We start from the raw sequence: 71,095 nt of genomic DNA, 5'->3' as shown, positions 1-71,095 counted from the left end.
TCAACTCAATTCAGCATTTTCAGGAATTAATCTGACCATATGAATGCATGAATGCATTCTTCTTTGGTTCCTCCTTGGAACATTCTCACATAGAAAAACACTCTTGGAAGGAAGGCTCCAGTAGAAGAACATACTATTACATATATGAATTACACAGTGCCTGTAAAACCAGGATAGATTAGCAATATGAATAAAGTGAGAATTTGCACACACTGAGGTCAGCCACTGACTATCCTGTCTGTCCTACTCCATATGTTTCACAAAAGCAATCACGTTCTGGTTCCAGTCTGAATATGCTGCCAAAACCCTCCTAACCCTTTCAAGAATGCAGTTCCAGAGAGAAGGCACTTTCAGGCACAGTAAATACGCCTACTGACTACAACACAGGGAGCAATCCTGTTCTCCTGTGAAATCTGTGCAACTGGACTGTCCTTACAGATATAGGGAGCAGTGGGGTTTGCATCCAAGACTGTAACAAGGTTTTATCCCTAGGTAGCCTTCACCTCACTCAGCACAAGTAGTAGGCAGAAATCTGACAAAATGTTTAAATGCTCAAGTAACCACAGCACACTGTAAGCATGTGTCTAATTAATCTGATTAATCAAAGTTTCCTGTTCAATAATATATCACAGAGCTATGTAAAATGAAAACTGCAGCGGTTCAAAGAAAAGCAGCTGGCTCCATTTTATTCAGTTGAAAGGCTTTAACTCTTTTGTCCCCCCCTAAGAAAGTGTTCTACCTTGTCTTAGATATCTGAAAATCAACTTCCTTGTCTAAAGGAAACAATACGTTGTCCAATACAGCGATATAGTAAAACACCTGACACTGTCACGACAGGTAAGCTATTACTGCCTAACAGCTTTGGGGGTGGGAGGGCGGGATGGAGTTTCAGACACACGTTCAAGTACGTTAGCAATTCAGTTCACTAATTCTCTTGGAGCTTTCAGGAACTTGAAGATTCCAGACAGCTTCAAGTAGGGCATCTCGCCGAGTTGAGTCGAGAGGCCAACAGAACACTGGAAGTTTACAAACTTCAGTGTGTTTCATTGAAAATACAGAGTAACCCACAGTTATTCTTTCCCTCCTGCTGCAGTTGCAGAGAAAAATCACTAGATGGAGCCGCACCGTCACAAATCTGATTTATGGCCGCCAGAAGAATTATTGCCTCCTAAAACTGACACGTTCCAGTGCATCCTGATAACTCATCTTCTGAAAGGCGGGATAACATTTACAAACAATTACCAAAGCAAAATGTACGTAGAGAAAGTGATGAGATACTGAATGAAAAAAAAAAAAAAGCATCAAGAAACCAACAATCCTAGTTTTCAAAATCAAATAAATTTTAGAAGTGAACTGAAAGTTATTTCATCTACCAAGACAGATCATATGTCTTGCTTTGTTCTGCAAATCAGAAAGCACAGCAGACTGCTTAGTGATTGACATGATTAGTTGCTGCAAAAGAGATGCAAGAGCTCTGGGCTCAAGTTTTCATAAATAAGGTCTAATACACACTAAAAATGCAGTGACGGGCAAACCCACTTCCCATAAATACCCTGGTGATATATTTAATCCTCCATTTAAGATGTAATTAAAGAAGAATCTTTTTCTTCCAACTGTATTAACACTAGATTGTTTTGCTAGCATAGGAAAATAGTTGAAAAGTTATCATCCAAACCTACCAACACACAAATCATCTTGCTTTCTAGAGATTTACTATGTGCCAAAAGGGAATTTTTACCTGCTCTCATTCTACATCTATGGAGGCCAAGTTGTAACCCACTCCATTTCTGTGTATTCTGGTCTGTATGCAATGCTGCTAATTTCATCTCCCGTAGAGCAACTTTACATCTTGGTTGGGTTTTACAAAATCCAAATATTTCCAACACTTCACAAAAATGAAAACTAAATCCCTGGTCCATCTCCAAAAGGCACTGCAGGGTTCTTTCACAAAAGGGAACAAAAGTTGGATTTAGGCTGACTTTTAAAAAATATGATTACACAGTCAATGTTGGCTTATATATCAATTCCCTCAGCAACGGACTAGGCCAGGGAGGATACCCCTAAACAACAGGCTGCCCTCGCCACTGCTGCTCCTCACCTGGAAGGTACTGCAGAGGGGGCTGAAACACTGGCAGAGAAAACCAGGTCCCATTCCCCTTCTCTTGGAGAATCTTCCTTGACCACTTTCACCTGGAAACTCACAGGTCACAGGACTGAAGTCCCAAAATCCTATGTGCATTTTGATACGGAGTTTGCTCGCACCCCAGCTGCAAACAGTGTGCTGGGGGAAGGAGGGAGCTCACCTTCTGGGCTAGTTGGAGGACCAAGGCTCTCACGAGTCACTGCGAAAGGCTCCTCCATCAGAGCCCATTACCAGCTCACACGATATTAGGGTGCGTTTTACAAACTGCAGTGAAGCCGTACCAAAACCAGCCTCTGCGGAGATGGGGGTACAAATCCCAGGTGTCCCTTTACACACCACAGCCAAGTGGGTGACCCACCCTCTCGCCGTCCCAGCCGAGTCCAGCACCGGGCACGCCGGGAGCGGGCACGGTAAGAGCCACCCAGAGGTACCCAAAGGCCGTCTCCGGGATCCCGGCGGGCGCGGACAGGGCCCCGCCCTCCCGGGGGCGGGCGGACCGTCCCGCCCGCCGCGTGTGACCGGCCGGGCCGCGCCGCTGCCGCCCCGCTCCCGCCCCGCTCCCGCCCCGCTCCGAGATGCCGCTCCTCAGCGTGCCCAAAGAGGTGGCCGTCGGGACGGCGATGCTGGGGATCGCCTTTGCCACGGGTGTGCTGGCAGGTAAGCGGCGCCCCCAACACCCGGCACACACACGGGACGTGGGGGCTGCGCCCTCCTCGTGTCCCCACCGGGGAGGGCGCGGGGACCGCAGCTCCCGGGCAGGTTTTCCCCCCCGGGCCGAGCAGGAGTCCCCGCCGCAGGTGCAGCCAGGCGGCCGTCGGGGGAGCAGATGGACCCCTGGGCGCTGCCCTGCGGGCAGGGATTTATTTCGCTGAGCTGTGGCAGTAAATACACTGATGCTCTTAGAGCCCAAGCCGCTCCCTATAATCCAGCTACCGCACTGTGGGGCCGGCGCCAAGGTCCCAGCGAAGGCGAGGACGTGCTACCCTACCCGGCCCCTGCCTGCGTGCGTTTGGCCATCCCCGGAACGCCGCGGTGCGGGCCCCGCTCTCAGCATTGTCTTCCGGTAACAGTTTCGCTTTCATTCCCCGGGATCAGCGGAAGAACGAGGCGATGATCTGGCAGGGGAAGGAAACTCGTGCTGGGCTTGTAACGCGGCCACTTGCTTATTTACTATTTGACTTCAGGCGAGTTGCTGAAATAATCTAGACCTCGGCATGATCGTCTGTAAAACAGATCGATAAACAGAAAATAAACCCCTCAAAATAATAGTGGTTTCTAATAGCAAACACTACCAGGATATGTGCTTGTTGTTATTTCTTTAAAATATTTGACGCATTTGGTAAAAGAAGCATTGGGCATCGAAGGTGCAGTCAGTTCTGTATCTGAGTAGACATGCCCTTAAACTTCAACCTTCAGCACCTACTTTATTTGCATACTGGTTTAATGTTAAACAAGCCATCGAGCAATACCAGATTTACTCTGGCTAGAGGGCAGGACCCAGGACTGTGTCATGAGGAGAACACAGGGCTTGAGAAGATGCATCAGCTGACAGCCCTAAAAACCAGCAGTCTCTTTTCATCTGCAAAACATGGGCCCTAGACTGAGAAAATAGTGTGTCACATTCATGTTTCTCAGCTTAAACTTGTCCATTGAGTTCTGATGTGATTGCTTCTCCTGTAAGAGTATGGCAGCTTTTAAGCATCATATCAGCCACTGAACAACACAGTACCCAAGCCTTTCCCTTTCAGCCTTTGCAGGCCTGGGCTGGACATCTTAGAGGTTAAAAAGCGGGGTGGGGAGGGGGGAGGAAAGAGTCTACTGAGCTGTCCAGCTGCATTGCCTTTTCCATTTTCAGAGATTTTTTAGAGCAAAGAACTTTTTAACCTTTAGTAATACATCAATGGTTGCTTATTTAAAGAGCCAATAACTGAAAAGTAAAAAAGTTCTTATTATTCCTTATTTTTTTGTAGGTAAAAGATACCCTTCTTTAGTTTTTGGGACGCCCAAGTCATCCAAGAGTTTAATTGCAAAAAACAGCCCTCTCTGGCAATACATACTGGATCACTCTCTGCGGGAACATCCAATTCTAAAGAAGCTGCGTCTGGTCAGTGTCTCCCACACCTCATCCTGAACTGCTGGGATCCTTGTGACATTCCTTCCCCCATCTTATTTGCATACACCCTAGAGGGTTTTCTGAACTAGTAATATCCAGATTCATCAATGTTCAGGGCTACCTATGTGAGCATTGAATAGTATTGACATACATTTTTGACATGTCTTTCTATCTCCGGCTCCCAAGTCCATGTGTTTGGGATGCATTTGATTTTGACTTGAACAGATGACTTCTATTCATTTTAGTTGGCATATAAGGAACCTGTAGCAGAGAGAGGTGATGTCCTTCAGCAGGCTCCAGTGTCAGAGATCAAACATGACATGGTGACTCAGGATTGAATCATTTCAGGTGAAACAAACTGCTCCTGCATAAAATCATTGAAATGCTAAGTACTGGAACAGGTTGGTTGCAATGAGCCCTAGAGGAAGAAAGGAAATGGGAGGACATACTTTCCCTTCAGCTGTCACGGCACAGCCCTGCTTCTCCCATTGCCCCCTCCTCAGTGCCAGGAGCCCTTCCACCCTGTCATGGGCTCAGCCCCTCCAGCTCTGCACTGTGTAGCCAGAGCTACAGGGTGTGACCTTTGGCAACAGATGGTAACCAGCAGTTCATAAAAGCATTCTACATGTCTTGAAGGAAGTGCACCTGTTTATGTAAATTCACAGAAATAAAGGAGTTTTGCACTCAAGGTTGCTCTATGACTTTTCATGAGTTATAAATATTGCTGAGTTTGCCACAGCTGTGGTAACTTTGGGGTATATTACTGCTTTGAATATCACTCTCCTTAGTTACAGGTAAACTCAACCCAATTTCTGGCTCATAGATGGAGCACAAAGCCATCTTAAATGAGAAGGTTATCTGTTTTTAGGGTTATCTGTTTTTCCTGGAGTTTCACTTTTTTTTTCCCTAGAATATTGGTTTGGTAGCTTTGGGATTGTTTTGCTGTGATGTGCTATATTTTTTCCCTTCTCTCTAGCTCACCCTTGAGCATCCCTGGGGCAGAATGATGGTGTCTTGTGATGAGGCTCAGCTTATGGCAAACTTGGTCAAACTCATTAAAGCCAAGAAAGTTATTGAAATAGGTAAGAGTGTCACTCTGTAGTAAAACTCCTGACTGTTCTTCTCCACATACACCATGTATAACATAAGATATTCAAATACAGTAAGGCACTGCATACCTGTTGTAGCAAACAGATGGTCAAACTACAGCATGAAAAGGAGTGTTGGATTTGCACTTGCTTGCCACTTTGTGCATTCAGTAGTTCTGGCATCAACATGGTCGGCTCATCAGTTCCGAGGGAGTCTGAAAAAATGAGATCAATAGATCACTTGGGTCTCCAGCAGTTGCAAGACAGGGTGTATTCTTTCCTTCCTGTATCAGTTTCTTGCCAGAAGAAAGTATTTTGCTGCACAGGCCATGAACCCAACCCACTTTCCTTGATGCACCTATGTTAGCAGGATGTCCCAAAGCCAGACTGATGCTGAGAAGCCAGGTATGGATTCCCACCATCTTTGTTCTTGGCCTGGCTCTTAAAATGCCCTGATATTTTGCTGCTCATCCAGTCCCTTTGGGTCAGATATGCAGGGCCTTGTCTGTCCAGGAGACTTTTGGAAAAAGCCAACATTTTCTCAAAGACTGATTTAAAAAAAAGTGAAATTGGAGGAGAAAAATCTCTAAAATCCCCAAAGGAGTCAAGGATGGCAATTTGTTAATGGACAGTATTTCTGAAGAGAGCCATGTAGTTCACTACTTATTTATTTTTTTCCACAATACAATAAGTGCTGATGACTCCTATGGTTTTCCTAGGTGTTTTCACAGGTTATAATGCCTTGAATATGGCACTTGTCCTGCCAGATAATGGCCGAGTTATTGCCTGTGATATAAACGAGGACTATGCCAAAATTGGAAAGCCACTGTGGAAGGAGGTAAGCAGCATCTCCTGTTACACATTTGGGACAGCTGCATTTACAGGTGAAGAGATTTTGGTGTTTTAGACTTGCACATTCACACAGAAGTATTCTTATCATTAAAGGAGGCTGAAACAGTTCAGTTTGGGAAGACAAATAAGTGGTGTCTGGAACCTAGAAATAATAGGAAAACTATCTGAACACCAGTCATTCCCTAAGTGCAATCTACTAACAGGTTATTTCTTGACCACTTTTAACTCCCTGTTCTTTTTCATTTCAGGCAGGAGTAGAGCATAAAATTGACCTGCGGATTAAGCCAGCAATTCAAACACTTGGTAAGTAACCAGAATTAACTTTTTGTTCCCCCTTCCCTAGAAATAGAAGAAGGTTACAATAATGATGAAATGTAAGACCAAATATGGTTGTGAATGTGATCCCTTTTGCTAGCAGACAGCTTCTCTTATATTAAAAAAAAAAAAAAAAAATCTTTAGAAGTTCACAGTTTTCCTACCTACTAGCAGAGAGGAGGAAAATGCTTGTCCTATGTAGTGGGCTGTACTAGTCACTCACCTGTCCTGTCCATCACTTCGTTTAATCTATGAAGTACTATTGTCAGCTGCTGCTGGGAAAGCTGATTAAAACAGATTAATTAGATGAAGGCCAGTTTCTGTTATCCATTGTCCATGCTAAGCAAGTATTCTTTTGTTACGGACAGAAAGAGTTTTCTGAAACGGCTGAAGTGCATAAAAAATTCAGAAGCCAATGTAAAACTTAGAGCACAGTAGTTGAACTGTATTCAGAGAAGTTCAAATTTAGGATGTGCCAAAAGCATGCAAGGCCATTAGCAATGCAATTACTTTTCTCATTCAAGGAAAGAGAAAACATGGAGCAGAGGAAATATTAATAAGTATTCTGAAAATGCCAGAAATTTTCTAGGATTCTTGGAGGCAGAAGAAAGTTTCCAGCAAAGGTGTTTGATGGATCCACAGATCTATTCATAACCTTGTAGTACTTCCAAATTCATCCATCCTTTTCCAAAGAGGCAAATACAAGCACATTGTTAGTATAGACTGTCCTTGAAGTCTATCAAACAACTCTGTCTAGGAATTGCTTCAGAAGAAACGATGCTCTGTTGACAGATGGTAAGGGCAGGTGAGAGGGGTGGCAGTAAACCTTACAAAACAGCAGGCAGCCATCCTCAACTGGCAATTTGGAGTTTAGGAGAACTTAAAACTGAATGTCACTTGCCTTAGCCTAGAGAGGGAGGACTACTTAGATCAATCTTTTGCTGTGATAAATATCTCTTGACAGGGTTTGCTTATGATCTGTGTCATGGCACTTGATCTTCAACAAGAGATTAGCATTTAGAACCTTTTCATAAATGTGAGAAAAATTCTAATCCACTCAAGAAAACAGTTCTCAGCTCAAAAACAGCTGAAGGTGTAGAATGTGTCCAGTTTCAAGCTGCTTGATTTGTTTTTATTGCACCTTTCAAGAGTCCCAGCTGTATCTTTCAGTTTTAGAACTACTCCATGAACTCCTAAGCAGGCAGGACTCAGTAACTGAGTGTTTTATGGCATACGTCATGTCTAGATTGGTTTCTGTGGGATAGGCTTTTCTAGTAATTACCTGTGGAGGAATAGGCTGCCTGGTTAAGGCAGCAAAAAACGTTATTTAACAAGAACTTTGACAGAAATGGATTATGTCCTCCTACACAGCATCAACCAGGGTGTAACGACTCACTTTGTTGCTCATCTAGATGAACTGCTGGCCAGCGGAGAAGCGGAAACCTTTGACTTTGCCTTCATTGATGCGGATAAAGAGAGCTACAATGAGTACTATGAAAAATGCTTGCGACTCATAAGGAAAGGGGGAATAATAGCCATTGATAATGTAAGTACTGCAGTTGTAGTGGTAATAGCACAGGGACTTACTGCTTTTGGCTGTGGGAAAGGAAAAAAAAAAAGTCACAGTGGGATTCTAGTCAAGTGATTTCTGACCTGCAGCTGGGTTGCCAATTGCGACATGTTTGTTCCATGTTATACAAATGAAAATAAAATTCAACATAAACACTTAAAGTAAGCCAAACAAAACACTAATATAGAGAAGGAATAAAACCCTGTAGAAGTTAAAAGTAATGTGTTAAATTTATGTTAGTACATAAACAGTCTGTGATAACAGAAAGTTAGAATTTTTTTTGTATTTCATTACAGGGAATGCTCTGTATTATTCTGGTTTGTCTTGTAGTGCGGTACTTTCAGTACAATGTACAGTACTTACACAAGATCAAAAGTAGCACTTTTAATCAGTAACTACTAATAAGTTATTAATTTCTAACTTTTACTAGAAACAAATAATGTTAAAACTTCAGGCACCTTGAGGGTTACAGTGGCAGTGGAATAGGGGCTTTTAAAAACCTTATGTTTAAACACATCTTTTTTATTTTGGCTTCTAATCTACAGTAGAATTACAAATCTTTGGACTCCCATTCCCACTTACTAATGAGAGTTCCATGTCAGAGACCATTAGAAGTCTGAAATACAATAAATAATATAAACTTCTAGAAACTACTCAGGACCTTTTCCAAAGCTTCCTTTGTGGTCCAAGGGTCACACCGGAACAAATGAGATGCATAACAGTTCCTTTTTCAATAGGTCCTTTTTGGTGGGAACGTGCTAAAACCAAGGAAGGACGACTTGGCAGTGCAGAGCATCCACCGCCTCAACGAGAAGCTGCTCCGAGACTCCCGCATCAGTATCAGCATGCTCCCCATGGCGGATGGAGTCACACTGGCATTCAAGCTGTAGCTCCAGAAAGCCCAGCAGATGGGAAATAACGAGCAGCAGCGAATCATCAGGAAAAATGCCAGTGGAGCAGTATCAAAAATGGTAATTTAACCTTTATCTCCACTGGATAGCATAGCCTGGGAGAGTAGACTTTAGGAGCAGCAGTGTCCTAAGGGTGGCTAAGTAGAGAAGAGAGACTTATTTTGAGAACTACTGTGGTTTCTTATTTTAATTGTAATAAAGCAAATAAACTTATGGGAAATGTTCCTTGTAAGACAGTGGTTGAAAAAAAAATCTCCCTCTATTGAATGTCTGAGTTCCAAGTGAGTCAATACAACAAAGTAATTTTCTATCCTAAAATAGGCTCTTGAGTAGCAGAATAATTGGTCCTACCATCAAAAGAAGTGGAGTTTACTAATGTTTATAGCCATAATAGAAAAATGGATTTTAATGAAATGACATCAAGGAGATTGCTAGCCTTCTCAAACTACAAATATTGAAAGTCATTCTTTATCCTTGAAGAGTACTACATAACAAGTCTCAAATAGACATGATTTGAAAAAAAAAAGTTCTCTTTAAAAGCTTGCCAAAGGACAAACAGTATTTGCTGTACATTTGCAATACAGTATTTGCACTCTCTGAAACCTTTGTGCCCAAGGTCTGGGTTTCTTTCACCTACGTAACAATGCAGGTAGATTTTTTTGAAGTCAGAATGAGGAAGAGCAGATGGGCAAGAAGTAAACCAAAACAATTCTCCCTCCTTCCTTTCTCCCTCCCACTTGCCCTCAAAGAAGCAACTTGCTAGGTGCTTGTTTCCTAGAAAGTTGAAAGCACAGAGCATTGGTGGCAAGTCTACAGAAGGATTGTGATTGTATGAGGACACAGTACAGCTGTTAACTGGCTATTCAAATCAGTACTGCAAGCAGAGATTCCCTTTCCTAGGCAGCATGTAACAAAATTTCAACCTGAAATTACATAAACAAGAAACTGAAAGTAGAGTTTTACAAACAGAAGCTTCACTGGTAAATGTTTTGGGGGACTGATAACACTGGAAGGGTACCATATGTATAGAGGAAAGAGATCTTTATATTTTTTGATCTCCTGTAGGGAAGCTGTATCACAGCTAAAAGAATACTTCTTCCATTTGCTTAAATAGTGCACTTGAATGACTCAAGACACTGGGGGACAAAGATCTCAAGTCTCAGAATTGTTAAAACTGTCTAGTTGGCTCATACTTTTTAAATTCCAGCTGGGTGGCTCGGGTTCTGGTAAGGGGCAGAGGTTCGGGGCATGGGTCTTGCCTGTCTCGGACACTTGTAGCTTACTGCAGTGGGAGAGCAGTGAACAAAGGAAGCATTGCCTGATGACTTCAGGGTCAGGTTATGACTGAGATCTCAATTCTATTTCTGTCACTTCCACTTAAAACCCTGATTCAGCAGAGCATGTCAGGATGTGCTTAAGTACTTTGCTGCTTTGAGGACTGACTGCAAAATCCATGTCTGGGAGAAGGCCAGCACAAGGTGCAAGTGGCCCTTAAATGGGAATTTAAATGGGGTGTAAAGTTTGCCCAATTTCTTTCCCTGAGTGCAGTTTTACCCTTAGAGCTTCAAACCTCTGCATGCCGCAAATTTCTTATCTGCATAGAAGAAATAACACCTTATTAAATTTTTAATTACTATAACAGCTCTCAGATGGAGTGGCTAAAGGAATATACAGGATCATTATACATTTGCATGCAAAGCTTCTGGCCGTGTTCTACTTTACAATTTTACTTTGTCGGTAGATAACAAAAAAAATCATAAGGGTTAAAAACACAAAATGGGACACTTTCACAGCTGGGGCATCCCCTCAAATATTCCTGCCTTCAGAGGCGGTAGACTGATAATCATGAGCAAGCTACAAGGTGTTAAGAACACATACCTTGTCCTAAAATTACCATGATGGCCTTTCCCAAACATGCAGAAGTCACTGGAAGATTGATCACCGACTCTGCAACTGTTTGCCACTAATTTCCAAGTTGAAAGAACCCTCTTGGTACAGTTGAGCCAAAAACAGGCAAGCATCGTGAGTATTTCTGCAAAAAACTGTCAAATAAAAGTTTATCAACATTCAAAACCAATACAAACAATCATAGTTCATGAATTCAAAAACTCCCCTTCCTTGAATGGTAGGAACTGTCAAAGTCCCCATTACCTGTGCTAAAGGAAGACCTTTAAGTGCCTGAGGCTGAAGCCAGGTACAGCAGCAGGTTAGCATCTTGCCTCTGCTTTGGACTCCGTTCCGTTTTAAATATGCAGAGCATAGTGTGAGCATTTCATCAAACCTGTCTCCATCCTGATCATCTAATTACCATTAGAAAGAATAGCAATGTGTCCCTAAACTATAGATTGATGAGCCATCTGTAAGCTGAAACAAAGAGCAGAAGGAAGCTTAATTGAATCAAATATTTAGAATACATTACACTATCTTGTAGTTACTCAGAAGCTGGCCTTCTCTTCAGGCTTCTGTCCTGCGCATCTGGAATTCATCACCACTAACTGCATTTAATCCTTCAACCTTACTATAAAGTGACTGCTGATAATATATAATTATGGTTTAATTCAAGTAGTGAATCAGCTTCAGGGAATTTGTGGGGACAATGGGAATTTAGGCTTTCATTAGGTGGTGAAAATGGACCACCCAATAATACAATGCAAGTCTTTGTCTCTCTCTAATGGAAACATCATGTATGGAAGCTCATGGCTCTGCTCATGCCTCTCAGGTAATACACCTGCCTGAGCTACTGCTTGCACTATAGAGGCTCAGTATTTTCTACCCCTGAGGAGGAGCTGACCCAGGGGCACAGCTTTTGCCCAAACTATACCACCCAGCTGTTCCTGTAACACTGGCATGTCTTCTAGTTGCAAGGATTGACCCCAGAGAGGCCAACACAGGTGACAAATGTACAGCTGGGACATGCTTAGAAGCAAGTGCAGATGAAGGATAGCACATAAAAAACCAACCAAACAAACAAAAGAACAAAACTAAAAAAAACAAGAACAGAACAAAAAAAGAGAATTCCCCCTAATGTGGTAACTCCCAGAAGCCACCATGAGAATGAGAGCATGTGACCCTAACTGCTGGTCTGGTGTCTCAGTCCCTGCTCCAGAGATGTCACTTTCAAAATGGTATGACCTGATATTTAGGTGGGTGACAGTAAGGAACAGAAGACTCTTTAAGAGTAGACTTTGTATCTCTACTTGCTAATTAAATGAGCAGACAAGGCTCATTAACATGCTCTCCCTTTGTGTGGCCCTCTTCAATATTCCCAGAAGGACAGCAAGAGCTTGAAGTTCTCTACAGCATGGAAAACACTCAGGACTGAGACTGGATGCTCCAAAATCTAGAGAGAAAACTGTCCTAGAAAGAAGAAACAACTTGTTATCCAAGGGTAGATGCAGGGGTTCCGGAATGCTCAAGGCTCACTTCTGCATTTTCAACACTGCAGCTTTTAATCCTGCTGAGATATGTGGGGGATGAAGCAGAGCATCATAAGTGTCTCATGTTCCTGCAGGCCTAAAGAAAAACTGAGTGTAGCATAACATAGAGGCACTTGTTTGAACCTCTGACACTGCCTTCACTCCTTCTTTTAACAAACTCATGAAGTGGTTTTAATCTGTTTGAATTCAGTCATGGTACTTTCTGTGAATTGCTGCTCATGGAAGACAATTAGCAAGCTTTTTATGACAAAGCCCTTAGGATACAGGGAAAGGAATATGAATATAAACCTCATCCAAATTCCTTCCTTTGAGTCATGAGCAGTTCTCCAGAAACCTTGCAGCTCAGATCTGAAATGTGCTGCAATCTTGATATTGGGGTGGCAACAACAGCAAGTTCCATGACTTTCAGCTGGCTCCTTTTTGACAATGTAGCATAGTTGGCTGCATTCCTGTTTATGTTCTCCCCATGTGCTGGTTTGGGCTGGGATAGAGTTAATTGTCTTCATAGCTGCTAGTACAGGGCTGTGTTTTAGGCTTGTGCTGGAAACAGTGTTGATAATACAGGGATGTTCCCCTCACCTCACCCCACCAAGGAGCAGGCTAGGGATGCATGAAAAGTTGGGAGGAGAGAAAGCTGGGCCAGCTGACCGAAGATATTCCATATGGCATCATGCTGAGCATATACAACGAGGGGAAGATGGAAAAAAGGGGAGACATTCAGAGTGATCGTGTTTGTCTACCCATGTATGATTGAGCCCTCCTTTCCTGGAGATGGCTGAACTTGGATGGCCTGCAGATAGGTAGTAGTGAATGAATTCCTTATTTTGCTTTGCTTGCATGCACAGCTGCTGGTTTTTTGTTAAACTGTCTGCATCTCAACCCATGAGTATCCTCACTTTTACCCTTCCAGTTCTTTCCCCCATCCCACTGGAGGTGGTGAGCATACAGCTGTGTGGGGTTTAGTTGCCAGCTGGGTTTAAACCACAACACCATACTAGAGTTGAGATTAATACTGCTTGGTTTTATCCTTCCCATCTACTGAAACTGCACAGGTCTCCTCCATCCCTGACACCACTTTTGCACTTATGGAATGTGACCATGCTGAGCGGCTCCATCCCTTCTTCCAAACAATGGCTTGACCAACACATTCAAATAACCCTCAAGCTCCCCACACACCAATGATCTGGGCCCACCTCTAAGTGTTTTGCAGCATGTTTGATTTTACCGCTCATTTCATTTTAATGGGAGAGGCAGTACTATCATGTCTTTCCCAGAATGAAAATGTGAAAAGCCATAAATAAAAAAAGAAGGTGCTTTTGGGGAAGGATTGCTGATGACATCCCAACCAAGTACTGAGCAGGAGAATGACAAAGTTGGTTCTTCCCTCTTTGCACACCTAAGAGCTGCAAATGAGCATTCCTGCCACTGTGAGCACTGAAGTTTCTTCAGAGAAACTTAAAGAATCGTTTTGCTTCCACACTCACCAGTTGCTCTGCCAAGCCTTGTCCCAGGGCTTTGGCATTTCCCTGCTGCTGCAAGTTGTGCTAGTGATTTGCACTGGGCTGAAAGGCTCTGCCGAGTGTAAAGCATTACCTCTGCATAATTCTAATCACACACAAATTGGTCTCATGCATTTGCAGCTACTCATGGTTTCCAAGTCACCTGTTTTATAATAATTTTAAAGGCAATGTTTTGAAAAAGGAAATGAACGAACATAAAGCCTGCAAAAGAGGGAAATTAATGTGGGATTTCAGACAAGTTATTTATCTTCCTTTTTGGCTCAGTGCAATACTGTAGGGATAAGCACATAACTAGCTGCTTTAATATTTACTCCTATTATAAGAAAAGTAAACATTGCTGATAAGTCACTGCTTTCCAGGATTAGATTTCATATTTTAGAGACTGCTTTAAATTAATGCAGATGCAAACATTATCTTTTCTTCTTATTCATATATTTCCCTAATGAGTTCCAAGCAAATTATGCCTACTTATATTTTATGATTTTAAATAATTAAAACATTTTATGGAGGCAACTAAAATTCTCCCCAGAGTTAGCAGAAAGATTATTGATTGAACAGATCTCAGGCTACAAGGAAAAAATTATTATTTAGTTTAAAGGCTCATAATTTTATTCCTATTCACCTCCTGAAAAACCAAGAGATGGTGAATTTTTACAGCAACCTTTTGAGTTATGCTGGGGTAGGGACTTAGGTTATATTGGTGAGCTGAAAGTAGTAACTTTTTGACATCATGAAATTAGATTTCAGAAGATAGTTAATGAGAAAGTGTTATTGCTGCTGTCACAAGTAAATGCAATGCCTAAGTACTGCACACCCACACACCACCACAGCATTCATAACCGAAGATAAAGCCTTGCTGTACATTCACTAAGAATTTTAATCAAATCCACAAATGCAAAACATCAACAGAAGAAGTCCACTCTCAGGACTAGTTCACAGGATACCCAGGCTCTGTGTATCACCTCATGTGTCATGGCCACCAAAGTCGATAGGGTTATGGCCCAGATGTTACTGGCCTATAGCACAACCCCCAGCAACAGAAAAGTGGGATTCTTCCAGCATGAGATGAAAAACAAACAAGCCATAACAACAAAAAAAGAAAGAAACCCAAAAGAGACAAATGCATTTTAAAACAGGTGCAAAGAAACAGGTCCAGAGAGACCGTCACAAAGAAGGGCAATGGATGCCTGCAATTTCAAACACAAGTCACAGCTGGAGATTAAATTTAGACTTATTTGTAAGGAACCTCATGCTTGTCTATGATGTCACCTTTGTCTTTTAATGTCTTTTTTTAGGAAGCAAACTTTAGGAGCTTACATTTAAAGGTAAGCTCCTTGGACTACCAAAAAAAAAAAAAAAGAGAAAAATTACGTTACTTAGATCCCAAACACTGACTTCTGAGCATTATTTTTATTCTGCATGCCCTAGCCTTTTCCTTATAACAGAGAAATTCACACAGGCTGTGGCTCACAACTCTCAATGCTTACTTCATTTCTTTGTAAGGTACATATTTTTGCATTTGCCTACTAGAAGTCAGTATTACTGATATCTGCTACAGGACAAAACCTGGAAAGCAGGAGGAACAGGAACATTTGCTTCACCCAGAAGAACTAGAAAGTTTTATCAGATGGCAATGAACACGTTTGAAACCAAGCAGAGCTGGGAGGACTATATGGGGTCAGGGAGGGAGGGAGTGGACAGTGAGACCTCCATGCTGCTCTGTGTAGAGGGACCCACGTCTGCCTCCACCTCTGTCAAGGTTCAGCTCCACGGACAGAGGTGAGAAAGGGGCCCTCAGCTGCCTTCACCTCAACTTCCACCCAGCTACCAGGGTCTCCTCAGCCTCCTGGGCACATCAGCAGGGTATTGGTATGTTGGTTTCAGTGTCACCTTCAATATCCTCTAGCCATCTAAATGTCAGCTGCTATAAAATGCTCTCCCAAGACACTTAATCCATCTTTTCAATGTACAGCAATTAATGGGGTCGTTCTAAAGCAGAAAGCCACAGTTAACTGTGCAACTACTGTGCCATCATGTATTACATCGAAGAGATTACTACAACCTGAAAGAAATAGCAGAGCCCTCCTTGGTTTCCTTTGAACAGCAAAGCTAGATTATATTCCAGTGAGCCTCAAAGAAATCCCCAGAGCAGAGGAGCATTAATTCACTACCGAAGTTCAATTACAAAACAATGTGCACTAGGTCAAACTGCTGACAAAACGGTTCCTGTACAAAAAGCTGCCATTTCTCCACAGGTAGAGACTACACAGATGTATAGAGCCAGCTTCTATATCCCCTCTGGGTCTTCCCACAGCTCATTTTTGACACAGTCATTTCCTGGGAGCTATTCCCACCAATAGGTGTCCTGCGGAGGGTCTGGGCCACAGTACCAAAGCTGAGCTCCCTTGCCCCCTGTCAAGGACTGCTGCATGGGATCAGACCTATCCTCACAATCCGAGACTGATCCAAGTTATCACTGAAGACTAACTTGAAAGAGGCAAAAGCACAGACACATTTAGTTGACACCCAGAGACCTGGGACCACAAAATTCCTGCTGATTTTACAGAAGTGTCACAGGTACTATCAAACCCATCTCACTCCCCTCCCTCACACAGCTTCGGTTACTTTGATGGGTGCTACTAAGTTTTCCTTTTTTGATTTTCAACATAGTCCTCACATACCATATACTGAGTGATACTCTTTAGCTCAAGCTTAACTCAAAGTTTGTATTTAAACTTCCAGACAAGGAATATGGTAAACACTTAATGAAAACAGACCTGCAGCAAGGGTCTGCCTGTTGACCTTGGGAACCATTTATGGTCACCTCCACAAACTGCACTAAAGGCCCATGATTAAGGCCACAAGGTTAAGCACTGACAATGTTGCAAAAGACTAATTAAACTTGCACAAGCAATTTTAATTTTGACAACCTCTATTACATATAGGCATTATAATATGGATTTTAATTTTATGATCAAGCATTTCTGCATTCAACCTTTTATGTGCTCCTTCCTGACCTTATTAGGTCTCATTTTATTTCTTTTGCCTTCAGGCTAATATACTGAGAACCTATAAACAGGAGAATAGCTGCTTTAGACAGCCTGTGCCATTGGAGGATTGCTAGGTCTCAGAAGGGCCAAGCAGCTTTGTGCTGTGGTCACAATTGTCTAGCAGAAGAAATAAGCAAAATTAGGGAATCACTAGCAGAAGTTATAACTGCCTTTTCTGTGTTTAATTATCTTTTCTTTCTGCTTTGTGTTTATCTCACTTCATCTCCATAAAAGACTGTAACAGCTACAGCAACACAAAGTCATTTCAGTTAATTCCCTGTACTTTTTCTCCAAGGAATCAAAGGCTATCAAATAAAAGGGAAGAAAAACAGAGGAGAAGTAAGAACAGGTTTTTCTAGGCAACAGGAAAGTTATCCTGTGGAGGCAAGTATTAAAGTATTTCTTCTCCTGGAAAGTTTACATTTTGAATGCTTCTCTGCTACTCAGTCCTTCTGTCCTTTGCTGCTCACCAGGTGGAAGTCTCTGCCTGTACCCCTGCCCCTCAGGTACCCATGAGCTGCTGTGCAGGCAGCACAGCTCACATGGTCAAGGCAGGCAAGTACCCACTCCCAACAAACACCAACACAGCCACACTCCCTGGCGTGGCCCAGCCCCACCAGACACGGCACGTGTCTTACACACCATATTCTTAATTCAAGAAATCCCAGACAGAAACATGAGAGCAATCTCACATCAAGAACAAGAAACTTAATTGGCTTAACACAAAAGCTTTGTACGGCAGTGGGCTCACGCTTCTTGCAAGCCCCTCCCTCTCTGCTCAGCAGTGAGTGGTGCTTTGCCAACACAGTGGGGAAGCAAGGACAAGCACCTCGTATGCACCCCTCTGGTACTGGCGTGTGCTGTGAGTTAGGAGGAGCTGTGCCCCGGGAGAAGCTGCTACTCATGAGTGCGGTGGGACTCTGTGGTACATCTCTGCTACAGCTGCCCACAAAACAAAAGGAAGGGTTTGGATATGGGACTCTGAGCCAGACTGTTTTGAAGCAGGAGGTGGGTTGGTTCAGTTGTGCTGGCTTGGCAGGGAGACCTACCAAGACTCCTACATTAGTGCTTGCTTATGAACTCACCTTGTGATGGCCATGATAAACCAGGTGAGCTTCAGGCTATATGAGTGCACTGCAAACAATTTCAACAGAAGCTCACATACCCCAAATGGAGAGACGAACATTTGCTACAAAGCATTAGGACTCACCTGAAAGCCTACCTGTCTTACACCAGGACTGCATGCTGTACCACATTTCCTAAGGCACTTCAAAAAGGTAAAATAAAAATAAAATATTTTCTCAAATACAGTGGCAGATCAGCCTTCTGAGACTGCAATACAAGCCTACATCCACAGAACCGTACCCTGAAGAGCTATTTGTGAATTGCAGTTTACTTAAAAACATTTCATAAAACACTGATTCTTGATACACCAGAGATGCCCATTCACACTCACCTGGTGTTGTCTCTGTCAGCAAAGGCTCTGCAGCTGGCAGCATAGAGGGCCACCACCTCTGCTTGCCACATCCATGGGGACATCTGTCAGAGCTCACCCTGTTCAGCCAAACCAATGAACATCCCAGGTATGAAAGCAAGAACCACTACACACTCCATCACCATGGGCAGGCTTTAAAGGACACACACTGAGCACCACCAACAAGGGAAAGCAGAAACACTCCCTAACCTGCTCCCGAAAGCATGTGCTGCCAGTTAGAGAAGTGAGAGTGATACCAGGTGTCTCTTGTGATCAGTTGCAACCCACCCAAAACAGTCAACAAGGTACCCAAAGAAAAACTGACTGCAGCATTCAATTTGTTCTGGGCCTAGGCTTAGCCCCCTGCACCAGGGCAGCTGGCAGTACACCCATTTCTCCCACTCCCCAGGAGCTGAGGGACTCACACCTGGCAAAGAGATGTTTGCATACTCTGGTGGGCAGGAAAACAAGGCTCCAAAAACCAACAGGGATCCCCAAAGAGGGGAGCAGGACAAGGTGAGGCACCTTCCAGGAACAGGCAGTGGGGAGCCCAGGGCAGCCGTTCACTGCCCGGCACCATGGATGCACTAGTCTTATGGGTTTTTTTCCAGGAAAGACAAATTTGGGACATTCACAAACAAAATAACCCAGACAAAAGCTCTCTCTGCTCCCCACTCCCAGCTGAAATATTCTGAACAGTAGCTTTCTAACAGCTCCTCTTTGTGAAGGGGAGGGTGGTACAGTTGCTCCTTGCAGCAGTGCTGACCACCTTGACACCAGCAGCTCAAGCAGCAAAGGGTGGTGCTTCACTACAGCATCACAGAATCAATTAGGATGGAAAAGACCTCTGAGATCATCGAGTCCAACCCATGACCAAAGACCACCATGTCAACTAGACCACGGCACAAAGCACTACATCCAGCCTTTCCTTAAACACCTCCAGGGACAGTGACTCCACCACCTCCCTAGGCAGTCCATTCCAATGTTTAATCGCTTTCTGTGAAGAAATTCCTTTTAGTGTCCAACCTAAACCTCCCCTGGAATGCTTAAGACTATGTCCTCTTGTCCTGTCATGAGCTGCCTGGGAGAAGACACTGATCTTCACCTGGCTACAGCTTCCTTTCATGAAGTTGTAGAGAGTGATAAGGTCTCCCCTGAGCCTCCTCTTCTCCAGGTTAAACAACCCCAGCTCCCTCAGCCACTCCTTACAGGACGTACCCTTCTGACCCCTTCCCAGTGCTGTTACCCTTCTCTGGACCTGCTTCAGCACCTCAGCGTCCTTCCTGAACTGAGGGGCCCAGAACTGGACACAGTAGGCAAGGTATGGCCTCACCAATGCTGAGTACAGGGGCACAGTCACTTCCCTAGTCCTGCTGGCCCCACCATTTCTGATACAAGCCAGGATTCCATTGGCCTTCTTGGCCACCTGGACACACTGATGGGCACATCCACATGAGACAGGCCCTTGGCAGACTTGCTGGTCTCTTTTCCCTGTCCCCATGCTCCAATGGCTTGATTGGCACTTAAATGAATTGCAATTAATTGCAAAGATGGGGGAATAATTTGTGAACTACCCACACTGTGGCAGTGTGAGATGCCTGGGCTGTGGCCATGCGCCTGCACCGCTAACATGCCCTGTGGCTACCACAGGATTAATCCAGCCCTGCCATCCAGCATGATGACACCAGACAAGGAAATATCATGAGTCAGCAATGTTTTGAATCCTTCCCCTTTGTCTGCTGGCTTTTGGCAGCTGCTGTGCCCTGTCCTCCTGCCAGCAAGTGCTTCTCAAAGCCAAGGATAGCCAGAACATCTCCTTGGAAATCAAGGAATCGCAAGTCATTTGGGGATAACTTATAGAAAAGTGTTGTCAAGTCAGGAGCAGATCAGCAGTCAGGAAGATAACCTGATGCGTTAATTAATTCTGTGTAGACCGGGGAGTATATGCTCCCTGGAGCCAGCTGCTGCAGCCCGTGAGGAGAACACGGCTGGCTGCTCCCTCTGAGCCCGCGGGTCGCAGGGCTGGAGCACAGGGAGTGCCCGCGTACGCGCGGGGTTTCCTCCTCTATTTCTTTGGCTCAGAGTCAGGCTCAGGCTCGCTGCCGTCAGTACTTCCCGCTGCCTCCCTCCCTCGGCGGGATGAGGACGGTGCCCGACGAGCGCCCGCCGCAGCGGCTCCTCCTCACGGCACAGCCTTGGCCACCAGGCGGCGCCGGCGGGCCGCGGCGGGCGCGGGGCGGGGCGGCCTCGACCCCGGGCGGGTCTGGGGGTCACCCCCTCCCTCCCCTCACGGCACTGCCCCGACCCCGGGCGGGTCTGGGGGTCACCCCCTCCCTCCCCTCACGGCACTGCCCCGACCCCGGGCGGGTCTGGGGTCACCCCCTCCCTCCCCTCACGGCACTGCCCCGACCCCGGGCGGGTCTGGGGGTCACCCCCTCCCTCCCCTCACGGCACTGCCCCGACCCCGGGCGGGTCTGGGGTCACCCCTTCCCTCCCCTCACGGCACTGCCCCAGCACGGACCGCACCGCGGCACGGGGAATGGCGAAGTTCAGCCAAGCGCTCTCAGAACCTGCAGGGAAAACACCCCGAACTGTGCAGGAGGAAATACACACATACACACAAACAAACACACGCACACAAACACACACGCACCCTTCTGCACACCGCAGCCAAGCGCTAAACACAGCATAGCAAAACTTAGCATTTCTTAAACAGAGGAGCTGCATGTGCATACTAGAGGGTCCGTTAAAGTGTATTTTTGATAATGCCACCAGAGACCAGTAAAGTATCCAAGAAAGCTCGCAGGTTCCGTGTAAGCTCCCACCTCAGCTCTTCCTCCACTCCGCGTCTCAGGTGGACCTCAGGTAGCTCTGACTCAAGCTAGGAAACACACCGACTGAGATCAGGGAGATTTCTGTAATAGCCATTTAGTACATTAATGCCCATAGGAGAACAGGAAAAGTAAACAAAAAAAAAAAGTACCGAGTGCTAAGAATGCCAAATCATTAAACAGACTCATTGCTTCAGCATTAGGATCTTTTCCCATGGATCCAGGACAAAGAACATCCCATGAAAACACCCACCAACCCATGGGATTTCTGGTGTGTACACCACCATTAACCAGCAGCAAATGTGCTGCAAGTGCTGCCATGGTGTTGGGCTCAGCACAAAACTCTCATTTAAAAAGATGCTGTAGTAAAGGTCAAATGTTTGGAGCTGAAATAGTCCATGCTTGCCATCTTTAAAGGTCAGTTTTCCCAACATCAGTACATAAATGAGTGCAGATATGAACCAAATCTCAGTGTGTAACACCCCACCTTTTGTCTAATAGTGTTTTTGTAAGTTTTAATTGCATATTATTTCTCAGAAATTACTGCCAAAAAAAATTACTCCTTTCTATAATGAGTATCTGTATGAAACTTGCAGCTGAAGGAGAAGATGCTGTACATTAGGCTCACAAAAATCCAGTTGGATTGCTTTCCATTTGACCCAGCAGCACGTGGAAAGATGGACACAATGGGCAACTAAAAGGCAGGCCCAGGAACAGTCATGAGAAGGGAAATATCACTAAAATACAATGAATGCACACTACGCTAATTGATATAATCCATGTTTTTATTTCTATTCCAAATTGGGAACAGAAACATTCCACTGCAAAGGGACACTGACAAACACAATAAACCCACTTACACAATGTAGCCTTTTCATGCCCCTTAACAACCCCACCAGCTTTTACTCTGGGTTTCCTTTCTGCCAGTTGGTTCACAGGAAGCATTTGTACCTGCGATTAAGACACTGCTGCTACAGGTGTGACCATTTTATCATCATTAATGATTTGCCTTGCATAGAATTGCTTCTGTCTTTGGTCACCGGTATGATAAGGAAACAAGGACCTTTGATAGGAGTAGGGCTGAATCATCCATGTGTGATGATTGTTTGCTCAGTTCTGCTTCCCCAGTCACCATGGATTTAAAGGTATCTGTGCCCAGCTGACGGACTGTTGCAGCAATAAGCCAAACACCAGAACAGGACATTAGAGGGCAGCAAGCACACTTACTGCTGCCTGGCTTTATCCAGAGCCAAGGGAAAGGTAAAAACCTCTGTCCCAACACTCGGGCAAAAGGTTTCTGTGCCCATTTCCAAATAGTTCCAAATTTCCCGGTTTTGAATGACTGCAGTGTGCAAGAAGCAGATTTAGGAATATACTGCACCCCAGCTGAACCCTGTGAAGAGTGCAAGGTTAATTGAACCAACCTGGAGAATTTCTACAGCACAAGAACGTAAATGTTCAGGTCACTCAGACAGTAACTTGTGAAATCCAGGGCACCATAATCTCATGTGAAAGGATTTTTATTTATGAAAGCGTGATTAAGTCCCCTTGCAATATACACAGACAACCCCTACTCCAGCTGTACCAGGCAGGAATGCAATGCTACAGTTCACACAAACAAGATGGAGAATGATGTTCTGGTCATTGGTTATCTCAAGTGGATTTTTTTTTATTCAGAATGACACCTGAGGAAAGGCTGTCTGGCACTGAAAGTTATAATTAAGGCTTTTTACATGTTTTAATAAAATGGAACTATTGAAACTACCAACATTGCTTACCACAAAATTCAAATACACCACCAGCTTCTTTAACAGTTGAAAAGAAAGTTTGAAGGCCATTTTTATAAGCCTTGACAGATGTCAAGAAATAGACACTGAACTTCCTTTTCATGCTCAAAGTAGTGATTTATGACAGAATATATTAGGAAATCTCATATTTTCACGGTTCTCTTAACTACTGCAGAGCCCTTTACTTCTCCAGTTGCCTATCAGCATTATAACAAATAACACTACTTAAAGTTTAAAGGCTGAGGACTAGTAAAGTCATGCACATAAAAAGAGAGTAAAATGAGTAGGTTCAAGTTTTCCGTTACTCATTTGTAAGAGTGGAAGAGAAACTCTGCAATATGTGCTTTTATTTCACTTATCCATTTTGTGACCTCAGGAGAAAAACAGCTAGAGGAACAGGTAGTGAAGAAAAGGGTTAGAGTACTTGTTTCTCAAAAAACAAAAATTCCAAAACCTACAAAATACCACTACCAAAAAAAAAAAAACCAAAATTAGTGCCAGACCATTACAGTCCTATCAAAAGCTGAGAAACATCAGTGTTGCAGCTACGCTGGTTTAAGGATGCAAACAAGGCATCATTCATAAGCAAAAGATGCAGTCCCTTATTTGCCTGGGTGCTACAGCTGAACAATGCATACAGGTACACAAACACGGTTATACTAAAAAGAGAATAGGTACTAAAATTCAATGTCTGGCTGCGTGGTCTCCAGCTTTTATGTGGTCTAGCACATAAAAACACCTCAAACTGAAAATACATATTATGGACCTTAACGTGCAATGAGAGCAACAAATTGCACCTTACATGCTTCTTCCACCATTAAGAGGTGGAAATGCTCCTCAGAAGAGGGCATTTAGTGACAACAGCAGTACATGATAAAGCATTTGTACTTCGAGTAAGAAAACTAGTCAAACACACTGGTAACCCTGCCCTGAGCTGGAAGCTTAAGCTCTGCTCTGTCTTCTGCAAAGACACTCAGCTACTTCACAGCTAAAGCCTCAACACAGGCAGTTCACAACGAAGTACTTCACGCGAGAATTTCACTAAGAGGGCAAGTGGGGGATGGAACAAGGCCTCAAGCAAATCACTGGGACTTTTATGGGCAGTAAGTCTAATCCAGTATCAAACCAGAGAAAAAGCTCTCTGATCAAAAGCTAGCCACCTGCCCTACGAAGGAAGCTGCTGTGAACACAGACTGTGAGATTATCAAGAGACACTTCTCAGCTCTGAGAGACTCTAAGTGGGCTCCTGGCACTCTCCTGAACTCAGTAAGTCACCATTCTTAAACATAAGCAGTGCAACTACATGTATTTAATATATTCCACATTAAATGCATTCACAGCTAGTTACGTTTGACCCTAGGGGCTGTTAGGTTCACAGACCAAATATCCCTCATACTTCTATTCTCTCTCAACGCTATCCTGGAAAAACATGAGTTTTCCCATTATTCTGTATGTTTCTAGACTTAAAACAGATACCTGCCAGGATTTATTTGTTAAAGGGAAAGCAAGATCAGATGCATTTTCCTCCATCTCCATTTAAAATTGTCTTTATTTCAGTCATTTTAAGCAGAAACCTCTCACAGCAGTTGGGATAAGCAGGCTGTTAAACCATTACACTGTTACATTCAATTGCAGAGATACATCTCACTTCATACAAGTATAAGCAAAGGTGTGTTTGTGGTGAGGTTTTTTAAGGAGCAGTTTTTATATGTCTCAGTGTGCCACGTACATTGATCTGCAGTCTTTGCATCAGGAGGCCAACTAGGGACACAGTACATCTTGCCTGTGGAACACAGGGGGAATTAAACCATTGTGTCATGACAAACCTTACCTGACAGAAAAGCACATTCAACTTGCTTGAGGAATCCAACTGTTCACCTATACTCAGTATTGTCATGGGTGGGGGTCCTTAATTGCACAAAGGTACAGAGCACTACTTCTTGGATTACTTAAAACTTAACTGAGCACTACCCTCATATCTTGACTCTTAAAATATCTGAGGCACAAGTATGTGTGTGTACTTGTTTTATTCATAATTTGTCTTGGGATACCAAATATATTTCTACTTCAGGTGATTCAACAGACTTGTTGACCTCATTTCAAAACATCCACTGATCCATTTTTCATTCAATGGCAATATCGAATGTTAAAAGGAACATAAAAACAAACATGCACACAATTGTACAGTTTTCATAAATGTCTATTTCATTATTTGTGGGTAGCGCATTAAACAGTTAAATACATTTAAATAATGTTTAAGTGACTGCACTAATGCAGAATTTTAACTAGATGGGTAACCAATTTAACTAGAAACCAGCTAACAAGTAACTGTCTAAATACTTCAAATACAGCTCTTGTTCTAGGTCATCCTTCTTGGAAAAAAAAAAGCCTGCTGGTCACATTGGAAATACATTTTAAGGCCAAATTCTTCTGATATCCCTTCTCTGCAGCAGTTTCTTCACCTTTTTAAGCCTCCAATTCCAGGCCAAGACCAAGTTTATGGCCACCAGCATTGATGCTCTTTCCATCTATCAGGGCAGACAGTGTAAGCTTCACACCTGTAAGATTTTTAAGCAGCACGTTTACAACACACACAGTAGCTTTTATGCAACCCAACCTCCGTCACTACGAGTCCCAGTTGTAGCTCTTTTTCTATTTCATTACTTTTTTTACAGAAGAATATATTTACCCACGAAATCCACTGAAAGTTAGTCATGTGAACCAAGCTAGATGCTTTTTGTAAACACTGTGTTATGAAGTGGATATACAAAATCTCTAATTACTAAACACACAAGAGCTCTCCTTTCCCCCATTAAGGTGTGCAAAGGAGGAGGAAAATTGTGGACAGACAGACACGAGGTCAGAACAAGTTATGTTCTGGAGGGTTTTTTTACTAAATACGAAGAGCAGGAAGTGTGTTTTTTGACAATTAATCGTTCTTTCAAGACCTGCTATCATTCAGTGTTGCATGATTAGAGAAAACAATGTCAAAAAAGAAAACCTGCTTTGCCTAGCCTAAAACTAAGCTGTCAAACACAATATAGTCCACTCCTGTACAAATCAACGAGGAATATAATGCATTAATACCATTAGATAAAATGGAGTTTGTCTTACTTAGATAAAGGTTCGATGTGCAACATAAGCTACTGTAAAACATCTACTTTGCCTTCAAGACAAAATTATTCTCAAGAAAGAAAATAGTTGCATATAAACACATAGATCAATTTTTCTTTGTGATGCATTAAAGATATATATGTGACATAATTCATGTGATAACTCTTACCTGGCCTCAGCGTCTGGGTGTAACCCACTCCAACTAGACTAGAATTGTTCACTTTTGCCTATTAAAAAAAACAAGACAAAAGCAATTGAAAGGTAACTAATTAGTTCTTTGTTATCATTTAGAAACTAGAGTAACTATGGCAACACTGCCATTATCAGCTTAACCAAATTTTACCTGTTCTTTCAATACCTCTCTGCTTCCTGAATTCTCTCCTTCAAGTATTTGCCCTTGTCCCTGTACTTGCAGCTGAAGCAGTAACATATTTAAGAATAGGGAGAACTGTTACTGGAATGTGGTTTTGCAGGTGAACTTCCCCATTTCTGCCTTTTCAGAAGGCCACAGGCATTTACCACCAGTCTCCCAAAACATGCCACTTCAGAAGAAACATCCATGTTCGTATTATTACAAAAGAATTAGCATTACAAAGTCTAATCAGCCAAGCAGCAAAAATTTTCTTATTTCTACATATCATAAACAATATGTGAAAACTTATTTATCTCACTTCCACAACAGGATGATTCCAATGATCCAGGTTCAATCCTAACTTTGTAATGTACAGAAAACTGTTGTGCTTATAACCTTTTTAATCACTACTGCAAGGAGTTCTTACCATGGGAATGCACCAGAGCTCCCCAAAAACTGGTTTTAAAGAAATTCTGTAAACTTACAGAACTAGACATGAAGGGTGGGTTTTTTTCCCCATTGTGTTTTTCTTTTAATAAACTCTCTAGAGTAGACCCAGCATTTGACAGTCAGGTTCTGAGAGACTCTGCAGACATTACAGAATTTAAATACTGCTGGTTTTATTATAACTGCCAGGATGGTTAAGAGTAATTCCTACAAGTGTTCACAATCTTTTTTTGTACTAATAGTACACAGGTTTGCAGACACTGAAAAGACACTGTACTCAGCACAACCCTTCAGGTTACAGCCACACTCACCGAGATAGAAGCAGTGGAATCCAACTTGTATTTAGCTGCAATGCCAAAGCGAGTGCTGTTGCTGCCTGCTGTCCAAGCCAGGTTTACAGCAGTTTCAAGATGGTCACTCACTTTTTGGTAGATTGACCCACCAAATTCAGAACCATCATTGCTGCACAAATTAAGAAAAAAGTTAAGTTTCCTACATTAACATACCCTCCCCCTTTTTTTCCCCTTCTTTTTATTACTTCAAATTTTTATTTAAATTAGAATTTCAAAAGTTTGAGTTGTTTCTCATTTTTTGGCAAGAGAAGGGGAGATTTATTTTGCCCTAAAGCCTTTGTTAAATTGCAATAATTCATGGAAATAAAGAGGTATTTCAGAGTGCTACTTTGTATTACTTGCAATTCTCACGCTACTGTTGAATAAAGTCCTTGAACAAAATTCCAGATCGCATCCTTATGAAACTGATGGATAAAAGTTAGTTAGAAAATGGCCATTATGAATTCATGACTATTGAATACATATGAAAATCCTAAAATGACTTTTTAAAAAAATCTGTCACAATGTTTTACATTAGTAAATTGAAATGGAATTCTTACATGCCAGACTACATAGTATTTTGTAGTTTTCTCCCATACTCCTCAATTTCCATGAATTTGGACAGACACAATCCCCATCCTTCCCCTCCAAATGCACAAACTTCTACCTAACTAAATGCACTAGAACTCCACCAGTTTTTATTAACCTAGATTGAAAACACTGTTTTTCAGCAGGTTTTTCCGAGCTTGCTCCAAAGCACATAAGATCTAAAGGTAGCAAGTCTGAAATTGCATAAACAAGATGTCTTACACTTGTTTAGCTACACTGTTTTATGCACTCTTCATTCCTGACAGTCAAGAAGAGGAACCTACTCAAAAAGTCCAAAAGCAATGCTCTAGTCTTGCCCTAGAAGCTACTATTTACCTGCTTAAATAGTGCAACACTAATTACTACTTCTAACAAATCTGCTGTCCTTAAATTGTAGTCTGATACAATTAATTCAATGTAATAGGAGAGCTGGAAAAAGCATTATGATCAGTTCTGCATAACTGAACTACTGAACTTTCAATTGGCATGTACTTCAATATTATGCGAGCTGTATCCTGCTGCAAGTGCTAACAAGTCACAGGTGTTTACTGTTTTGAAGAGAAATACAAAGTATCTTTTACATTTATTTAGTTTCCTATTGAAAAATGCACTCTATTTAATTGCCTCGTAAGCACCTGTTGATATTTCAAGCATTTGTATTTTCACTAGAAGGAAAGGCAGAGAAAGCCTGCTTCTATAAATCTGGACAAAATTTTCAGTACTTACACATTAGTGTGCAGCTGGAAGTCTCCAGTCTTGTAACCCACAGAGAAATTATTTCTTGTCAATTTTGATTTGGCACTATCAAAAGTCATCTGATAACCAGCAAGCCAGCCTTCATAACCAATGACAGCTGAACCGTGGATTGCAGGTCCAGCAAAATCAAAGTCAACATCACAACCTAGGTTTACGCATTCACGTTTGTAAGCTGACTTAATTTTACCACTTTTCTTTCTGAAACAGAGAAACAGTTATCTTAAGACAAGGCATACATGATCTTCCTCAATGAACTGCAAAATTCGAGCCATATGACTCTAGACAATGTATCTAAATGCCACGCACAGGCAGCCCCTAGGCCGGGCAGAAGTACAGGCAGCCCATCCAGAGCACATGGGGCTACTGCAAACAGGCATTTTCAGATAAAGGCAGTAGCAGCTGAATCCCTCCTGCAATCTTCCAAGTATTCTATCCCAGACAATAAGTAAAGTGGGCTGTTGTTAAATGTACAGTACTAACCCCACAGTGATGTGATGAGAGCAGAATAAATAAAATTAATAGCATAATCCTTTAGCATTGGGATTTGCTAATTTGGATCGATAGCAAACCATACAAACAGCTCTGTCAATACCACAGACCAGCTGTTACTGCCCTAAGTAAGGTAAAAAGGTTAACAATTCTTACCCTGTATTTGGTGAGAAAGTTGTATCAAATGTCAACTTCAGGCCTTTGGCAAGCTAATTGAAGGGGGAGAAGAGAAGATAAAGCTATAAGTTCTGTTCTGTTAGATAGGTAAAACAAATAAATACTCTTCTAATCTATTACCTGATCTTCAATTGCAATTTCTGTTCCCAGAGTGTTATCTGTGTTCCACTTTTCTGTGAAAGTCAGCCCATACTCAGCCCACTTGTATTTGGTCTCCAAGCTCCCATTCACTTTTCCAGTGTCTGTGTTCGATGAACCAGATGTTGTGAATTCCTAAAAGGGACAGAAGGTACATGTGATTCTGAAAGCATTATACAGTGTTTTCTGCAGCAAACACTAAGATCTTGTTATTCTATACGAGTTTAAAATCAGTAGACAACTTGCAGAGGGAGAGGAGAGACCGGCATGGCCAAGAACTTCCCTAGTCCCCATCTCAGCTGCAGTGTTCCTGCCAATATTACAGACTGTACAGGGTTGCAACCTAACTCCAAAGCAAGACAGTAGTCATCACAAGTATACTCCTTAAAAGCAGAAACAAGTTCTTTTAATGTAAGGCTAAGTTTGATACTCCCAAAGAGCAACTTAAAAATTAAACCAAAAGCCAAGAACACTAAAAGGCACATAATGCAACTCCAGTAAAATTCTTGAAGGATCACATACGTATTTTTTTTCCATTTTTCTTGTCAACCATCCCCAAAGATAAATTATGGACAACTGTAAAATGTCATAGAATGGCATGATTTTTCAAATTGGGAGTGGGTGGTTTGGTTTTTTGTTTGGTTTGGATTTTTGATTGATTTTTAAAGAGAGTTATTAGTCTAACCAACACACCAGCCTTTCCCGCCAGCCACAGGCACACATGTATTTACTGACATCTATAAAATTCCCTGGCACTTTGGTTTCATGACACACAAGGGTAACATTCATGTTTGAATAGTGAGCTCAGGGAATGGTCTGGTTTTATGGTACGGTATGGACTTACCTGGAATTCTTCAAAGGACTTAGAAGTTACCAATATCACTCACATCTCTTTATTAAAGGACTTAGTCCCTGATGTTTCTCACTATTTGGATTCTCACAAAGAACAGAATGAATAGTTTCTATGTACCACTATTCAGAAAGTAAAGGCAATACACAGCAGAAGTGGAAGCCAGGTTTGACAATACAATGTTAAAGAGTTCTTTCCATTGAAATATTACTGCCCTTATGATTTAAAAAGCTAATTATTTCAACTTTCTAAAACATATAAATAAAAATTTCATCTGTCTTCTTCCATGCACAACATTATTTTCAAATAAACTTCTCACACTCACCTCCCCCAGAACGAAAAACAAATTTAAAATCGCAAGTCCTTAAGCACTCTGACAGTCCAAGCCCAGAGAGCACAGAGCAAGCGTGCATGAGACTGTTCTTTAATGCTGGCTGATCAAACTTAACCATGTCCAAGATATTTGTGTTATGTTAGTGGACCCCTAAGCTATCCACATAGTTGCATAATTCTAGTAAGGTCTATTTCTTGGCAAGGGGCAGGGACTACAGAAATACCTTCGGGTTTAACTCCTTGCTTTGTGCTGCTCCTACTACACAGGTCTGTGTGACTGACACTATTGTGGCAATAGCTTCAGGAGCAGCAAATTATTACCTCTTATCTCTGCTTTAAAACGTCTGCAGTACATTCATGCCAGTAGCTGGTCCTCCTGGGAAGAATGGCTTATAACTGATATGGGATTCACATTAGGGCTTAGGTTTTTCAGAGTTTTACCAGTGTAACCAGCATTCTTGAAAAGCACAAGCTAGAACACCACCACCTACATCTATAACAGGGCTCTTGCAAACTGTGCTTCAGTTGGGATACAGACCTCTGGAAAAAGCAGAGCATATAATCCAGGAATCTTTTTTCTAACAGCAAGTTACACTGCTAAAGCTCCAGTTATAGGGGAAAATAAAAAAAATCTACTTTTATATCTTGCAAAGTCTGCTCTAGAAATTATAAAAGTTACAGGGGGCACTGCTTGCATGACAAAGACATCCTGCATGGAACACTACTGCAACACTTTAATACCCAGTGGAGCCAAAGATTCAACATGCTAATTCAATGCCAACTACTTCATACAAGCATCAAGATGGCAGAAATTTCCACCAAATACAAACAACATCACAAGGCACTATAATCAGTACATTAAAATACCATAAAAATATGTCAGCTATTTGTTCACCTTCAGACTTAAGACCAGGGACAACTAACAAACCCTTTTATCTTACCAAGATTACTAAACAGTGCAATACCCCTCCTACATTCAGATCTTTAGGGGCTTCTGAAATTATTTTACACCACAAGTTTATCATTCATAAAATCTATAAAATACTTAACAGCATCTGCAGACCATCCCTTCTAACTAAATATCAGAACATATCCAGAAAGAAAACATAATGAATAAAAGTTATTTAAACTCACCACTCCGCTTGCAGATTTTGTTTTCACATCCAGTTTCACCAACCCAAAACCTTAACAAATAAAAGTCAAAGTTACACGATTAGGCCTTAACTAAGGCCCTGCACATTTTTCAAGAAGTTGGTCTTCCAAGCAGTCTCAGCAGTGTGCCACATATATACATATAAATAAACAACTACAGACTGACTTCAGCAACGTGCAAATTTTAGATGCTGCAGCAGGTAAAGGAAGCTACTCCAAAGCAAACTGGGAGTTCTGTTCAATCATCACCACACAGAAAGTGGGGAGTAGCCTCTCAGTTGTACACTGTACATTTAACTACCAAATGATGGCTTCCAAGAGTAAATTTAGTGACAGAGGAAATACATAATTTTCCACTCCTGGAATGCCATTGCTTACATTTCCTCTCAGCACCAAGACAAAATATCTCAAAGTAAAACTCTACAAAAGTGAAGTCACCGGGTAATACACAACCATTGGAACTGTAATATAAGCAGGTTTTATGGGAGTGTCAATTCACATTGTTATCCCTAGAGCTGAGCAACAGTCTTGGTGAAAAAGCCCCCACATGCATTCCCAAAGACCAGAAAGAAACAGCATTATAACAAAGAATAATTTAACTATGCAACTGTCTGGTATTAAATAATTTCAAAATGTAGAAGGATTCTTTATCCCAATAGCCTTTCCTCTTTCTATTCCAAAAAAGGCTATAACATTACACTGGTATATAACCCTTCCTACATCAACAAATGTTGTGGCACAGACAGACTGGTAAACAAAGTGTACTCCTAAGTTAAACTACTCTTGCTGCTTACATGCTTGCATATTTGTACACCTCTGACATTTACATGGCTAGAGCAGTAAAATTTAACAGACTTCACATCAAAACAGCCCACAAAAAGCCTCCAACAATGTTAATTGACTGCAATGATATAAAAACAGCACATCCTCTCCCTTCTCAGAAATATGGGCATTTAAGCATTCAATTTTACATACAATTTTAAAAAGGCAATTCATTGTTGCACCTCAAACACTGTATGTTAAAAAAGGTACTATTCTTACCATATCCTTTATTGAAGATATCTCTGGCAGATTTGCCAAGGTCTGCGTACGACGGAGGAATCGCCATTGGAGCTGAAAGGTAAAAAGCTAATTAATAGTGAACCTTTTTCCACTGCACACAAAAAAATGCTACCACAAGTCTTTCAAGATACTCTTTAAGGCAGTTTCATCTATATGAAGGCAGTTAATGGATATAATGGCTCACACAACTACGGTGTTCTGTGAAACACCTACATATTTTCAGCGAAGGTCACTGTGAACAGGGGATGTTTTCTCAGAAGAGGCATTATAAGACCACCCAGTTCTTAATTTTTCAAGTCCATTTCTCCATGCACCTTTAATTACTAGAAATAAACTAATACCTTACATTTCCAGAGTTGGCACAGTTACCACCAAAAACCCGGAAACTGTACATCTGAAAAACTATAATGCAGACAGTTAATCCTCTGAAGTTCTACAAAGTCAAATTTGACACATGCCTATGAAAATTACCTGAAAATCCTACAAGATTTATTTATGAAACTGTAAAAAGAAGGCATATCTCTTCTGCAACATCATTTTCACCCCACATTTTATATGGCAGACATGCCATTATTATTTATATTTATTATACAGAAACATATAAAAATGTTCAAATTAAAAAAGAACATCTAGTGCCATTAACTAGCAATCAATCTGTTGAAGTTTTTCCTCCCTATAGTATGTAAGAGTTTATATTTGGGAGGTTTTCTTGTTTGTTTAAAACATACAAGTAGGAGGAGTGCCAGGTCCGTGAGAAAAGCTCTCTTCAGAGCCCCCTTCTCTGACAGGGAGCCTCCGGCAATGTGGCTGTTCGAGAATCTGTCGCTCAAGACGAGCTATGCCCCGGCCCGGGGATGGAAGACACTAAGCTAAGGTCTCACCCCGGCCTGTATCGCCCTCCTCCCTGCCAAGATACACTCTATCTGCACCTTTCTTCGGGGACTGTGTTCCCATGATTTCAACAGCAAAAGGCCACTGCTACAGAGGCCCTGTATTTTAAAGCTGCGAAATACAGAAACCAGCATATTAATAACTCTCCTCATGCTGTGAAAGGAGGGAAAAGGGCCGAGGGAACAATGCAGCTAACTAGATAAGGCCATGAAAAGGCCAAACACAAGCAAACAAAAATCTTATCTACTCAAACTGATTGGTCACATTTGTTTAGCAGAGAAAGTCAGATTAACATAATTGACTGTTTATCTTGCTCTCTGTGGTGGGGTTTTAGGGGGTTTGGGGTTTTTTTTTAAGTAAATGAAGAAGTATCTTCAGAACCTGAAAAATAACAAGGGCAGTATTCTCACACATCAACTTCCAACTGAAAGCAAAAGTGATTACTTCATTTTTATATAGTACTTTTAACCAATATTTAAATTTCCATCATCTGGCTATAGGACTGCTTATCTTCTGCAAATCTACACAAGATCCTAAAGTGTACTCATTAATACAGGATCAAGGCAAGCCCTTTTTTTCCCCTTCTCAAAACCATTTCTTCCCATCTTTTCACAGCCTTATCTATAGCAAGGAAAACTTTCCTGGAACATCCAATTTAGAAAAAAAAAATGCCTTCAGGGCACCACACCATTAGGCAGACTACTGTTAAAGAATAGCATCCACATTAAAAAACCCCAAACCCTAATTACACCTGCTATATACAGCCTAATTGTATGAACTGCTACTATTAAAAAAAAAAAAAAAAACAAAACCAAAAACCACCAAACTATTTCCACAATCAACGGAAAGGCACAAGACTGCTCCTTAACTTTCTACAATTCATAAGGCAGTTTTCCAGAGTACCTTACTCCATCTCCCTACTGCCAGAAGACAACTTCATCCTCCTCTGAGCCACCAACATTAACACTCAGTTTCACACACACACACAAAAAAAACAAAAACAAAAACACCCAAACAAAAAACTTCCTTTAGCAAAGACATCTAAACTCTACAACCAGGTCACTACAGTAAGACATCTATCTTGCTCAAAAACTTAAAACAAGTCTGTTTTTCCAGGGAGTTAAATTAAATGTTAAATTTAAAAAAGACACAAAAATTACTTAGAGTATGTGAAGTTTAAAATGGTTCAAGTTTATAGAACAGATCCTAATCCCAGTGACAAGCCATTAAATGGTTCCTATTATTTATTCAATAAAATGAAGCAGATGATTGACCAAATTACAAGGGAGTGTGGGAACACTGCTCTAGCCCTTCTACATTTCTGCTGTACAGCAACTGTACAATTCTTTAGCAGTTTAAAATATTTTAAAGAAGGTCTAGTTATACGTTTCCTTTAATGAACGGATCTCACTTCTAACAAGCATCTTCAAAAGAATAATTATTTTTAGTTTAAAAATTTTATATTAGCATTCAGCATAGACATGATTTTTGAGTGCAAATAAATGACACTTTGTTTTAATGTTTCCAGTCTGACTAAATAACCATCACAGACAAGAGATTTATGCTAAGCAGAAATGTCCTGAGAAGTTAACAAACTTGTATCCATGTCAAAATTCAAAGGATTATTACAGTAAAGAGGATGCTGCCGTTTTATCAGGCCTAGTTAAGCATTCTTCCCACTGCAAGGAAACTAGCCAGTATTTGTCAGACATTCTAGCCTACAAATGCAAGTTTTGTAATAAAAAGTTAAACCAGTACAACTGCCATGCTGCTGCTCAAATTCTATACTAACAGGGACAGACAAAGACAAAAGAGGAAACCAAAAGTTCATTTTGAATATACTAAATCCCCGATAAACCAGTGTCACCATCAGAATACTCATTAAATGAAAACAGGGCCATTAAAAAAAAAAAATCAATCCCATGTCCTCCAATGTTAGCTAGGTTTGCAAATTCTTATAATCAAAAGTAAATTTCAATCCAATTTTGAAGAGTCTTTCACTTAAAAACAACTAATTAGAAGGGACTAAAATATAAGTACCATTTAACAACTGGAGGTTTGTTGTAAAAATAACTAAGAAATAATTGACTCGAATTACTGAATATATTTGAAACAAGTGAGAGCTCCACCCTAATCTTTGTTTCAGGCCACGGGAAGGAAAAAGAAAAAGTTTAATTAATCTGTTACTCAAGAGCCACAGTCATGCTTTCTTCTCCCATAAAAAGAAAAAAGAATGACCCCAAGAAAAGAAAAATGTATTAACATTATCGGAATTATTACATCACCATTTTCCTTCAAGGTAGTATCCCACACCCTATAATTAAGGAATGCCACAGACTTCTATTAAGATTTCTAACAATTTTAAGATCTCAGGATATTGAAGATCAGACCAGAAACCAGATAAGGTTATTAACAAAAAAAAAAGGGGGACTCATGTAATTTTAAAAAGCAGCAATAACTATGCCCAAATTATCCCAGTATCCCAGTAAACAGCAACAGAAAAAATGAGATTACTTAAAGCAAAACTTGTTAAAATACATTGGACACACTCTGACCTTCTGGCTTACAGGGATACTACATACAGCTTAAAAAAGAGAAAATCCACCTCCTTCCCCTTGCATTAACTGTCTCCCTACCTCAGCTGGGAGGTGGACACGCAAGCCCAACCCTGGCCAGGCCAGTGCACAGACTAAGAGGAGAACGCCTGGAAATGCACTACAGGCTCAGCACCGCAGGCAGGGGCAGTAACGCAGCGCCTCCCCAGGGGAAGGGAGCGCAGGGCAGAGCGGGGGTGCGGCAGCAGGGCCGGCCCGATCGCGGCCCCAGGCCCGGCGCCAGGCGCGCCCGCCCCGCCGCAAGGTGAACCCGCTCCGCGCGGCCATCTTGGGCATCCCGGCCCGACCTCCGCCCGCCGCGCTCACGCACCGGGCCCGGCCCCGGGAACACGGCGGCAGCGACCGCCCGGAGCCCCCCGCCCGCCCCGCCCGCGGCACCCGCCGGCGCCGGGGACGCGCCCTCGGCCCCGCCAGACCGGCCCGCGCGGCCCCAGCCCCGCTCGCCGCCTGGCGAGCCCCACCCGCTCTCCCCTGCCCCGCGTGGCCAGTGTCGGCCCGGGCCGGCACCTGCGTGTGTCGGGCGGGTGGCGGAGCGGGGCCGGTGCGGGGTCGGGCCGTGCGGAGACCGCGCTGCTGCAGCCGCGGGCACTGGAGGGCGAAGTGAAGGAGACACCGATCCGCCCGCCCGCCGCGCCGCCCGCAGGACCCCGGCGCGCCGGGGCCGCCCTTCCCGCCGCCTGCCCCGCCAGCCGCGCCCGCCGCCGCCCGCGCGGCCGGAGCGGCCCCCGCCCGGGGCGCGGGAACGGGCGGCACCGGGCGGGGACGCGGCACCGGGACACGGGCCGGGCAGGGGCGCCCCGGGCACGCAGGCACTCAGCGGGGCAGCCCCGGAGGCGGAGGGGGCCTGCGAGGGAAGGGGAGGGGCGAGGAGGGGCGGAGCGAGAGGGGCCGGGAGAGCCCCCGGCACCGCCCCACCCCGGCCGCGGCGAGAGATCCTTTCTCCTTGCGGCGGCCAAGGGAGTGTGGGCAGCTGCCCGCGGCTCTCGGCTGCACAAACAGGAGGGTCCGTGCCTAGAGCCTCCCCCCTTCCCGGGAAAGTACCCGGGCTGCCCGTCGCTCACACCGACTCGGGGGCCCTTCACCCGAGCCAGCCGCCGACACCGCTCCGCAGCCCGTGGCGTTTGTGCTGGAGGCGCTTGCCAGGGGCGGCCCTCGCTCCTCGCAGCCCGCGGAGCCCTTTCTCAGAGCCCTTCCCTCCCCGCAGGGATCCGCGGCGCACGCGGAGGTGATGCGGTGCCCAGCACGCTCTGCAGGGATGCTCGCCGTGCCTCTCCCACTGGAACTGAACACTTGCTTACACCAACATGCGCTGCTGTTGCTACCGCGAGCCCACAGACGCCCCCCCCGACACCTGACAGGGCGGCTGTGCCATCGCTGGGCTGGCAGCTGTGCTCCATACAACCAGGTTTGCTGCCTCTTGCAGACAAGCTACCACAGACTTTCCAACTGCCTAAACTCCATTTTTACCTTCTAGTCACCTTCCACCAGGAGATGCCCATGCACTCCACAACAGAAGACAGTGTATCTCAGGCCAAGAGAAGCAATAACCCTCGGAAAGCTTTCCTAGATAGTGCTGACCATAAATCAGACCTGCTGGAGAAAACAGTCCCACGACTATTGTGCAGCAGTCCCTGCACGGCTCTGCAGTAGGAATCACTGAGTCACCAGCGCAGACCATTGCTAGGCCAAGGAACTGCAGTTCTAAAATTCATAGCTGTGCCCTGCTTGCTTGGATTATGACATGGTCAAAATTACTCAAAGTAAAAATAATTAACAAATACAAGCTATATTTGCGTTATATGAAAAACACACATTAACATCCAAAACCATTTATTTTCCAGACCACATGGTACAACAGTAATTTTCCAGGTTTTTGAGAAGAGAGCAGATTAACAGCAATGCCCAACATAATGCCAGCCATCACCTACTAGTTATATTGAAAGATAAACAACTGATTTTTTTTTTTCTGGTGCAAGTCAAATGCTTTCACATCAGAAAGCCCAACAGGTTTCTGTTATGTTTCATTTCGATATTTTTAAATAAGACAGCTTGGCATTCCAAAGATGGATATGTATTGATGAATCAAGAAGGAAAGCCACATGCTGAGAAAATGAATAGCAGTAGGAGAAGAAAACTAGTGTATCTTATTGTGCATGGAAACATACACTAGGAACAAACAGATCTGATTAAGTAAAAATAGATAATGGCATAAGTATTTAAAGACATGTATTTATTATTCATACTAATAGTATACATCCATTCCGAATAAAGGTTCAGTTCCTTGCAGGAGATATCAGTTTTCTGCCTCTTTTTTCCTTAAAAGATTAATATTGTAGTCATTGTTTGGCTTTATTTTTAGCAATCCAGGAAAGGAATTACTGCCCCACCCTGAGCAAAAAAAAAGCAGTGAATCATTTACTTTTGTGAGACAAGGCAGAGACATAATCTGTGACAAATAACACCACACAAACTCCTCTGCATTACTGTTCCAGGCTTCCGTAGCAACAGCCTCTGTGTGCCAGTGTTTTTCACTCTCGCCCCATCCCTCACTCATACAACTATGCCTTATTTCTCAGCATGTCTGCTAAAGCTCAGAGCACAAAAAGGCATCTTCAGGCCTCCAATAGCAAGACATCTAAATCATGCTGCCCTTTCCTCTTAGGGCTCTCCTCGCAGCATTCAGTGCACACACCTCCTGTGCAGGTGCACTCACTCTAAAGGGGCTGATTTTCCTTTGGAACTAAGCAGCTCTTGATTCTTGTGCCAGTTTCAGTCGAACGATTACCCCTTGGTGTGAATACGGCCATGTGTTTACATAACTGACATCAGAGTCAAGTGTTTTACTGGTGCCACCTAAAAAAAAACCGGATCACTACAGAAGTTTTCTACCATTTGAACACAAACGCTGTTTATACATTACTTAAGTAATGTATGTGGCCAACAAAAAGAGAGCAAGTGGCTACAGTATATATCAGTGTCCAACAAACAGTTTTGATAAGTTATCTTCACTTCTAACATGAGCCTGAAGTCAGTGTCTGCTCTCTCCTCCGGATGCAGATCTTGAAGATTCAGTGGAGAAAAAAATCATACAAGAGGTCTGAAAATGAACAACTAAGTAAATTACGACTCATTCTGAAACAAGTTGACTTAAGGGATATAGCAGAGATAATGAAAGTGTAACCAGCAGGGAAAGTGTGGAAAATAGTTGAAGCTAGCAGGAAACAAGTTCAGAACAAAGGGATTTTTTCCACTAAAGGAGTGCCATCCAGTGGAATTACCTGGCAAAAGAGTCTAAATGTTTATATGGGTACCAGGGGAAACTAGACAGTGGAAGAAAAATCCAGCAAGGATTACTAATTACCAGTGCATTCAACCATTACCTATGGCTGTATAGCCTCTTTGGAGTCAGAAAACCCCTGAGCTGCAAATGGAGCTTATCCTGTTCTTACACCCTTTCTTTTAGGCATGCATTGCCTAAATTATTCTGTAATTAATCATCTCAGAGGCAGGAATATTAGGATATCTACACATTTCATTTCATACCTTACAGCTGCCCTTATGCAAACCAGGCATCTGGAAAGCCCCAAGAGGACAACCCGAAGAGGCCCATACTGCCAGGATCCTTTAGACTGACAGACAGACTTTGAATTTTTTTCCCAAGCAGTTTTAAGTAGCCTTCTTTCAGTTTAGCTTAAACTATTAGGTGGAAGTTTAACTTAAACCAGATTCTAAGATACACTTCCACACAGAATGTAACACATTTAAATAATCTGATACAGGTAATACTTTAGCTCAGAGGAAAACCAACTAATATTAACCTATGACTTTAGAGCTGAGAAGGCACATAGAAAGCAAATTTGAGAAAGTCAGCAAGGGAACCAGCTTATTTGCAGTCCCTACTAAGGCTGATGGAGACACGGAGCATCTTACAACTACATAGCTAGTGAAAGCTGATTGCCCATAGCTCCACAGATAAGGCAAACTAGAAGTCCAATGCTTCTTGTTATGGCCTGTGGAGATACTGTGCATTCCTCTAGTACATGTTCAATGCTAAAGCACCCTATTGCCAAATAAATAAGAAGAGAGATGTGAAGAAGGTTCTGTTAAAGAGCAAGGAGAAACTGAAATAAAAACAATCCCCAAATTTTTAGCAAATCTACCTGATAGATTTAAAAACCATCAGATGTCCTGATAGCCTGAAATAAGTTAATTAATAGGCTTCATTCCTTGCAGGAGATAACTCCTAGAAAGGGAGGGGCAATCATGCAATCAAATGCTGACCCATAAAAAACCCACAAACTCACTGAGAAATTCAAAGATATGCGCCCAGTGTTCCAAATCACTTGCACGGAACCATAGGTTTGAGTGATTGGTGCAACAATTCTCACCTAAAATAAATATGAGAACAACTACTAATTTCTGCTGTATCGTTGACATTTCTGCTCATGATACAGACTGTAGCAGTTACTTGTGTCAAATGGATGCCTGGGTCTTCATTTTAGAGGTTACAAATTTTTCAATTATCTCAAGTTTTTCATAAGAAGTTGATTGAGGATTACATGTCTCAGGACATTCAGTGCATTTTACACCAAAGAAATTACACTACAGAGCAACAAGCCTCCAAGACGTTATTCTCCTACCTGAAAAGAATTTGGTTGCCTCCATGAAACTGCTTCTCTCATTGTAAAGCTTAACCCAGTGAGGGACAGCAGTGCATAAGATGTTGAGTGATGTTTTTATGGCCCTGTCTCTCATTGAAGCCACTCCAGGGTTAGGCCTAAATGCTGTAAATAACACCTTGGTGGGAAAAAACAAAGCTGAGCCATGGAGGAGGAACATGGAGAAGGCTGTGCCCAAGACATTGTAAGTTATGTACTATGTTCAGAAAGAAATGCTAACAGGGGGCTTGGAGAGGGGGAACGGACAACAGCTTGCCCCCAAGCAAATCCCTCCCAGAGAAAAAAAATGTGCTACCCTGGCTTCACAACCTTTCACATTATTTATAGGGTGTCCTTATTGTGCTCAGAATATTCTGATGCTGGTCTTTACTGTAAACTGCTCTGGATGCACAGCTCTAAACCTGAAAGCATCTCTACAGTAACAGCACGTTGTTAGCCATTTGATTTTTGAGGGACTAAGTCTTCTTCTTCAACAAATAAAAATCTTAAAAATATTTGCTGTCATACCAACCTGCACCTCAATCAATTACTCCCAGGAAGTAAGTCCTTAAGGTCACCTCTCTTTCTAGGTGTAGCAGGCTTTGCAAACATAGCAAGTGATGGCGGGCCATTTGCAATAGCCAAGCTGGAGGGGTTTCAGGCAGCTGGAACCTGAGCTCCTGTCCCAAATGGCTCAGACTTTGAGGAAGCTTCAGCCGGGGCCAGGCTGGCTGACCTCTGACCCGGGAGCTTGTCTTGGCTCCTGAAGGCCCAGTGCCACTGTCCCCTCTGGCTGGATAAGGTAGGCTGACTTGGGGTAGGGCCACGCTGTGGAACACAGGTCTTTAGGCAAGGGGAAAGCAGCAGATTTCTAGAAGCAGATGTGCTGGGGGAAGGACGGTGGTGCTGAGCGGCAGGACGAGACTGAGCTGGTCAGTGTGTCCCACGCGTGCTGTGACATCTTGTCTGGTTCTGGGTGCCCCTTTTGGCCGCAGGGTGCAATGCCAGTGAGCCCTGAGCGAGCTGGGGACCAGCCATCACCCTCCCTTAAAGAGTGTGGGGTGTCCCCAGTTTTAACCCACAGGCACACAGGAATGAAGTGTGAAGTGCAGGGTGAACAGGCCCGCTCTGTCCTGCAGCCCCAGCAGTCCCGGCACTTCGCTGAGCCATTAATTCCCTGGCTGGTGCCTTTCGGGAGCGCCGGCAGCAGAGGGTAGGCTTTCCCGGCCGGCTGAGCCCCGCCGGGCCGAGCTGTGGGAGGGACACTGAACTGGGCATGGTGAGAGAGCCTAGACCTAGAAAAAGAGAAGGACAGAGAGGGCAGTGCAGTTTCTTGTCGCTGTCTTTCTAAAACGAAAGTGACAGGTTGTATTACAGAGTGCTCCTGCACCGCCGGGCAACATATCCCATGGGGAGACAGACAACACAGATGGAGTTGACCTAAACCCAATTGATCTGTGACCAGTTAGAGTTTCACTGGAGCAATCTGACACACCTGGTTATCTGGGAGGGGAGGCTTATTTTGATAGGACAAACCTATTATATAATAATACTACTACTATAAAATAAAATACCTACAAGAAGTGATTTATCTACAGATCTATTTTGACAGCTCTCATGCTAACAAATATAAAAGTAGGGAATTAATTACTTTTTCCACCTGCATGATTTCCTTGGAAAACTGCACAGGCCACACCCTCACATGGCATGTGCAGAGTGAGCAACCTTTGCCAACATATGTGAATCATCCAGTCCTTTAAGGATTGCATTTTCAACTGAATATAAGATATTAGAGGGAAAAAAAAAGATAGCAAAACCAAAACAAAAAGCAAAAAAACCAAACCCTAAACAATCCTGTGGGGTAATCTGCTCTCTTTTACTGGTGGATTTTTCCTCTTTCACGGGAATTTGACTGTGTATATATATATAATCATGTTCTAGTTAGCTGCCAGGTTCTCAGTGCAGGCCTCACTGCAGCAGAGCTGATGATAGCAATTCTCAGAATTAGATCTGCCTAATCACCAGGAGTAAAATATCCTATTTTAGTAATACCTTATTTCATTGATTGATTTTTTTTTTTGCTCATATTGGAGGTTCTGATCCAGAAATTTGCCTCAACCTTAACATTTTTGCAAAAGTTTTGATTAAAATGTTCAGTACTTTATAAGGGAAAGATGCTGTTCACCCAATTGAAATAGTTCTTACAATGATTTAATTGAGACAGCTCGGTGCATTTCACGTTAAAACAGGTATTTTAGACATCACATGAAAGGATTGCCATTTTGCTGTCTAGTAAAACTCACTCACTCAATGCATAAACTTTAGGAGGATCTTCCATGGTATGAGTTGGCAGTTGATTTCTACAAAGGGTGTACTGATGGAGCGAGCATCCTTAATCTCTGCATTTAATGGAATTGGCCTAAGCCATCTCCCAGGAGCAACTGTGCATATTTCATGCCACAGCTGAAAAAGTGGAATGAGATTTCTTAAAATTTTAACCCCATATTGTAAACTTGACTGTAGTTCTGAGCAGAACAGAAAGTCCTTACAGGTAACCATTCAGGAGCTTAAGAACACTAAATGCCTCCTGTGCTCAGGAGAAAAGAACAGAAAAGGGTATAAAAACAGAAGGCAAGACAGACAGAAACACAAGTAAGTACTAACACAAGGGGATAATGAACTGTGACAGGAATAAAGGCAAAGGTGTCTTCTAACAAGAATGAAGAAATTGGAGCTTTATTGCAGGTTTGCCTGCAACAATTAATTTCACTTCTCCTTAAGACTCTTTGTCCTTCTGCAAAAAGGGAGTAATGATATTGACCTCTTTTGTACAGCCCAGCACAAAGTGAACATTGAAAAAAATTGTCCTGCTTTCAAACCCTTACATAATTACAACTTTTATTTTTTAGTGTCACATTGAAAAACTCGCATACCCAGGTACAAAACTAACAGAGTGAGTAATAGAAAGACAGATAAGATATTGCTTAAAAATCTACACCGACAAAATCCTCCCCATTCAAAGATGACAAGATAGGTACAATAAATGTGGCCTATCACAGTCTAAAGAGGCCATACTAATTGCATACAAACAAACCACTGGGGGAAATCATGCACCACTCTAAAACAAAACTAAATATCTTCTTAGCCATCCCCTTTCTGTTTGGAGGGCATGTCTAGGCATACTTATTTCATGCCCTGAGAACACATTCACCACATTTTTAGAATTCAGGCATTTTAAAAATGTCTCCTACACTATGGTTTGGAGAGACTTTTTTCTGACACTGCTGCCTATTTGCTTTACAAAGTATTCCCTCCCAGTGTTTAAAACACAAATGCTGAGCAATTTCTAGAATAATGAAGGTATGATAAATTTTAGATCACCAAAGAGTCCAAGCATAGCAGAGGATGGGCATACAGATGTGCTACTTTATTAGAGCCACAAACAGCTCCATCTCTCTGAGCTGGGAGCAGAGAGAAACCACGATGTTCCTGAGGTGTTAAACTAACATAGATAGTCTGGACAATCATAAAATATGCCACATAAAGGCTTATCCTTGGATCCTGTCACTGTTCCTCCTTGTTTTCCCCACAGATCCTATTCTAGCAAAACAATACATAAAGCAAATACTATATGAAAGGCTTTTACCAAAATAGAGGACCCCATCTGATGCTTTGGTTTAACTATGCACATGACTACTTTGAGCTAAATATTCACAAACATGAAGTGAAAATTGAAATTTATTCAACCTATACTTCATACAGGCTTTTCCTAAGCAGTCCCCCCAAAAAAGCAATTTTATAGTATAAGTGGCTATGATCAAAGAGCATAAAGCTTAGTACATGTTTAAATTTTAAAGAGGCAATTTTTCCAAATTTGTATTTTAAGGGAGTAACAGGAATAAGTACTTTTTATATGTGTATCTGTATATAAAGCTGTTTTCAAAACTGGCCTAGACAGCATGCATCAACCTAGGAAAAATATCAAGAACTATTCTAATGACCACTATATTATTGTCTATGGGGCCTGCAAGGCAAATGAACATTAACTTTGTTTCAAAAAGTTATCCTGCATTGGCCAGATATATCAAATGTTCGACAAAACTAAATAGAAGTAGTTATTGCTAAAAACCACTGGCTTTCAGATACAGTGTGCTGCAGAGACGTGAAAAGCCTTTGCTGGGGAAAATGGATGGTGTGTGTTTGCAGATGGGCTCACAGGTGCAGGTTGTGTGTGTCACTCAGTTCACCAGTATCAGTCACAACTGGAACCAAAGATGGATCTTTAGGACAAAGATCTGCAAGTAACGACCCACAAAATACAGATTTCTAAAAAATAATGTCACTGAGGGCTCTCAACCAACCAGACCTCTCACTCGATGAGTATTCACAGCAGGACATGGGCCAGTGATTCAATTAACCCAGCCACAGATTAAGGAAGTAATAAACATGAAGAGGCTAGCTAGGACATACAGAGAGAAATAGCACATCATTTATTCATCATAAGGGCTGCTCACAAGGAAGGAGCCCTTTCAGAGAAAGAAGTGAACCTTTGCTCCATGTCTGTCATGTAGAGATAAAGTTTTCTAGAAGGATGTTTTCAGACCCAGGGGAAAGCTTCCAGGCAACTAACATGATTCATATAGAAAATATAACCCTAAGAAAATATAACCCTAGGAAATAAAATATAAGAAAGAACTACAGTTCAATTCAATAAATTTTTATATATCTTTAAACTTCACATTTCCAGATGCATTTTAATTATAGGTACACACTGCATATTTTAAGTTTATGAATGTAGTAAAAAATGTCTCTTGAAACAAGTTGAGGGGTTTTTTTTCTGAAATAGCTTCCCACATTTTAGAAAATTATTGGAACATATTATAAACCATATTATTCTATAGTGGGTTTCTACAAAGGTATTATCAAGGCAAACATCAACAGGTTAGTAACACTTCCTAAGTGATGCTGAGGTTGGAATTTCACAGTCCTCCAGTATGTCAAAGGTTCTCCTTGTGTGAGTCCACACATAAGCCACATGAAATTGAGAATTGATGCTTCAGTTACCAGATATTTGATTTTGTGCATTTCAGAAGCTGAGAAACCCAGAAACTTTCTTTTCTATCAGGTATTTGCACTAAATCTGGCTTCTCAGGTTTTCAGTCCCACGTGCCAAACTGCTTTAAGTTATTCCACACCAGGTATCCCTGTGGAAAGGACTAAAACAAATTCTCTTATTTTACTTTAACACTTCCATTCTTCTTGCAGACAGGCTTGGAGATTCAACCAAGCCACAATAATTATAGTTTTGAGTCAGGCTTCAACTGTTGTGCTTTCTTTATCAGTACAGCCTCTCCCTATTTCTCCTGCTAATAGGGACAATATTTAAAGCTTTTTATGACTGTAATAGAAAGCTACTAATTAGAATAACCTAGATATATTAATTCCTTCAGAGATTAAAAAAAAAAAAGATTTGCTGTACCAAGGTTGCAAATAATAGCAGTAATAGAGATTCAGCTAGGCAGGAAGTGTAATGGTTGGTATTTGCAATCCTGCATTTCCAGAATAATTAAATGACTAGTTACCCAATAGTCATCCTTCAATATGCTAGATTTATCCATTAGATATTCATATGAGAAAGTTGTAATGGAGATCAGAAGATAATAATGTAAGATTTGTCATACAGTACACTAAAATAGAAGCTAGAGAATGATAAAGATAAAACTTGTAAGATGCTTGTACATGGAGATCTCTGTTCTGTTTAGACACAGGAAACAGCTCAGTCAAACAGCAGCCTAACATGCCTCAGCTTGATGACATCAGCATCCAGGATTATGCCATCACTGAAAATTCACCCAGCAGCAATAAATGGAAACATGTACTGAAGTGTGAACTCCATCAATTCAACTTTTTTTTCAAACACTTCTAAAACAGGAAAGGCAGAATAATCTACCCTTTGAAAGTTAAACCTTGTGATATCCAATATTTTTGACAGTGTCTCAGACTATGAAAAAGAAGTAACAAAAACCAAAACAAAAATCCTAAAATAAAGATGACCTTTGCATTAATCAAAGGCAGTTTCAGGCTGTATATCCACCTACACAGTCCAGGATGACTGATTCAGTGATACAGTGGACTTCTGAACTTTGTGTCATTACATGGCCATGAACATTTGTTCAGTTCTACAGCATAAGATTAATTTCACCAAGTGCTAAATATAACATGAGTCATACTGTGTAGAACTTTACCCCATCCTGAGGTATCTCGCTGAACTGTGGTTCTTCCTGGGAGGGAGACATCCTGTTCTAAGCTGTCATGTTTCCAGTACCATTTTCAAATATTTGGCAGCTTTCTTCTGACACAGGTTGCAGTTAAAGTAGTGTGGAGTGTTGCTGTGGATGCTTTCTGATACATCTGTCTCCCTGGCCTTTCTCTGCAGTGTACAACGTGCCAATCAATACACAGCCTTGTCTTCTCCACGCTTCTACAGCTGGTTTATGTAGACTGTTAGGAACCAAGAACAATTGTGTACACTGTTTTTCTGTTTCCCCCTTTTTTTTTTTCCTTGCATTCTCTTTTTTTTTTTCTTTTTTTTTTTTTAGTTTTATTCAGCTGTTCATTGCAGGCACAAACAGGCAGTTTTATTAGTAATGTGTTTATTTTCCTTGACTGTAGTCCTGATTTCTTAGAGCTCAGGGAACTTATATATTGGAGACTATGATTTGAAGATATTCTCACTGTTTTAAATAAGCTTTCTGAGAAGCCAGAGGCAGTATAATAGGTTTGTCTGACTAAACCCATTGCAATCTTTGGCATGCCTGGGACTACTTCTGTGCTTTCATTTTCCAAGAGGATGAATCTCAGACGTGCTTTGAAATCCTCAGAGCAGGATACAGATGTTCAAGTGACAAAAGCCAGTGCTCAGTAATCTTAATGCACAAGCATAGTTCTTTTGGCAGGATCCTGGCACTCAAGCCATTATTCCAATCTGCTGGCTGTCTGCTTTCCATTAATCACTTCTGTCAGAAGAAAAGGCCTTCCAAAGATCTTTCACCTTTGGCCTATACTCAGGCAGCAAAAAGGATGTTGCAGCATAGAAGCTTTGTGCCAGAAGGGATCTTCAGCCTAACAGAGAGCACATTTCTAATTTTTTTGCCTTGAGATTCCCCACAGGTCTGTCCTGGAAGACTCAAGAGTCTTATCAGCCACACCACATCTTAGGTTTCTTTATCTAAGGGTGTTAGTGCTCAGTTCCCCTGCCTGTGTTTGTAGCAAGCTGACAAGTTAGTTCATGCCTAGCACAGATCTGGCAGAACAATATCACAGGGATGATGATTAGAAGATGGAAAGTATGGTACAAGCTTTTTTTAATATCTCCGTGGTTGAGGGGAAAAAAGGAGAAAAAGGTATCAAGAAAATGTGTATCTGAATCCAAATCAGCTTCAGCCTTTTCTTTCCTGTACTTGGGAACATTAAAGTACAAAAATCCTTAGACGAAACTAAACTCCTCTTGACCCAAACCAGAAAACCTTTCAAGAACACCACATTTTACTCACCATTAAGATAAAATCTTTAAGGAAGTCAGTGCATTTGATTAAGGAACCCAAAATACCTTTATTCTACCCCGATAAATGCCTTCAGAAACACTGATGAATTTATGTCTGTCACTGCACTCTCAGTGAAGCTCCCTCATTTCTTACCAAGGCTTTCTAAGCCAGCAACTTTCTTACCTCTCTGAGAATGAATTCTCACAGTTCTTCAGTGGTTAGACTGGAATTTGAGATACCAGGGATCTGCATCTCAAACATCTATAGCCCCATGGGTTTAGGTTCCCACATCTTGCACATCTGGAGACTGGGGACCAGTGCCTCTTGAGAGCTGAAACAAAGAATGATATTGATAACGATATATGCATTTAGTCTTACGTGGGGGATTTCCTAAAATCAAGTCAAGGAGCTGAGCCAGATTCCTTAATCTTTGTGCAACTCTAGGTGTAAACTCTTCCTATGACATGGTAACATTTACTAGTACTGGATTAGCTGGCATTGAACTTTGAACACCTAGGCAAAATGTGAATAAAGGTAAGCTCAGGCCACTGTCTTCTTATGGATAATGTGCTCAACCACACCATGTGCCGGCAGGGGAAATCCTGTGACTTCCAGTGGTGCTGCAGTGACCTGGGCTATTCTGTCATTCATGGCCAGTTCTCCCATGCCACACAAAAAGCAGAGGAGGGATTTGTACTTATAAATAGAATGTGGAAAACCAAGGGCAAATCAATAGCCATCAGATAATGTAGTCCACACTGTCTCTGGAAAGCCAAAGTGAAAATGACACAGGTGGTGAACCATCCATCAACCCCCCCACCAGCTAGCACAGGTTTGAATTTACCTCAGATGCATTTGCATGTGGTAGAGATAATGCCCAAGAAAGTCTGTCTGTGGATTTAGCTACTAGTGTACCTCTGTCCTGTAGACAACTTTTCCTGGAATAAAATAAGTTTATTCTGGTATATAAACCCCCATCCATTCCTGATTAGTGTGCACACCACACCAGTGCAGCCCTAACTTGGTCATGCCATCACATCAGCCTGTCCCTGCTTCCTGAATCCCAGTCTGAATCATCAAGACAGCATTTCTGCAGTGCTGGGACAGAGATGGCACCTCAGTGGTCTTCCATGTTCCTGCTGGCCAGAACCAGACACCAGCCTTCTGCTAAAGCTCTGGTTTTCAGTCACTGCAACACACAGCTGGGGAAACAGCATGATCAAGAGAAAAGCTGAACAACCAAAACGAAGACCAGCTCTGTGAAGGAGTCATCTCAAAAGCTACCAGAGACCTTCAGCAAGGACTGCCTTTAGCAGAGCATGCTGCAAACTACTGTCCCTCTTCCTCTGCTCTCTTCTCTTGCTCATTTCACGGAGCCTGCAGGAGAGCAAACGCTTTTCTAGATATTTTCAGTCTCATGAGGGACAGTTGCACCTGTCATGTGGGGCTGTTCTGTTCCCTGGCACTAGCCAGGGGGGCTATTTTTAGTTGAACAGACAGAAACAGAGGTAGAGCCTTTGGCCAAGTACGCTGCAACCCTCTGTTACCCATAGATCGAATCACTTTTTGGCACCCTCATTAAAGCACTTGGCTAACTTCGCTTTTGTCTTCAGGAACACTGGTCCCAGCGAGCAATGCCCCTGTAGTGCCCTGCAGCACTGTTTGATGGGGCAGGAGAGCACACCTTGAAATCATTCATCAGGGCCCTGTGAACTGAGGCAACATCTCCCAAAGCCAAGTCTGTATCTCACAAGAGAAGGCAGAGCTTGCTCAGACAGAGAGCCACTGAGAAGTAAAATAAGGCTGCAAGAATCCAGGCCGAATTTGGGCCTAGTTTGGCCAGAGCCTGATCCAGTGCAAAATAACATTTGCAGTTTTACAGAAGCTGAAGCGAATGCTTTATGTTTTTATTGCTGCCTTCTCTCTCCATAACTTGGGCTCCTCAGCCGTGGTGTTCCACCAACCCATGAGGGGCTCAATAAAAGGTTGGGAGTCAGCCCTTGGCAGATTTTGGGCTGTTACAGAGGGGAGGGAGTGTTGGGCAGCAGCACGAGGGGCCAGCAAGGTGTTTCAGTGAAGTTACTGAGGGAAAAGCTAAGGTGGGTCAAGAGGACAGTTTCACAGAGGTAATGCTGAGGGAACTTCGAAAGCACAGCCAGGGGATGGATGTTTTGAGGGAAATTCTCATGTAAAGTCTGAGGAACAGACTGAAGATCTTGGGAGGGAAATGCTGAGTGGGGGACATTTTGGGGATGAAATATCAGTATCACTGAGGGGGAACAGGGGTGCCCTGAGGGGTAGCCGGATGTCTCGTGTGTCCCTGAGGGGCTGTGAGGGACACAGGGCAAAAAGGGTGCCCTGAAGGATTACCGAGAAGCCATGAGGGTGCCCTGAGGGAGACGAGGCGGGGCAGGACGGGTCGGTCGCTGCTGTGCCGCTTCTGCGCTGCTGTTCCCGCCCTGCACACGGCAGTGGTTTCCCGCCGCTCCCCTCAGCCGCCGAGTCCCGCTCCTCCCGCGGTCCGTGGGGCCGGCGCAGGCCAAAGGCGCTTTGAGAAGCTCGGTAAATGGTTGTGGAGTCGCCCTAGGGCAGATTTCGGGCTGTTACACAGGTACGAAGTGTTAAGCAGCGGCGTCAGGGGGGCGGAGCAGTGAAGTTACTGAGGGAAAAACTTCTTGGACTCCTTGGTGAGGTAACTCAGAGAGGACAGAGAGTTTCAGAGAGGTAAAGCTGAGGGAACTTTGAAAGCACAGCCAGGCGATGTTCTGAGGGAAAATCTCAGGTAAAGTCTGAGGGACAGACTGAAGATCTTGGAGGGAAAAGCTGAGTTACTCACCTTTTCTTCCAGGGGATGTTTTGGGCATAAAAAATGAGATAATCCTTAGGGGATAAAATGCAAACTAAAATTTTCAAGTGAAATCTTGAGGAAATATCAGGGACATAGAGGTGAAAATCAGAAGTATCTTAGGAAACGCAAAGGCAGCTTCTCAGTCTAAACTGTGTCCTGCCTCACCAGGAGCCGTCCGAGAAGAAAGCAGAGGCCCGGAGTGGGACAGCGAGGCAGGAGTGGGCAAGAAGAGCAGTGGCTTCGAGCTGAAGAGGGGGCACGAGAAAGGCCCTCTGGGCAAAGGGACCTCCCTAGCATCCCCCGGGAAGGGATACCTAAGAGTCCGGTGGGCACCTTCAGGCTGCCCCGGCCAGCTTAGCGCTGGGCAACCTCCCTGTAGGCAGGGCTGGGTCTTTGCATTGCTTGTCGTTGGCCTTTTGTGGTCCTGCTCCTGTGGCTGCCCGGAGAGAGGGTCAAGCACCCTGTAAGGAGGGTGAGAGCCCTCGTCCCCGCACCCGAGGGGGGAAACAGAGCTCTCCCGACCCCCAGCCCACCCTGTAAGCAGGGCAGGGCTTTTCCCTTGGCACCTTGGTGCCTGCTGGTGGCCCCTGGCCAGAGTGACCCCTGTAGTTGGGGTGCATCACAGCCTTTGTGCCTTGGCCAGCTGTCATACCCTAGTAAAAGTATTTTTTTACTTTTATTTTAATTTGTATTTTTTTTTATTCTTATTTTTTTTGATTTGTAGTTTATTTTTCTATTTTTTTTAATTTTATGTTATTATTTATTTGTATTTTCAGGGTTTTAAATTTTTTTTATTTTTGTAATTTTGAAATTTTATATTTTTTTTTATTTTTTAATTTAAGTTTTCTAAATTTTTATTTATTTTTAGGGGTTTTTTCCCCACCTAAGGAATCTTTGAGAAATGAAAAACTAGAGGCAAAAGTTTTAGGAAAGCCATTATAAGAAACTGTACCATAAGGCAGAACAAAAGAAAGGAAAAGGATCGGGGGAGTGCCTCTGTTTGTATAACTTTCAGGTATGTGCATACATAGCCCTGAAGTAATAATGAGGAAGAGCTCAAGACTATTGCCAAGTTACAAATATTACTAAATTTGCTAAGCTAGGGGGAAAAAAAGTCACCTTCCCCTTCTCTTTGATGTCTGGTTACTAACTTAAGCCTTTTGTACTTGATTAGTTTGTGCACTTTGTAGTCCTAGACTGACATTGTTAACACACTTTCTGACATTACGTAATAATTCATTCATTACTCCGAATTCAGATTATGTAGGTGCTCACACAGACCACAGAAGACAACATAGCACAAAACAGGTGCAACAGGTTAAACAACAGCAAAAAGATTGGTGCGTGAACATAAGGGAGAAGGACAACCATGAACATACTCAGCAATAAATCCCAGGCCCAGTGATGCTCTGCTGTTCTTACTTAAAAGTGCTTGTCAGCAGCAGAAGCAGCAAAATGCTTTTAAAACACTGACTCTTTCAAAAGGAGGTACAAAATTTTAAGCTTGTTTCCATCTAATTAACAATAAAGCTGACATTATCAACTTTACAGAATAACCTGTGTTCTTCTGCATGCAAGACCAGATTTTTCTATCTATTTCAAGCCTTCCTCTTGCATGTTTATAGACAGACAATGAGTTTCCAAAATAGCAGAGAACAATTATCCTGACAACATTTTAACCCACTCCAATACTAACAAACCAACCTCTTCATGCTACTTATCTTGGACTCAGATATTTAGTATCAAGGGAAACAGCACAACAGAGCAAGCGTCCTTTAAAAAACAATGATAGACAATGCTGATTTAAAACATAATTTACTTAACAGACTTTGAAAAATTAAATTAGAACAAAGAGAGAATCCTTAAGTTTCAAAGTATATGAACTTCATTTTTTAAAAAAGTAGTATTGAAATGATAGCTTTACTTTATGTAAACATTGCTACACTGGGCTGTACTTGAAAACTCTCGTGCATGTCTAAGTTGCAAAATAATTTTTCAGTTTAGACACAGCTATGCCAATTAGCACTCAGATGGTTATTTTTGGAATCAACAGCTTTGCAAATTTAATTGCATACCTCTCCATATAACTCAGGATACAATCCTGCACATTCTGAGAACAGATGTTTCCTAGAGTTTAGAAAAATAGCATTCATAACTGTGTGTGCATTGCAAAGGCAAATAAATTAACAAATAGAGCTCTTTCATTATAAAGTCTCAAGAGGAATGTTCAAATTGCCTTTCTGAAATCAGAAAGTTAGGAACAGCAAATGACAAGTATTTAAATATTTCAAAATATTTTCTCCTTTTTTCTTAAGTGTAAGCATACTCCCCCAATTTGGATGGCAAGAGCCACCAGGCTATGGCAGATTGAACAATATAGTATTAAACCTGCAATTTTGGTAGAAAATTGGAATGTTACAAATATAAAAGTCTGCAGAATAGTACAATGTACATGTGCTCAATACAGTTGGCAGAGGTACTTCAAGATGCACAATTCCTCTGTGGAACAGGAGCTAAAGTAATTTACAAAAGTAATATACCATGAAGACTGTAAGATAGTCAAGTTAGTACAATCGAGGTTTATAAAAGGAACACAATACAGCAAGGAGCAGCCCTCAGTAAGTTACAAACCTCCGAATACAAAACTGTCTGGCAAATTCCAAGTGAATTCATTTCCATGCACACACAAGTACGTTGCACTTATTAAGTCAGCTTGTACCAAGCTGGAACTGAACTATAGCTGACTTACACCACCTTTTGCACATATCACCTATTCTGAAATTGCAATAATCAAATTAAAAGGTCTATACCACTTTTATGATCTGTACCTTGTACCTATCAGTTTTCATTTAGCATAAATCTGATTTCAACAGCCTACAGCTCTATAGCCAACATTAGTATTGTCCCCTTACAATCCACTGCATAACAGATCACCAGCTGTGTGTCCTTGCTTATGCATTACAGACTTGGAGTGTTGCTTTGAGGGTTTGGAGGATGTTTTGTGGTGGGTTGTGGTTTGTTTTCTTTAACTTGCAAACCTTGGTACTTTTCTCTTTCAGGATAGTAAATGAGCAACTTAATTTAAGAACCAGTCTCTTTTCATACTTGTTAGAAAAACATATACTGTGTGTTTATATATATAAACAAATATACTGTGCATATATATATATCTAGAGATATTCACCATATTGTTGACACCAGAGTGCTAAAACATACATCAATATGAGCACTATATCCAACACTCACTATTATTACTTTTCCCGAAAGAGTTACTACATGCATTTTTCCCATCCATTTATGGGACAGTAAGATACACAAAGACAATTGTTCTGGTTTTCCAATGTGAAAGAGCTGTTCCTGAAAAGCATGCACAGGTTTGGAGATAAAGCAATTAAAACCACACAAACGTTACTTTGTGGCTTTAAACTCACTAAAGCTAAGTTATCTTTACTTTCAGTGGCTGTTCCATTTACTTTAACTCATTTAAACACAAAAGAGAAAACTTTCAAGTGATAGAACAACCATACAGACAACTGATAGACTAGACTAAATAAATTCTTATTAAAAAAAATATCATCACTGCATAGCCACAAGGCAGACTTTCATTTTTGGCAACCTGTATGCAGACTGTCAATTACACTTTAAGACTTGTTATTTAACAGTTAAGAGACCCTTTCATCAAGAAACTATGCTGCTTTGTCAAAGACTTCATAAAGTTCTAATTTTTTAGTCAGTATATCTAAAGGCTGCCATTCAGGTAACAGAGATTATTTGGACCTGTAAAGGGTGTATTATATTCAATGCAAGCACATATTTAGGTTAAACTTCACAAACATTCACACAGAACCTTACTAAGGGTAAAAGTATTCTGGTTTGTAGTCATGGTTCATTGACAGCCTGTACCCGTCCCTGCATTGTTTTCTATTTTCACAGAAAGAAAACAAAGCACATCCCTGTGAAGTATGAGAACCCCATTTTATGGCTAAGAATCTCAGAAACAAGGCAAGGAGGAGGAGATCATGGAGTGAAAAATGTTATTTGTCTTCCGCCCCCCCAGCTAGCCCTGCAGGATCTTAGTCATAATGCTTCATAAAAATCTGAACTGACCCACGTAGTCTTCAGCCAATCAATCTTTTCAGTATGGCAGGTTTTGAAAAGGGCCAGCAATACTCATTGGGAACAGTACCATTAACATTGCATTCAAAAAAAGAAAACATTGGAAACCAGATCCTTGCTCTCCTGCTCTGTTGATACGCTCTAGTATTAGCCAACGTGTGGTAATACAAAAAGAGTCTTGTAGTGATGTAAAAGGCAATGAATACGTCTATAGAATAATGTTCATGTGCAGCCAAAATGAAGAAGATTCCAAAGAGATTCAGGACCCAGGACAAGGTGTGCAAGAAGTTCCAGCTCCTTGGCGTATCTAGGAAAAAACAGAAAATTATTAACTTTGAATGTCTCAAAAATCTGGGTCACTACAAAATCCAGACCTGGACATTTGACATTTTTATAGAGACTTTTCATCTAAAAATGTTATGAAATGACTGTCTTTATTTGGAAATACTGTATAGAGGTCCTGTAAATCCAACCAAAACAACCAATAAGTTATATATGTCTATTACTTCATGACTTCATTTACAAATGCATTTCTGGATTAACAGAGCATCCTAAAATGGCTTAGGATCCTGCAAAGCAAAATCCTTTGTTCAACCAACTTGTTTTAATGAAAATCAGCCATTTTCTATGTTGTAAGGAGGAAAATGTAACAAAACATACATTACTGTTGTTGCAATCAATCCATCGTGGGTGAACTCAAACTAATTATCTTTTCTTGCTCTATTATGTATCAAGTCACACTTGGTATTTACAGAAGAGTACCACTGTTTCATATATTCTCACACATTCTGAGGCTTGGTATTTGGGCTTTACAGATGATACTAAACATATGGCCCCCTAGCCAGGTGTTTTGGCTGACAGAGGTCAGTGGCAGATACCCAGGGGAGTGTATGGCAACAGACAACTTTAATATCTTCCCCAGTACTCTCCTAGTAGCAAGCCAGAAAGCCTTTGTCATGTCTTGGCTCACACATTAATTCAGGTGCCCTATTCATCCCCTCATTAATCCAGGTGGCCGTGTTCCTTTCCTGTCTGCAAGTCCACTGTCACAAACCCAAGAAAGAGCACAGGAATCTGAATTTGTATTTGTTTGCTTAAATGTTGCACTCTGAAATTTTTGACGAAGTCAAGGAGCAGACACTCTTTAATACTTGAGGACATTTAAATATTTACACTGTCACACCCCTGGCTGACAGCAAGCAGTACATATTCTTAATACTTGCAGACATTTGAGTATTGACACTCTGTACTTACATTCTGTGACAAAGAAGTTGAGCATGGTCAGGACGACAGTGTGCCCACTGAACATATAGTCTCCACAGGTGTGTACTCCAGTCAGAGTCATTCCAAAGCCACTCCATATTGCAAATGCCCGCTGGAGTTTTGCCCAAACATTGCCATACAACTAAAAAACAGTGACATTAACCTTTACTAAGTTCCAATCCCACTGCCCAAACAGTATGTCCTTAAAGTTACTTGTATCGCACTACATATGTTTAATACCATTTATCACGTTGTGTGATATTTAAATATTTATTAAAATGCAGGTTAGCACATCTTTGGATGTGCTGTGGCACTGAGTCACATTAGTAACAACAATTACTAATTGTATTCATCATACCTCTGATGAATACTGGAATTCAGAGCAAGTACTTTGTTGCAAGTGATTTACCCACAGAGTCTGCCAACTTTTTTTGAATGTATTCATCTTCCCTACTGTCAAGTTTTCAATTTGTTCAGCTCAAACCTCTCTTAACTAAAAGTTAGGATGAAACCATAAAATCCCATGTTCTATGGAATATCCCTTATGAGAAGGGGTGAAATAATAACAGTTTGTTGGGGTCTTTTTCAAAACCATGCATTCAACAAGACAAAGAAGCAATTACTCCCCTTTCAGCCTTTCTTCATGAAGTCAGTATCTTAAGTGCACACTTCGGTGTATTCTCTCTGGTTTACACTGTGAAATATTCTGAACACCCTTCCCCAACTAACTATATCCTCTCAAAGTGGCAAGTGTTTCTAAGATCCCTAAGGATGCTTGCCTGCATATGGTAATTAATGCAGGGGCATGGAAGGAAACAGGAGAGAAACATGTTGTTCTTAAAAAACACACATCTAACACTATAGTCACAACAATCTTAAAATGCTTTAAATTCTGTTTCCTTTAAAAAAAAAAAAAAAAGTTAGATATGATTAAGTTTTTACCTTTCCAGTACACTGCAAGTGCTGGCCTGGCACCGAGAGTGAGGTAACAAACATTGTAATGCAACGTAGTAAGAACACTGTCCCCATGAGGCTGCACAGCCTGCGCAGGAGTATGGATCTGGGAAAAGTACACAGGAACTGGAACCAGGAAAGTTATGATAAAACATTTCACCTCACCCCAACCTAATCCCATGATGTCCCTTCATCACTGCTGCAAGTTTTACAATATATTTTTTACATTAAGTAGTATTGTCAAGATATGGTTACACACGATAGAGTGAGTCACTGTAGCAAGTTTACTCTCACCAAAAAGTACCAAAAGCTTTGGCACTCATACCTTTTGTTGGCAAATTAACAAAAATCAATAAACCAGTAAAAATTTAACTTAAAATACGCATGCACACAAAAGCGTTTTCTACTCTCAGTGAAAGCAAACTGTGGAAATTCATTCTCGTAGGATTTTCTTATAGACAAAAATTGTTACAGTAGGAGAGTATAGACTGACAAGTCTCTGAAAAAAAAATATATATCTTCTGAAGGAAATGACTTATAAATATGGTAGAAAAGCAAATTCAGATTACTCCTCTAAAAGATTCACAAATCATCATTCTTGATTCAATCCTCCCTAATCCATTTTAACAGGGACATACTAGGAGCTGACAAGATTTTTACTGAATGGATTCTCTTAAACAATCATTGTAAATTCTCATTACAGGTCTTCTTCTGAATCAAAGTACCAGTTAATTTGGATTTTATATACTCTACCTGTGTTTGTGAAGCAGAAGAACCAGCAGCCAAATGTAGCAAAGAATTACTCCACATACTTCAGTCATAGCAAAAGCCCATGGTATCCTAGGGACACTAAAAAAAAGGACAAAGCAAGAAAGTTTATACAAAGGCTTAATTTTTTTCCTAGTCTCAGTCTTGAAAATAAGGGCATATAAAGTTCTATCCTCAAAACTAATTTGCATTCATCTGACAATAGTATAAATTACAGCCAAAAATTCTTTTGTTAGACTGAATGAAATAGAATTTGAAATATTTTTAATTACATTATCTCCTTTTTAATAATGTATTTCCCGCAGACATTTACACAGAATTCACTAAGTCAGAGAAAATCTTTAGTATGCTCTCTTAATTTACATATGTGATTTACTGACAGGATGTGTTCCATTGTTTCCCAACAACCTTTTTCATTCTGACACAAACTTGCATCATGTCAATTATGCTGCTTATGCTTCTAAGAATGCCATGTCAACACAATTCATGAAATGCTGCAAAGCCTAAAATCCTAAATACTTGTAATGAAGCAAAACTGCACAGAAAAGTGTCAGGGCAAATAAATCTTTTGACAAGGAAGGCTAGAAGGTCTGCATGTAGTGATTATCAGTGAAATTTTGAAAACAATTTTCAAGTCTTTCCTGTACACACATGGCACTAGTAAAAATTTCTACTCTGCAATCACCAAAATACAGATCAACAGATTTCAAGAGAGGTTGCTGCTCATAGTCTTGTGCTCCCCCTGATACAAAAGAGTAGCAAAGCGCTGCTCAAATATGAGCTCTGTAGTAATCCTCTCTCATTGTTTTGTCAGCTGCTTTCTGACCTCCCCATCCTCCTGCCCACTGAATACCATGGTAGCACCCTGGGAACAAAATAGTTCCTGTTCTCTCTCCTCTCTTTGACTCTGCTGGATGTGGTACATCCTTGCTGCGTTATATATAAATTATGGGGGGATTCTGCACACTTAGTCAAAAGATTAGACTCCTACTGACTTCTTGAAAGCCATTAATGAAAATGGAAATTACTGGCAGGAATAAGTAGATCAAAAAGACTGAACTTTTAAACAGTTTAGCTTGCCTTTTAAAACTCTCTAAGCAGTTAAGTTCTCTATGGTGCAAGTGCACTTCCTCAAAGAGAGCATTTATCCTTTAATTCAATAATCTGTAGGCAATGACTCGAATTTGACCTTTGCTATTGTGTCTCTTTTTGCCTGAAGTACAATATTTTTTGTTTAAAAAACTGAGTAGGCACTGCATAAGTCACAACAGTGGTTTAGTACACAGATACCCTATGGTTAAAACAGATGCTGGTTTATTCATTCTGCTTCAGAGTTTCCCTAGACCATCTTCAACAAGCTGACAGTGGGGAGATAGCAAAAATGCTGTATCAACGTCATTCCCTTTCAATTCCTTGCTCATTGGTAGAACAAAATATTCCTTCATCAAAAGTTTTTCTATATTTTCTATATTTTTCTATATTTCTATATTTTCTACATGTTAAGCTTCATAGCAGCAACTGGATTTCAGAAAATGCATATGGCTGCCTACCTATGCCAGCTGACCACCATCCTTTTTACTAGAAAGTGAGGATAGATGAATTAATTCCTGTGTTGTGATGAGCTAAAGATTTAAATTAAATATAAACTCAGTAGAATAACAGTTCAGTTTATTTTCTCCTAAGACTAAATCTCTGCATCCAACTGAGGTGCATTTCAATCTTACCAGAATGATTTACTACACTCTAATTAGTATTTTGCAGAGGTGTCTTCTAGAGCGAATGAAACTCTGAAAACAAAGAAAAGACAGCCTGTATTTTAACCATAAAGTTACTATTTTGTTCTAAAAGAAAATTTCTTACCTGTCTAGAAATATGTCTGGTAGAGGTGGATATGTTTGCATGTCAGGTACTCGCTCATGCACTATAACCATAACGAATGATGTAAAGCCAAACACTATGAAAACGTACACACAACTTAAAACTGTCTTCCAGTACTCGGGGTCCAGTCTCCGTGTGGCATGTTTGTTCTTTCCGTTTGCATACTGGTACTGATCACCATTCAGGTCAGTCATCAGTCCATCATAGTCCCGGGGTACTTCACCATTACAAAACCAGTCTGTACCCTGCAGGGAACCAGCTGGGCACACTGTGCCAAGGTGACTGTCACTGTTGTAACCCAGCTCTTCCAGGACGTCGAGATGTTGCTTCTGCAGTTTGCGTATGGACAGCATTAGTCTCTTGATATCCCCCAGGACCTTGATTTCCAGTGGAGGGGATCGTAGATCATACTCAGTAAGTGTCAGCAGTGTGATTCCATCCAGCCTATGTCTATTGCACAGAACATCCACATATTCACAGAAACCTTCTTCCTTCAGCCACTTGGCCACATTCTTGGTAGTCCAACGTCGAATGCAAAGCTGGTTATTGCCTGCCATGGTCCCTCTTTATCCACCAATCAAACTGACCTGCTGATACCCCAGAAGGAGACAAGACCACAATGTTTATCAAAGATTACAGAAATGCCAGTGTCTTTTGTGCAATTTTAGATGTTTAATTAGCCCAAGACTTTTTCTATAAGAGACAGCTAAAAACCAGACACAATTTCTCAGGTAATACAAAAATGCTTTGAAAATTTTTTTTATTCAAGTAAAACTAAATTAGGATTATCTCCTTTGCTCCTAAGTAGAAATTTAAAGCTTAGAAGAAGCAGAATATTTCCTATACATATCTAGTATACTTTACCCATCTCAGATTTATTTATTTAAACAAAATTATAAATTACAATAGGTAATGAAAACTAAATACTACTCTGTTTGAAAACCAGCTCAATCATTAGTCTTTTCCACTGCTTGCAGTTCATCAACTATGCAAGAAATAGAGCCAGCAACCATGCAAAATTGAATTATAGCTGAAATAACACATTACTGGTCCAATATATTCCACTGTTTTAAAATATATACTGATGCTTTGGTGGCATGACATTTTCCCTCCATTTGCTTCCAAGTAAACCTAGATATCTACAATAATATTGACCTGAAGTATCTTAGTTCTATGTTGATGGTACAATCATCATATTTCTTTGTTTGATCTCAGTAATTTAGACACTTACTGTATTGTGAATCCTTTAAAATATTCAGCTTTCAAAAATAGCATTACAAGAAATTAAGCATTTGCTTCGATTTCAAAGCATCTTTAAAAGTGATGTGCTAGTAGATAACATAGTAACACACCAAAACCAGAAGAGATGTATTCTCTTTATACAGATTTCTCAGTAATTGTGTTCCTGACTATAGAATAGTGCTTGAAGGAAGGAGAGACAGCTCAGCAATATCACTCATCACATGATGGTGACGAGTCGCCAGAACAACAACCAGAAAAAAGTTAACTACAGGACATTACATGGAATACATTACAAAACTTTGAAAGGCTACCAGTGAAGTAAAAGTACTGAAAAGTTTATGCAATATTTAAGACCCACAGCAGTACGGAATGGATTTGTGCATAATTTATATTTGGTGGCTCATGCACAGCTACCATCTAAGACACAGCTACAATTTCACAGCTCTTTTGTACTCGAAAAAACAGCCTAATTAACTAGAATGCTTCAATCATGCCAACCAAATCTCAGAAAATACAAGAGAGTACAATACACTAGTGTCACATGCATCAATCAAGGCTTTCGGAATGAAAGCAAAGAAACAGTGTATTTAATCTATTATTTAGCTTCTGTGTATAGTAAACTGGTACTCAAACCCATAATGAATATTCAGCAGAGTTCTATATCTTTTTCAGAGGCACAGCTCTTTCAAAAACAGCAGCTCTTTCCTTCTCACTTCTCTTTTTAAGGAGGTATAGTACCTATTTTGCTCTTAATATAATTATTGGATGCAACTTTTTCTTCTGGCTTTCATCTAACAGAACCATGAACTATTTTATACTGTATCAGAGAAGATTCAATTTGTCTAATGGAATTTCCCAGCAGTGCAAAAGTAATATTTTAGAAGAAAAACAAGCACACAAATCAAACTTGCCCTTCTAAAATAATCAAGGGTGTGATACTTCTTAGGATATTCTCTCAGGAGTTGATTGTATATTAACAACATGTACTTGATTCATAGCTTTAATTTCTCAAAACTCTATATACAGTCAATATGTATATAAGCTTTAATACTTTGATTTAAATAGTTGCCAAAAATCCATAAAAAACCTACCAGAATATCTGGATATACCATATGCATCTTTCTCCATATAAAAGGGTATGTTCTCATTTTTACGTTATCTCACTATTTTTGAAAGTCTGGCTCAAAACAAGTGTAACAATTACTTTGCTCACGCAGCTAAGAAATTATTACATTTAATTTGCAATTAATAATCTGTTAATTGACCTTTTTTGTATTACATATTTTTATCTTACTTCAGGGTTGCTGTTTAACCTGTAGTGGCAACTAACTGCCATGCAGCCATTTGCCCACAAACAGTTTAATAATCAAGTAAAATATAATGAAAGATGAAAATAACAAAGAGAGACAAATAACACCCAAGAAAGACAAGTGATGCACACTACAGTTGCTTACCTGGCAGAGCGGGGGAAATCAAAATTCCTTGACTTAGGGTCAAGCATCACTTCACAGCAGCTAAAACATCAGTGTGTTATCAACATTATTCTTATCCTAAACTCAAAAAATCCAGTAAAAACAAACAAGCTTGAGTTGCTTATCTGAACCTCCAACTTTCCTTACTCAGAAACACAGACGAAATACTTTTTAAAAAGTTGTTAATCACAGTTTTTTATAACATAGTAATCATCATAAGTTTTCTAAAAGCAGTGAACGTAGACTCACTGCAAATACGCTCAATTTACTGATTTGTCTTCTAACCAAAGCAACTTCTGAGGACAAAAGGAGGAAACTCTCCCTAACCTAAGAGAATTCTGTTCATTTGTCATAAGTCAAGTAAGCCTAATAGCAGCCTTGTCTTTCTTCATGTGGCACTGCCAGAATAAAATCCTTCCAAATGCGCAATGAACATACCCATCAAAGGTCACTATGGGCTTGACCTGGGAGAAATTCTACGTTAACCTCAAGATGCAGCTGATAGGACCAGCTCCTGTTTTTAAACCCCGTCAGTGACAAGACCTTTAACCAACTGGAACAGACAAAGAAATCAACAAAAAATACAAATTTAAACACACAGCTTGTAGCTAATTTCTTCTCAACAGCAACAGTAAAGTTCAGTACTGTTTGATGACAAGGCCATTTCGTTGAACACTGAAACTGCCTTCCTCTTCAGACTACTCAATTAGTGCCACTTCCATACTTTTTCAGGGGAAGTGCTTTTTACACTTTAATCATACCACCTGGAATACAATATGTATCCCTGTGTCCAATTGCTCCTGTTCATTTTTGAAGCTGAAGAATGCTACATAACATTTACAACACCATCAGGCTGTTACACCAGACTAACATGGCAGAAGGGACTGGATAACTGTACCTGTCTTCTGAAAGAAAACAGCACTGGTAACTACCTTGCCTTCCACATTACTGGTATTATTGCTGAAGCCAAATATAGGATAACATTATTTATTGATGAATAACATGCATGATAACACAAAGCAAGCACAGACTTAAGTGTCAGAGGGCAAAATATACTTTTCACCTGACATTGCAGCAATGTCTGTATCCTGCTACTTGATTACTTTCCTGGTACTGTGACTTACGCTTAGCAAGCTCATCAACAGTATGTATCATGTGTCCCATTTTCCTTCCCCAGCCTTTCAATTAACAGCATGAACACAGCTGAATACGAACTGTATGTGTATAAGAATTTACTTTTTTAAAAGAAAAATGTTACTTTATGAGCTATGAACATTCCTACCATTTGGTTAGGGCATTTTAAGAAATGAGATGCCTCTGAGAGGCTCAGTGTACAAAGTATAGGTGTACATTTAAATATGGAAAATTAACCTCTCTCAAAATAATTATCCATGATTCTATCATGTTTCCCTTTATTGAACTACTGCCAGTCCACCAGTAAGTCCTGACTTTCCTAGCTTACCGACTTTGAGAAAATATATTGAGGTAAAAATGTGTAAAGTTGAATCTGCTTATCACTACTCTAGCCAAGGAAAAGTAGTATTAATATCACACTAACATGTGTGCAAACTTGTTACAGAAACAAAACCTGATTACACCAGAATCATAGCTGAGGGGTTAAACATGATCCTAGTTATGTCCACAGCAGTTAGCAGAATGCTGACTGGTTTTGTTTATTCCAGACACACATGCAAAACTCTACCAGCACCATTTACTGCTTCACCACCTGCCCTCATGTACCTGGAAGAGCCTTCTTGACATGCCTCTTGATTTTTTTTCCCCTAGGTTCAATTCCCACCATCCTTGAGAGGAATTTTAGGAGGGATGCTGAAGAATATCAGATTTCAAGTGATTTAACCTACATCTCTTAGTGGAAGGTTTCAAGCTGAAGCTTGAATACAGGCAATTCCAACTCAGCCCCTCCTTTGCTGCGTCTGCTGGCCCTGGAGCACATCTCACACCTCAGGGGAAAAGTTATGCTGTGCCAAAGTTGTTTTGCAATGTGGGCAAGACTCGTGTTTGAGGCCTTGCTCCCCAGCACAAAAAAGCTATACACAAAAACATGTGCTGAGCCAGCCCGCAATAGTAAGGCTACTGTCACATACCAACTTAGTAATGCTCTGCTGCAAAAAGAACACACAGCACTGCCTTGTTATGCAGCAAAAGTCTTGGATACTCTGCTGACTTGCATCAGAAGCCTGTCACCTCCTCTTCCTGGAAACTCTGAGTTCTTCAGTGCTTATTTAAAGCAAATAGTACCAAAGATTTCACTGCCATATAGCACACAGTGACTTAATCACTACCTTCTAAATGCCACCAGATATAGTACGGTATCTTATAAACAAAAGGATAAAAACAACACTTGCAAAAACAATACATGATTTTTCAAGAGTTTTTAAATACAATGCTTACCATACTATATATAAAATCGATCGAACACAGCACAATACCCACCATGAGACCAAAAAATTGGGTAGTCTCATGAAGTAAGAATGCAATGATTTCAAATGCAGAAATATTCCTGTAAAACTTGCCTTCATGCATAGCACTAAGACCTTTGCTATCATACATGAGATTATCAGAGGTAGCTTAACTGTACTCAAAGTCACTAACTGAAACTGAATGCAAGATAAGAAATCTCTTAAAGTAACACTAGTTTAGTCTTGAGTTTCAAGCCATCAAGGAAGATGAGTTTTTTGAGAAATATTTGTGGAAGTGTAGCATGTGGATCAAATATTAGCTCTAGACGCTTAGCAGTCCTTCTGTTGGGACACCTCAATGCAAGACTGATAGCAGCTACTACAGAAAGTCCTGAAAGGCAAACATATTTGTCTTAAGAACCACTAAGTGCAGTTACATATTGCAGCAAACTGAACAGCATGCATATTGCTCCCTTATTTTTACACCTCATTGAGCCAAACAGGTTGTATTACACTCAAGTGAACACTAAGAGCAGCTCAACTCCTAATCTACTAACCACCTAACAAAACATTTTTTATCCTACTGACATAATTCAAGGCACACACAAGTGATTTTTAAACAACTGATCAAGTACTCCACCACTTATCATAGGATGTAATTCACAGTATTTCATTAATATTTGTACAAGCTCTTGAACATTTCACATGCTAAATATCAGGTGTCAAGTACTTTGGCTCCAGCTTCAAGAAATAGAATATCCATCTTGTAACAGAATGTTGGCTGCTCTTTATCCCTACACAACTTAGTAGTAACACACCTCAGGTTTGTCTTCCCCCTTTTATCCTACACCCTCATCTCAGAATAGGGAAAGACATGAACAATCTCTCCATCCAAATGAATACCAGAACAATATCTGAAGCTGTTACTCTCCACAATCATTTACCACCTCATCTTTCTAGTCTAGTGAAAATCTAGTAGCCTTCCTCATTTTAGATGCATCAAAATAAATAAGAAATAAAAAGCTTTTAAAAGGTACACAATTATCAAACAAACATATGTAATGTAATATGGTTACTGGATCTCAACCAGCATAACAGGCTGCAAAACTGAGCTCTGTACAAAGAAAAGTGATAGCACAGAACCAGAAAGATTGCAAATCCTAGGCCAAGCTGTGTTTTTAATTGTATTCTACCAAAATAACACCCCAATCAGCCAGTAAAAAGATCTCACAGAACATCAAACAAGATAATTTAAATTCTTGCACTTAACTAATCCACAAAACATTTCCTTCACATCTAAGCAGCACTAACACAACAAAAATTTACAAAACTTCCCAAAGAAATTCCTTCCACTTAGTACAAAAATCACTTCATGCTAATCCTGCAGGTTAATTCTACCTTTTCTCTGTATCAGAGAAAGCAAAAGGAAGAACAAGACCACAGGAATTTCCTTACCTCTTATATCCAGCAAGAGGCATCCCCTATCAAACATGAGGGGCACTTAAATGCCAGAAACTGTCATCAGCTCTTGCCACTCCAGAGCACAGCACGATCAGCTGCTCTGTGGAGGTGGCACAGGCTTCCTGTCCAGCTGCATGAGGGACCTCTGCGGACACAGAGCAGACTTGGCCAAGTGGAATCTTCCATCAAGTCATCTTACAACGCAAAATGCATGTTGCATTTTTATCAAATTAATTTTGCAAACTGAAGCCTCAAATACAAAGCCATGGGACTTCAACTTCTTACAAACCAATAAATATGTGAACGTTAAAACTACTTGTCATTTGCCGCTTCTTCCATTAACTTACAGAGCCGAAAAAAATCTACCCTTTTGGAGTTCTTGGGTTTTTTTAAATCATCATGGCTAGGCTTCACGAATGAAGATTTGGGATTTGGTTGTTTGTTTTTTTTTAAATAGCAGTCAGCGGTGACCAAGTGACTGGTCTGAGGCCACCTAATACATTAGCAACGTAGATTTAAGAGACTGAGTGGGTAACATTTCCTGCAGTTTCAACTTTCTGAGAACGCTCAAGCCTTAAACTTTCAGAAAACCTGTCCCTCAAAGGCAGAACCCTCCATTTAATCCTGAAACTTGAACAGCACACATGAAAACCAGTTACAGCACTTTGCCATGCTTCCTTTTTAATATTCTAATCCTTCACGCTCAAAAGCATTTTTACGCAGAACTAAACACTTCGGCCTCAGAAACCCCACCAATTTTACAGAAAAAAGAAAGGTAAGACCGCTGAGTATGTTTCGAACCCAGTCCAACAGTTTGGTTATCTGACTGTACGTCTGACACAGAGCATCACTGCCAGGAACGATCTGTTTGCTGCGCAGGCTGACACTGGAATCAGACCCCGCAGGGTTCCCCAGACCCCCAAACGAGCCGCACAGCGACCGCCCGGCCCGGCCTCCCCGAGCTGTGCCCCGGCCCCGCTCGGCATCCCCGCCGGTCCCGCCCCTGCCCTCATCACCCTCACACTCCGTCTCCTACTGAGGCTTACAAAGTTCAGACGGGAACCGAGGCGACCGGGCACTGAACACTTCATCCCGAGCACCGCAGGACATCCCCCCGCCCGCAGGCTCGTCCCTCACGGGCCGGCCCGGAGCGCCCGGCGGGCGGTCAGACGCCGGCGATGCGCCCGGGACCGGCCTGCAATCACGGCCGAGCGATTTCAGCGCGGGCACACAGCACAGGAGGCTGGTGCCCCTCCCGCGGTAGGCGAAGATGATCTCCTCCAGCACCGCCCCTGCAGCGGTGCAGCCCTTCCCTCCCGCAGCCCGGGGCGCGCACACGCCGCAGCGGGGGCAGCGCCCGCGGCCCCGGCGGGCTCCCACCCGCGGGGCGGCCCCGCCGCTCCCCCGCCTCACCTGCCGCTGCGTGGCGGTGCCCCGGCGCCCGCACCCGGCGCGGCGGCTCCTCCGCGCCCTCGCTGTCCCCGGCGGCGGCGGCGGCGGCGGCCACCGCCACCCCCCATCACCGCCCGGAAGCGGCGGCGGCGCCGGCGGCGGAAGGGGCGGGGCGGGCCCGGCCGCGGCCGCTCCGGGAGGGGCCGGAGCTGTGAGGGAGGGTGGAGGTCTGTGCGTGGGCGGCAGCGTGTTGTTTAGACCTCGTAAGACAAAAAAAAATAAGTGATCCGTAATCCCCACAGAGAGCAGCTGAAGGGAGACGCAAGGGTGTCTTGTGCATGCTTAGACCAGGCTAAGGGAGTTGTTCTCCTGGAAGATACCATAGCATATGTTTTTCCCATGTGATCTTTCTCTCCATCACTGGGAACTTAGTACAGCCTGGATGTGAGAAAGACACTAACAAGGATTATTTTTTTTTTTTGAGAGTGAAAACATAGAATGATCCTGACATAATTTAAAAAGCCACCAGTGCAGAATGAAAAATATCCCCATCCTTCATCTAAAGGCATGTGTCAGGACAAAATAGCAGAGAAAATTTACAGGAGCCTCGTCCTGTCAATCCTCATATCAATCCTCATATCAATCATTGCAAAACATTTCAGTTGCAGCATTATTCTTTTCTGATGCCCGTAGGAAACAAAATAAAACTGCAGCTGGCTGACAGGACTCAGTCATTTATCCACAGTGATCTGCAGCACAGATGTGAACAGCACAGATGACTTAGAGCTCCAGAAAGGCACTGTAATTTCGGGAGTTCCATAACCTATAAGTAATACAAATGGAGAGGATAGAAGGAAGCAGACAAATTAGAAACAAATTGGTCCAGAAATAAATTTATTTTGTGTATCAACTGACTGTGGTAGCAGCCAGCCCTTTGCTGCAGTTTGCAGAGCACTGAAATTTGCTTTGTTGATGATGTAATAAGTATGAGGTCCAAGGCAAGTCTAAGTAAGTTGTAGCTTCAGTCGAAGTCAAAAGCAGGTGCTAGTGTAGCTCCATTAAGTTAATGACATTAGCCTTTTCAGAGAATGTGGCCTTGTGATCTTCATTCTTAATGAAAAAAAAAGGATCTTTCACAACGCTTATATGCTGCTGTAGTGAAACAAGGAAATTTTGCATTTCAAAGTGCTTCAAAACTGCATCAAGTTGTCATCATCAAGCAATCTAATGCAAATACCCACTGTTGTACAATCTCAGTTGTAATCAGCTATATACTGGATATTCAGATCAGAAACAAGCTGTGAGAACTGCTTTTTTCCACATGCCCTGATATTGGTTCTAAGGTGCATATCTCTAAGCAGTCTGTTCTGTCCCACTTTTATTTTTTTAAATGATGTGGTTTCCCAGAATAACTTGCTTAAGTTGGAGGGAATGTTCCACTTTCTTTGCCAGTTTAGCAGCCTCTGCAAACAATGTAGGAATCAAGTGTGATTTCAGTCCTCACAACGTTCCCCTTCTTTCTCTTTTTGATGTGAAATTTTCTTTACCAACTGCCAGTCAATTGCACCTTTTTGCACAATTCCAGGTCCTGAATTGGTAAAATTTACAATACATTGCTGCATCTGCTTGTATCTGAACAACTTGTATAAGCTAAAAATGTAAAAATAAGCACAAACTGAAATTAAAAATTGCTGCAAAAATAACTATAGCAGGCTGCAGGGCTGTCTCATCATGGAATAGGTCACTGTGACAGTGTCTGAAGCACAGTCCTGAAGCTAACTCACATTTCAGGTTCTCATTCTTAGCCTTCTCATGGGAGGTGCCAGGAAACTGCTGCTTTGTTCAGAGTGCTATGGCTTTGTGATGTGGTTTGGGTTTTTTTTTCATCTAAACATGCACAAGAGTCTACCAGCTCCCCAGATTCCAGGAAGGAAACAAAAATTAAAGCAAAAGTTTCCTTATGCTGTTTCTCTACACAATTTGTAGCAAGACCAGCAATCCAACTAAAAATTACTTCCCAAATTCAGTCTATAGACTTCAGAAGTCAAGGTCGGAAAATGAGCTATATTTAGACAGGCATATGAATACAGGACTATCTGAAGTTTACAGTCTCTAAGGTATGTTATTCCAGCAATTGATTTCCATGCAGTGAACCCCTGGCCAAAAGTTGCATCCAGAGTAAAAGTGAGTAAGACAGACAGACATATATACACTGGAGAGCACCCTATGTCTAGCTACAGAGGGTGCTGGGCTAGTTTGCAGCAGTGATTTGCCCAGTGACAGGAAAAGGAGTAATGGTCATAAACTAAAACACAAGAAGTTCCGCCTCAAGATGAGGAAGAACTTCTTTACACTGAGTGTGGCAGAGCACTGGAACAGCTGCCCAGAGAGGTGCTGGATTCTACCTCTCTGGAGACATTCAAAACCCACCTGGATGTGTTCCTGTCCTGCTCTGAGTGACCGTGCCTTGGCAGGGGGGTTGGATTGGATGATCTCCAGAGGTCCTTTCCAACCCTAACGAATCTGTGATTCTGTGAACCTCAGCACTGGAAAAAGGCTTGATCATCAGTTTCTATCCAAAGTTATTGCTAATGGCATTTTTATGTTCTGTCTATTTTCATCACCTAACAAATATTTTGAAAATTACCAAATTAGCTTGCACAGAAAAGTAATAAATAGCATAATTTAAAAC

At 41.7% G+C, this 71,095-nt stretch overlaps 3 protein-coding genes and 1 long non-coding RNA gene across 10 annotated transcripts; 2 read left to right on the top strand and 2 right to left on the bottom strand.

The window, feature by feature from the left end:
• Positions 1-2,623: 2,623 nt before the first annotated feature.
• On the top strand, positions 2,624-9,224 carry COMTD1 (catechol-O-methyltransferase domain containing 1). Its single transcript, XM_051800986.1, has 7 exons — positions 2,624-2,800; positions 4,114-4,247; positions 5,233-5,338; positions 6,064-6,182; positions 6,445-6,499; positions 7,924-8,057; positions 8,819-9,224. Exons 1-7 carry the CDS (start codon positions 2,719-2,721, stop codon positions 8,969-8,971), a joined length of 783 nt encoding a protein of 260 aa, XP_051656946.1. The 5' UTR covers positions 2,624-2,718; the 3' UTR covers positions 8,972-9,224.
• Positions 9,225-22,808: 13,584 nt separating this feature from the next.
• On the bottom strand, positions 22,809-37,044 carry VDAC2 (voltage dependent anion channel 2). 3 transcript variants are annotated; one of them, XM_051800974.1, is made up of 10 exons: positions 36,895-37,044; positions 32,861-32,932; positions 31,802-31,851; positions 29,467-29,619; positions 29,326-29,378; positions 28,651-28,878; positions 27,316-27,466; positions 26,549-26,620; positions 26,375-26,432; positions 22,809-25,649 (listed from the first exon to the last, which is right to left on the bottom strand). In XM_051800974.1, exons 2-10 carry the CDS (start codon positions 32,925-32,927, stop codon positions 25,558-25,560), a joined length of 924 nt encoding a protein of 307 aa, XP_051656934.1. In that variant the 5' UTR covers positions 32,928-32,932; positions 36,895-37,044; the 3' UTR covers positions 22,809-25,557. The 3 variants fall into 3 exon arrangements, with proteins under 3 accessions (XP_051656934.1, XP_051656935.1, XP_051656936.1); XM_051800975.1 differs by lacking the exon at positions 36,895-37,044 and adding an exon at positions 33,223-33,241; XM_051800976.1 differs by lacking the exon at positions 26,549-26,620 and having other exon boundaries at positions 36,895-37,042.
• Positions 37,045-47,574: 10,530 nt separating this feature from the next.
• Positions 47,575-68,559, bottom strand: SAMD8 (sterile alpha motif domain containing 8). 5 transcript variants are annotated; one of them, XM_051800955.1, is made up of 9 exons: positions 68,058-68,306; positions 67,006-67,156; positions 63,113-63,208; positions 60,399-61,006; positions 58,524-58,619; positions 57,759-57,876; positions 56,808-56,958; positions 50,960-55,860; positions 47,575-48,920 (listed from the first exon to the last, which is right to left on the bottom strand). In XM_051800955.1, the coding sequence occupies exons 4-8, from the start codon at positions 60,971-60,973 to the stop codon at positions 55,556-55,558; spliced, it is 1,245 nt and encodes a 414-aa protein (XP_051656915.1). In that variant the 5' UTR covers positions 60,974-61,006; positions 63,113-63,208; positions 67,006-67,156; positions 68,058-68,306; the 3' UTR covers positions 47,575-48,920; positions 50,960-55,555. The 5 variants fall into 5 exon arrangements, with proteins under 5 accessions (XP_051656915.1, XP_051656919.1, XP_051656916.1 ...); XM_051800959.1 differs by lacking the exons at positions 63,113-63,208; positions 67,006-67,156; positions 68,058-68,306 and adding an exon at positions 68,425-68,559 and having other exon boundaries at positions 60,399-61,003; XM_051800956.1 differs by lacking the exons at positions 63,113-63,208; positions 67,006-67,156; positions 68,058-68,306 and adding an exon at positions 68,425-68,546.
• Positions 51,085-65,035, top strand: LOC127477115 (uncharacterized). The gene is made up of 4 exons (XR_007906846.1): positions 51,085-51,200; positions 51,606-51,762; positions 52,306-52,452; positions 64,916-65,035. It is a non-coding gene; the product is annotated as an uncharacterized LOC127477115 (long non-coding RNA).
• Positions 68,560-71,095: the final 2,536 nt, after the last annotated feature.

Source organism: Manacus candei, unplaced genomic scaffold, assembly GCF_025592945.1.
Source record: "Manacus candei isolate 608988 ecotype Guabito, Panama unplaced genomic scaffold, ASM2559294v1 h1tg000050l, whole genome shotgun sequence".
Classification (NCBI taxonomy): domain Eukaryota; kingdom Metazoa; phylum Chordata; class Aves; order Passeriformes; family Pipridae; genus Manacus; species Manacus candei.
The sequence above is the reverse complement of the archived record's forward strand: the minus strand, read 5'-3'. Positions and strand labels throughout refer to the sequence as shown.

Excerpts from the sequence above, each read along its gene's own strand:
- COMTD1 (XM_051800986.1), top strand. The coding sequence starts at position 2,719 with ATGCCGCTCCTCAGCGTGCCCAAAGAGGTGGCCGTCGGGACGGCGATG. Across the intron at positions 4,248-5,232 it reads TTCTAAAGAAGCTGCGTCTG|CTCACCCTTGAGCATCCCTG; the intron begins GTCAGTGTCTCC and ends CCTTCTCTCTAG. Across the intron at positions 6,500-7,923 it reads GCCAGCAATTCAAACACTTG|ATGAACTGCTGGCCAGCGGA; the intron begins GTAAGTAACCAG and ends TTGCTCATCTAG.
- SAMD8 (XM_051800959.1), bottom strand. The coding sequence starts at position 60,973 with ATGGCAGGCAATAACCAGCTTTGCATTCGACGTTGGACTACCAAGAAT. Across the intron at positions 57,877-58,523 it reads CTTCTGCTTCACAAACACAG|ATCCATACTCCTGCGCAGGC; the intron begins GTAGAGTATATA and ends TACTTTTCCCAG. Across the intron at positions 56,959-57,758 it reads ACTTGCAGTGTACTGGAAAG|TTGTATGGCAATGTTTGGGC; the intron begins GTAAAAACTTAA and ends ACTGTTTTTTAG.
- VDAC2 (XM_051800974.1), bottom strand. The coding sequence starts at position 32,927 with ATGGCGATTCCTCCGTCGTACGCAGACCTTGGCAAATCTGCCAGAGAT. Across the intron at positions 26,621-27,315 it reads ATTCCACTGCTTCTATCTCG|CTGCAAGTACAGGGACAAGG; the intron begins GTGAGTGTGGCT and ends TTACTGCTTCAG. Across the intron at positions 25,650-26,374 it reads CACCCAGACGCTGAGGCCAG|GTGTGAAGCTTACACTGTCT; the intron begins GTAAGAGTTATC and ends AAAATCTTACAG.